Source organism: Lithobates pipiens, unplaced genomic scaffold, assembly GCF_037356315.1.
Source record: "Lithobates pipiens isolate NorthernLeopardFrog02 unplaced genomic scaffold, aLitPip1_a1.2 Scaffold_18, whole genome shotgun sequence".
Classification (NCBI taxonomy): domain Eukaryota; kingdom Metazoa; phylum Chordata; class Amphibia; order Anura; family Ranidae; genus Lithobates; species Lithobates pipiens.
In genome coordinates, this window is record NW_027507758.1 from 237,590,635 (window position 1) to 237,662,723 (window position 72,089).

The 72,089-nt window shown below is 39.4% G+C and overlaps 1 protein-coding gene across 2 annotated transcripts; it reads right to left on the reverse strand.

Moving 5' to 3' along the window:
- Positions 1-10,487: 10,487 nt before the first annotated feature.
- Positions 10,488-56,050, reverse strand: SAMD5 (sterile alpha motif domain containing 5). Of its 2 annotated transcripts, none has more exons than XM_077486699.1 (2): positions 54,463-56,050; positions 10,488-13,902 (listed from the first exon to the last, which is right to left on the reverse strand). In XM_077486699.1, exons 1-2 carry the CDS (start codon positions 54,925-54,927, stop codon positions 13,897-13,899), a joined length of 471 nt encoding a protein of 156 aa, XP_077342825.1. In that variant the 5' UTR covers positions 54,928-56,050; the 3' UTR covers positions 10,488-13,896. The 2 variants fall into 2 exon arrangements, with proteins under 2 accessions (XP_077342825.1, XP_077342824.1); XM_077486698.1 differs by having other exon boundaries at positions 10,488-13,905; positions 54,463-55,971.
- Between the last annotated feature and the right edge of the window lie 16,039 nt (positions 56,051-72,089).

Sequence of the window (72,089 nt, forward strand, 5' to 3'; positions counted from 1 at the left end):
TCGGTGGCACGTATTAGTGCCATCTGTCATCGGTGGCACGTATAAGTGCCACGTGTCATCAGTGCCACATATAAGTGCCATCTGTCATCAGTGCCACATATTAGTGTCATCTGTCATCAGTGCCACGTGTCATCAGTGCCACGTATAAGTGTCATCATTGCCACGTATCAGTGCCATCTGTCATCAGTGTCACGTGTCATTGTCCTGGTGATTCAAAAGTGTAATAAGTAGTCAACAAGTTAGATGTGTAATTTATGTTCCTAGAACACATGATGGCCCTACCTGCATGTTGGGCCTCTCTATGTGGCCAGGCTGTGAAAAAGTCCCCCACATGTGGTATTGTAATACTCAGGAGGAGTAGCAGAATTTATTTTGGGGTGTAATTTGTGGTATACACATGTCATGTGAGAGAAATAACCTATTACAATGACAATTCTGTGGAGAAAAAAAAATGAAAAATCTTAATTTTGCAAAGAATTGTGGGAAAAAAAATGACAACATCAAAAAGCTCACTATGCCTCTTACTAAATACCTTGGAATGTCTACTTTCCAAAAAGGGGTCATTTGGGGGGTATTTGTACTTTCCTGACTTGTTCGGGTCACAAGAAGCGAGATAGGCCACCAGTACATCAGATGTGATCAATTTTGTGCGATTCGCACCACAGCTTGTAGACTCTCTAACTTTCACAAAGACCAAATAATATCTACTAATTTGGGTTATTTTTACCAAAGATATGTAGCAGTATAAATTGTGGCCAAAATTTATGAAGAAAAATTAATAATTTGCATAATTCTGTCACAGAAACAAAGAAATATGTATATATATATATATATATATATATATTTTTCATTTATAGCACAAAAAATAAAAACCCCAGAGGTGATCAAATACCACCAAAAGAAAGCTCTATTTGTGGGAAAAAAAGGACAAAAAAATCATTTGGGTACAGTGTTGCATGACTGAGTAATTGTCATTCAAAGTGTGAGAACAACGAAAGCTGAAAATTGGTCTGGGCAGGAAGGGTGTTTAAGTGCCCAGTAAGCAAGTGGTTAAGAAGCAGGACACATGCATGAGACTTTTATTTTATTTTTTGGTTGCGTAATTATTTTATTTGGTATATTTTCTATATTTTTGGATGCATAGAATGCACTTTTTGGTTAAGTTATATTGGCAGATAGCAAGTCTAATTTTATTTGAAATATGAAGTTAGGCCGCGTACACACGGGCGGATTGTCTGCCCAACTTAGTCCGCTGAACCGTGTTTCAGCGGACAATCCGCTCGTGTGTGGGCTTCAGCGGACTTTTTCAGCGGACAGTCTGACGGACTAAGTCTTTCGGAATTTCCGTAATTTTGTCCGTCCAAACTTGGTTTCAGCGGACAGTCCGCTCGTGTGTAGGCAAGTTGGACGGACTAAGTATGGCGCATGCTCAGAAAGGATTTACACGCCGAAGGTTGCATTGCAGTGTATTGGACGTCGAATTTCTAGTCCCGTCGTACGTGCCGTACACGTCATCGCGCAAGCTTTCGGCGGACTGTCTGCTCATCGTGTGTGGTCAAGTCCGTTCATTCAAAAGTTGAACGGACTGTCTGTCGGATTGTCTGACGAACTTAGTTGGGCAGACAATCCGCCCGTGTGTACGCGGCCTTAGTGCCTATAAATACAGTCCAGCCCTGAGAAAGATGGGTAGTGTATCTGCGTGGGAGGCAGGATTTTTATTGTTATTAGTGATGAGGGAAAGCCTTGGGAGATGAAAGACAGAAAAATGTTAATAGCTAAACATTAAATTAAAGTTAATAATGTTTAAAGTACACTCTATAACATACCAATTATCTAGGTATATATTGCATACAAACATTTTCTAAATATTTATGGAAGTTAAATGTAACAATTAGCGACATGCTGATAGCAACTCAAAGCAAAATGTAGCACATTATAGGTAAAACCTTCCCAGATGTTGCATATACTGTATTTAAAGCAAACAACATGTATAACTAATATAACACAACAGCTACACCATCAGCACCTTGTTACAAACAAACATCACATTTAGAATACTAGCAATTTTATAGATTGTGTGTGGTCTTACAATGTATTTGTTTTGCGTTTTGTTTAATTGGCTGAAATGTACTAGAGAAAAAGAGCACAGGAAGACGTTTTACTACAAGAATTAGAATACCACAGTTGACATAGCAATTTAAAATAGGCTAGCAGCAGGACAATTTTAAATAGCAAGGCTATCCCTAAATTTACTAGAGGCAAAGCACACAGTCTGGGGCTTTAAGTCTCGTACACATGATCAGTTTTTCTGCAGACAAAGCCTCTGACTTTTATCTGAAGGGCATTGGCCAAAAACTTGTCTGGCATACAAACTGCACACAATTGACTGCCAAAAAACATGAACGTAGTGGCGTACTAGATGTACTACGAGCCAATAAAGAGGAAGTTGAATTGTCAGGCACCACCCTTTGGGCTCCTTCTGCTAGTTTCATGTTAGTAGAAGTTTGGTAGATTTCATGCTTTTCATTTTGTGCTTTTCTGTTCGTTTCTGAATGGCCGTTCATCATCTGGGCCTTGGAGTTATTGCTTTGAGTTATTGCTTTGACCCAAGTCCAGTCCAGGAGCAGGAGGAGGAGGATTTCTTGGACCAAACATCTCTTGCTTTATTAATCGTGACCAATTATGTCATATGCCATTGCTGCGGGAGCTCCAGGAGAATAATCCAGATGATTTTCGGAATTATCTCCGGATGACGGACCCCTGCTTTCACCAACTCTTGGCATTGCTGACCCACTATATTAAGAAGCAGGACACATGCATGAGGCTTTTATTTTATTTTTTGGTTGAATAATGATTTGATTTGGTATATTTTCTATATTTTTGGATGCATAGAATGCACTTTGTGGTTAAGTTCTATTATTGGCAGATAGCATGTCTAATTTTATTTGTTTTCTTTTTTTAATGCACAACAAAAAAATTGTGTAGAATAATACTTGGCTATGTGTTTTACTTCAAATTACAGTTTGGGAGTAGGCAGTTACATTTAAAAAAATACAATGTAAAATTAACAATGGAGACTAACATAGTTGTATCTTTGATCTTAAAAACTAGGGGATAATGGTGTTGCGGTAACTTGCCAAAAAGAACAAAACAAGCATAATAATATTATTCTTGATATCACTAGAAAAAAAAATCCTTTTAAAATACGTTTGACAGAACTCCATCAGTATCACCAGCAAAGCAGCTTCATTATTATCCCATTAAAGAAGAAGAGTATATGCGCTGCATTTCGAGATTTCATAATTTGCCATGTCACTAATGTTAATTCTTCATTAGGAATGCTAGTTTACAAGACTGACCGCTTCTGGCTCATCCTTGCCTCCGAGCATGCATGTTTGTACTTTGGCCTTTTGTCCAACGGACTTGTGTACACACGCTTGGAAAATCTGACAACAGACCACTGTCTGTGGAAAATTTATAAACCTGCCATCCAACATTTGTCCATTGAAAAATAGGTCAACAATTGTCTGCTGGAGCGTTTTTTCCACCAACAGCCTGTCATCACACAATTCCCGTCAGAAAATCCAATTGCGTGTACGAGGCTTTACACTGATCCTAGATGATGCCTAAACCTCAATGGCTCCATCCTTTGAAAGAAAAAAAGCAGATGTAAGCAATGTCAGTGGGAGCACTGTGACCTCTGTAGGGGGTAATAAATATATAGAGTATCTCACAAAAGTGAGTACACCCTTCACATTTTTGTAAATATTTTATTATATTTTTTCTTGTGACAACACTGAAGAAAAAACACTTTGCTACAATGTTAAGTAGTGAGTGTACAGCTTGTATAACAGTGTACATTTGCTGTCCCCTCAAAATAACTCAACACACAGCCATTAATGACTAAACCGCAGGCAACAAAAGTGAGTACACCCCTAAGTGAAAATGTCCAAATTGGGCCCAATTAGCCAGTTTCCCTCCTGGGTGTCATGTGACTCATTAATGTTACAAGGTCTCAGGTGTGAATAGGGATCAGGTGTGTTAAATTTGGTGTTATCACTCTCACTCAGGTCACTGGAAGTTCAACATGGCACCTCATGGCAAAGATCTCTCTGAGGATCTGAAAAATAATAATTGTTGCTCTAAATAAAGATGGCCTAAGCCAAGACCCTGAAAATGAGCTGCAGCATGGTGGCCAAGACCATCCAGAGATTTAACAGGACAGGTTCCACTCAGAACAGACCTCGCCATGGTCAACCAAAAAAGTTGAGTGCACGTGCTCAGCGTCATATCCAATTTGCATGCATGTATCTACCAGGAACAAATATATGTGGTATTTGGTCCTCTTTAGGTTGTACATAAAGAGTTAAAAAAATCAAATACTGTATTTATGGGTGTATAACACGCACAAGAAAAAGACAACTTCTCCTGTGCTCTGGTGTCTGGATCTTCAAAGTGTGATGCCAACAGTTTTAAAAGGTAGTGTCAAAAAAGTCTTGCAGCCCTCCTCAGAATATTGGGTATTCAAATGCTAGAGAAAACAAAACAAGAAAGGAAGGCGCACTGACCTAGTGCATTACCACAGACAATGGCCATTGCCCAAGAAAGGGGTTCTCCCCTGAAACGCATCAGCTGTTTGTGTTGGGGTATTAGTCGATTCACTTGACATCAAATCTGGACGTGTGGATGTTTGGTGTGATGGACCCGACTGTATTGATTATGCCTTTTATCAATACTCGTTTGTGAGTAGCCATTTTGCTATATGTTCTGTTTTTAATAAAGCTCTGTCTATGGTAATGCACTAGGTCAGTGCGCCTTCCTTTCTTGTTTTGTATAACATGCACAGGCATATAACACACACCTTCAATTTAAGAGGGAAGTTTCGGAATTTTTTTTTTTTTTTAATAAACTACTTTGAAGTAAAATAATGATCAGTGGCCATCAATGCAGACTGATTAATGCCCATCTGCAGCCTCAATGCAGCCTAATAAATGCCCATCTGAAGCCTCAATGTACCCTGATCTGTTCCCATCTTCAGCTTCAATACAGCCTGATCTGTGCCCATCTGCAGCTTCAATGCAGCCTGATCTGTGCCCATCTGCAGCCTGATCTTTGCCCAACTGCAGCCTGATCTGCGCCCATCTCTCATCAATGCAGCTGCTTGATTAATGCCCATCTGCAGCTTCACCATCTCTCATAAATGCAGTGCAGGAAACCACCGAGCTGTCACCTCCTGTTTTCTCGGCTTTCAGTTGACAGTCACATACACAGTCCTGCCTCTGCCATCAGCATTGGACCAGCTCCTGTGATAGCCAGAACACTGGTCCAATGCCGGTGACGGAGGCAGGACTGTGTGTGCAAAGTTTGAGCTGAGTGAGAGCCAAGTAAACAGGAGATGATGGCTCAGTGAATTCTGGCAGAGCTCTTCCCCCTCCTTCCCCTCCGGAGTACGCTGTCAGCGTATAACACGCACCCGTGGTTTGCCCCCTATTTTCAGGGGGAAAAGTGTGTGTTATACGCCGATAAATACGGTATTTAAACAGTAGTCTTCCAAATCTTGCTCCCCTATGTTTGTACAACACAAATTTTGCTCTAAACTCTGTGTTCCAAAACATAAAATGCACTTTCAGTGCTCAGAGTACTGATATCTTTGCCTGACAACAATATATTCCTAACTCAAACATCTACTGAGGCACTTTGCAAAATGCAGTTTTCTATTTGCCTTTAGTGCATCAACCCCTTAGGATTCACCCGTGTCTTAAAAGCCGCTCTTTCCCAGTTCCCTGGCCACTTGAGCTATGTCACACTTCTGAGTGTATGAATACCTGCTCCCCACACCGCATCCTATATTTCCTCCCACTGTCTTGTACATCACTGCAAGATGTATAAGCTGGCAGGAGGAACCACTGTGTGGCAGATGGAGCAGGTATTCAACCCACCCAGCGGAGTCAAATACCTATAGCAGCTGAAGATCATTAAAGTGGTGGTGTTTCAAGCCAGAAAGGTAAGTATAGATGTTCTTTTTTTATAGGGCTTCTCTTTTGATGACAGGGTCACTTGAACATGTATATGTATATTTCATCTTGAGCTATTAAACTCCATAAATAACATACTTTTCACAACAAGGGGGCAAAAGAAACAAAGAAAAAAACATGCAAAAAATCTTTAAACTACCTGCTGGACGCAGAAGAATGCATATAATGGTACCGTTTAGCCTAGAAGAAATTATGTACAAAAGTTACTATACAATCATTTTAAAGTAGAATTCCAGGATCGATCTAACTAATCCTAAAACCGCTTCTATCTCCCTTCAAACATCTACAATACATTAACTACCTGTGGAAGAAGGATGCGTATACATACATATTTCCTCTGATCTTGGTGTTCCAGCACTATGGTGTGGTTACTGATTTTATTTGTGATAATATATACTGCTGCTATGGTACAAGGTACAGTGGGGTTTATTTGCTAAAGCTGGAGAGTGCAAAATCAGGCTCACTTCTGCATAGAAACCAATCAGCTTCTAACCTCACCTTGTTAAATTAAGCTTTGGCAATAAAACCTGGAAGCTGATTGGTTTCTATGCAGAAGTGAGCCTGAGTTTGCACTCACCAGCTTTAGTAAATAAACCCCAGTGTCCCTTTAAATACGTAATGTTAAACCCGGCGCTTTCTTAAGGCAATGTGAGTTTGAGATTTTTGTATAACTTGATTGCCCTTATATACAGGATTACATTGTCTTAAAACGGCGTTGGGGTTTAACGCAATACATATTTCCTGCCCACTCTGGCCCAGTCCAGTGATCGGCTGCCCATGTCAGCTAGCAGTGGTTTCAGGAGAGAGGTGGTGGCGTGGACAATGGATGACCCATAGTAAAACTATGGGTAATGTCACTGCTTGGACATTCCAATCGTTGTCTCCTCTACCCAGTACTGGCTAACACAGGGGAAATCACATAACTGGACCGAGTAGTTAGTATAGGGGTTAGAAGGGGTATGGGAGCTGTTTTAGGATTAGATAGATCAATCCCAGAATTCTACCTTAAAGTAAGTGCATGGACAGGTACACAGAATCTATGCAAACAAAAATACAGAAAACTGATTTCTGGTCAATTGGATTATATTCTTACATTAAATATCTCTACCAATATTTATTTTTTTAAGCGGTATTAAACCCTCCCAAAAAATTTAATGTATTACAGCTATAGCTGCGAGCACTGGCCGGTGTATTCTGGCAGGGGGGGCCAGTCCCCCTGTTAGAACACAACAGCACAGTGGGGACATCGCTGTACTAACATCTCATAGTTAGCTCGCAACAGGGGCGGACTGACCATTCGGGCACTCGGGCACTGTCCGAGGGCCCCATGCCACTAAGGGGCCCTATCAGGGTTGCCAGCCTCATAAAACCAGGGACAGTATGTAAAAATCTGTGTTTTTTTAAAAATCCCAAGATTATAGCTGCCCCGACTCTCCAGTACCTTTTCAGTATGTGTACGTGTATTCCGTGCGTGTATATTGTGTGTCTGTGTGTGTATACTGTATGTGTGTGTGTGTATACTGTATGGCCTCATAATCTATTGCCTGGGGGCCCCATAATCTCCTATTGCCCTGGGGGGCCCCTAATATCTTCTCCTATTTCCCGGCGCCCCATAATCTCCTATTGCCCCGTGTCTTATGAGTTGTCAGTCCACCCCTGGCTTGCAAGTTTTGTTTTTCATTCAGCCTGCTGGGTTGAACGGAAAAAAAAATGTACCATGTGTACCAGGCATTCGTCTAAAAGATTTAGATGGACTTGACTAACTGAACTCCACTTTATAAGCAGCTACAAGGAATTATTATTTTCCTTTTGTTAGAAAGGTTTTACAGCAATGCTTAAATGCTAACCATTGTAAGTACCCCTATCAGAGATAGCTTGTCTCAACTCTCTAACTGCCTCTTTGTCTTGGTCTGGTAAATGAAATTGAAAAATAATAGACTGGCTGGATCACCAGGTGAAAATAAAGGAAACATGCCTGAAAAAAGAAACAAATGAAAACCACCACATCTAGGAATTGCTAAGCTGCAATTTAATAAAAATGTTTTGGGCTTAATACCACTTTAATCTTTCTGTTATCCTAATAATCTTACTTTTAATTTGGGCTTAAACATTAGCTTAAACTTAAAGGAAGGCCCATAGACGTGGTGTATCTGGATTTTGCTAAAACATTTGACACAGTTCCCCATAAACGTTTACTGTACAAAATAAGGTCCCTTGGCATGGACCGTAAGGTGAGTACATGGATTAAAAACTGGCTACAAAGGCGAGTTCAGAGGGTGGTGATAAATGGGGAGTACGCTGAATGGTCAGGGGTGGGTAGTGGGGTCCCCAGGGTTCTGTGCTGGGACCAATCCTATTTAATTTGTTTATAAATGACCTGGAGGATGGGGTAAACAGTTCAATCTCTGTATTTGCAGACAATACTAAGCTAAACAGGGCAATAACTTCTCCGCAGGATGTGGAAACCTTGATCTGAACAAATGAATGGGGTGGGCAACTACATGGCAAATGAGGTTCAATGTAGAAAAATGTAAAATAATACATTTGGGTGGCAAAAATAGGAATGCAATCTATACACTGGAGGGAGAACCTCTGGGGGAATCTAGGATGGAAAAAGACCTGGGGGTCCTAGTAGATGATAGGCTCAGCAATGGCATGCAATGCCAAGCTGATGCTAACAAAGCAAACAGAATATTGGCATGCATTAAAAAGGGGATCAACTCCAGAGATAAAACGATAATTCTCCCGCTCTACAAGACTCTGGTCCAGCCGCATCTGGAATATGCTGTCCAGTTCTGGGCCCCAGTCCTCAGGAAGGATGTACTGGAAATGGAGCGAGTACAAAGAAGGGCAACAAAGCTGATAAAGGGTCTGGAGGATATTAGTTATGAGGAAAGGTTGCGAGCACTTATTCTCTCTGGAGAAGAGACACTTGAGAGGGGATATGATTTCAATATACAAATACCATACTGGTGACCCCACAATAGGGATAAAAAAAGGGAGTTTAACAAGACTTGTGGCCACTTATTAAAATTAGAGGAAAAGAGGTTTAACCTTAAACTACGTAGAGGGTTCTTTACTGTAAGAGCAGCAAGCATGTGGATTTCCCTTCCACAGGCGGTGGTCTCAGTGAGGGGCATTGCTAGTTTCAAGAAACTATTAGATAAGCACCTGAACGACCACAACATACAGGGATATACAATGTAATACTGAAATATAATCATACACATAGGTTGGACTTGATGGACTTGTGTCTTTTTTCAACCTCACCTACTATGTAACTATGTAACAACCATTTATCTTCTTTACTAGTGTGCGTTGATTAAGGCTGCAGTGATCAGCACTGATAGGCTGCACTGAGGGGCACTGATGAGGTTGCGCTGATGAGGCAACATTGATGAGCACTGATGAGGTGGCACTGATTGGCACCTATGAGGTGGCACTGATGAGGCAGCACTGTAAACAGTGTGCTGGCAGCCTTGCTGGTTATCGGCAATGCTTTTATTACACAGAGAAAGAAAGGAGCAAGGAAAGGACTGTTGAAAACTGGCAAGTCTGTTTAAATGTGATCAGCTGTGATTGGACACAGCTAATCACACTGAAAGACACAGCAGTCACAGAACGCACCCAATGAGCAGCTCAGGGGGTGTGCTGGAGGCAGGGTTATGAGATTATGTCTATGGACACCCTCTCAGAACTATAGTGCTACACTGTAGCCATCTTTTGGCAATGATCCAACTTCTCCTATCATCTTTTGAAGTTCTTAAAGCAAAAATTCCGCAACATTTTATTAAAATGGCAATGCACAGCACTGAACACATACAGAACATAGATAAAGTAGCACATTTTGACTTGGAGAAGTTAAACTACTAGCTTTATTCTCCTATTAAGGCACTATGTGGCGTATATACTTTGGTGACACACAAAGAGGCACACCGATGGAGTGTGTTTGTAGTATATATATTGTGCATCTAAACCTGGGGGAGTCCCAAAGTGCTCAAAACCAACTTTAAAAAAAAAGTAAAAATAAAATAGGTCATTCTGTATTCATACACAAACTATTCACACTTTTGATGTGCTTCTTTTCAGGCCAACTTCTATCAACATAATTGTGATAAAGTATGCTTACCTGAAACTCAGCTTCCTGGTGACCTTCACTACCCATCCCTGCATAAGCAGTCATCAATTTCTTTCAGTGGAAAGCCCTATGCAGCTTGTTAATTTTTTGATGAACTTCCAGTAAAGAGAACGGTGATTCATCTGCATATGTGCTCGAGGGCCAGGTACATAAATGTGCCTGTGTGGTGAAATGATGGGCAAGTCACACAGTGAAGTTTGCCAAGACTCTGTATTTCAGGTAAGTGCATGGATTGGTAACTTTTACTGTTAAGACAATTGAAACATATAGCGAAGGGGAAGTAAAGTAAACAAAAACAAAACATAAAACTGGAATGGAATGAAGATTCATTTATTGCAATTAATACAATACAAGACTAACATTTTTTATTCATAAACACCCTATGAATAAATATTTTTTTCATTGGCAGCTGATGAGCAAAAGTCACCTACACTTGAATTTGTTTTATTTGTGTAAAGTAGAGAGAAGACCTTAGTGTGTAATGATTTTTACATCAATGCTTGCATTGCTGTGATTTTAAAGTTATGCTTATCTTCCAGTTCTCCTCCTTCCACTCTGTCTATCCTAAATAGCAGACAATTTAACCTATAAAACATATTTCTAAAACCCAGAAAGAGATTCTGAAGGAAGATGGAACCCAGAAGAGCTTGGGACTTAACATACCACAAGAGGAGGACTCTGGTATTTAGTAGTTTAGTCAATAAGCCATGATACTAGTCTTGATCTGCAGCACTGCAACAAATGTGGCTTTAAATGTTGGCCCTGCTATGGAAGATGTTAGAGCAGCAAACTTCTGCATGCTGCTATAACAAGGAGTGTAAAGAAAACAAACTCTGTAAAAGTAAGAAAAAAATTATATTTTGAAGAGTTTTTTGAGAAAAAATATTGTCCAGTTCATCTTCCATGACAACTCATAAACAAGATATTATTCACAAGCTATTGGGTCAGGAAGCTAAGTTTAAGAGTTTAAGATTAAAAAAAACTTGAACCTAGTAGGAGTCCTAATTGCCTTAAGAGACAGGCTTTGGAGAAATCTTTTCAGAATACAAGAGTTATTCAGCCTAGCTGGGCCTTAGTGTGTGTGTGTGTGTGTGTGTGTGTGTGTGTGTGTGTGTTGTAGGGGCAGTGGGGACTCTCAGTTACTCTGTTGCATCCCTAGTATTTATTTAGTAACAACAGCCCATATAGACAACACATGGCTTACACTTGTTTCTAAATTATTGGTCCAAACCCAAATTTTGACAAAGAAATGTTGCTAAGTCCTCCTTGAATGTATCGTTATCATGATCCTTAAAAATAAAACAAGTCCTTTCCAGCTGCCCACACCTACTAGCTCTTCTGCATTGAAGAGAGAATTTTGCTGAAATATATTCTATATTTAACACTTTCAAAATAGTTGGATTCTGCCATCCTCCCTTTATGTGCTGTGGTTTCTTCCATCATTCTCCACGGAATACAGTAATGATGTAGGTTCTACAAAAGGAACCACAGGATGCAGTGTGGGGCCAGATATTTCAGGAAGCTTCTCTTTTAAAGGCAGAGGAGTTTGAAGGTGTGGGCAGTGGGGCAGATTACTAGTAACCATTTGCTTTGAAGGGAGCTGCTGGTTTCAGTAAGTTCAGTTTCTTTTTCAATATTCTTTTTTTGTTAACTACCTTAGAACAATGTTGTGATTACATTCAGTATAGTATAAAAGTATCTCACCTCTGCAAATGTAATTTAATATAACTTCTGTCTTGTTTCCCTGTACTTTTTCTTTTAAAGTCAATATTTTTATTATATACAATATTTATTGTATCAAAATAAAGTGGTACAATGATAGAAACTGAAACAGGTTCAAGCTATCAGTTGGTATCCAATGTTAACATAACAAAAAGGAATCAGGGAAAAGCATTGTACTTTTTCTTTTAAACATTCATTTTTGGGTTTTCTTGGGGAATGAACTGCAAATGAAGACTTAAGCTGATCAGTCATTTGTTTTCCTGGAATCCTCCATGACAACGCCAATATAATTTCCTTTCTGGAATAGACTAGTTATAAGACTTTTTGACCTTGTTCTCTAAAAAACACAAAGGAGGTGTGGTGAGGTATGAAATTTAAACTCTCTGCCTTCCATCCCAACAAGAATGTTGCTGCCATGGATTCCGAAGCCGATTCTTAGTAAAAGCAATTCTTTATTTAAGTAACCATTAGCGTATAGTCAGAAGAAACTTTTCAGGTCAGATAATTTGTAAATGTTTTATATATATGTTTGTTAGGAGTGGGAATAAAATAATCTATTCAAATAAACAATAAATAAATAAACCAGTGAACGTCACTAAACTCTCCCCCAAACAATTAACACCACCACTTTCAGAGCACAAAACGAATAAAAGTCTATTTATACCAGTGAATTCCACAAGAAATGTGTTCCAAAAGAAAACTTCTGTTTTTAATCCTTTCTTCAAAAATCTTGAACATATATTTCTCTATTGCAGTGTGAGATCACCACCCTCCCTCCACCTTAAATCAATTTCACTTACAAAATAGTTTGAAAGGAGGGATGTTTTCTTTTGGAACACATTGGTTTCTTGTGGAATTCACTGCAATACACAGACCTTGAATAATTTCATTTAACTGATATTTATTTGCATCTTTACTTATATATATATTGCACTGAAGGTTGTGGTGCTATTTGTTTTAGAGCACTACTATATTTTTTTAATAATTCACAAAATTTTGTAAATGACTAATACTTTGTTTCCATGTGGAAGTCTATAAGAATTCAGACAAAATCATTATCATCTTCTGAAAGGGAACTTTTCTAATGCCTCCCATATTGAGTTGATGCAATCATGCAGCAATCATGACACACTAAAGGCCAATTTAAACCTTTGCATGACAGTAACAATGCATACGTTGCTGTGTCATAATGTCATTAATTTTAAATGGCACCTCAACTTAACTTTGTTGGTCTTATTTTATATGCGATTTAAATTGTGGATATTGCATATTGAAATTAATACTGGAATTTACTTTATTTGTGAAAACCTTTAATAAAAACTATTGAAACAGAAATGGCACACCAACACAGTAAAGCAGCTCACATGTGTTGCAGTACATCATGACACAGTGCACCATGGTGTGTTTTTATGCATTGCATGTAACACTTTCCATTTTTGGGTTATTTTGGTGCATCACCATTTTTTTTTTTATTAAGCTGCCTTAATGCAATATTTTATTTTATATATTAACTAAAAGAATTGCTGCTGGAAAAGCTGTCATGTGACCCTAAACTTAGACACCAACTTTTCTACTTGCTTAAATCAATTGCAGTTAATTAAAAGAATATAAGTAAACTACATATTGTCAATACATATTAGGAGTTATTCAATTTATTTTATTAGAAAAAAAAAACATTAGAAAATGTCTTAACCTAATGCATTAAAATGTTAAATGCTGGGTTTTATTAATCTTCAGATATAGGAAATATAATATCTAATGCAAGGACAGTAGGAATGAAACATGTAATGTAGCTATAATTTTAATTTTAGAATTTGTTTTCAGACCATGCCCAGTAAAGGTTTATTAAATTAATTAAATTGCATGTGATCTTCTTCTGCATAATAAACCACAATGGTCAAAGCAAAGGATCCTGGGTCTTGAACGTCTGTCTCACATCAGTTTCTTTCATCAAATCAGATACTCTGTGTGTTGAATCCTTGGAATGGAACCATGTATTCTTTAAAACTGCTAAAGAAATAAATAAAAGAGAACAGAGTTGTAATAATTGCATCTAGAAGTTTATCTGTATTATCTGTTGGAAAATAGATACTCCTATTAGGTGATAAGGTGAGCATACTGTGTATTTTTACAAAAATCGATTTGCAAACATTGACGTTGATTTACTAAAGGAGCTTCTCACTATAAAAAAATAATTTTCAGTTTACAAACTGAATTTTTACTTAGCTTAGTGAATGAGATAAAGCAAAGTGAAAATTCAATTTGCAAAGGATACACAATCAAGTGCAAGGAATAATATATATATATATATATATATATATATATATATATATTAGCTCATATGTGATCAGATGATTGCAGTCAGCATAACATATCATTCATTAGTTTAAGTCAATTTTAATTTTGCAAAGTGAATGTTCATGTAGCTTCACTAAGCCAAGAGTAAATTTACTTTGCAAAGTGAAAATGTATTTGAAAGGCTAACATTTTTCACTTCTTTAGCAAATCAACCCCATCAAGTTGGGATATCTGTGTGCAATACATGAACTTAATCCAGATAACATTCTGTAGCAGGGTTATGGGTACCTGCAGCACAGTTTTGTCTGACAGGTTGATAGATTTAACTTCAACCCTAAATCAGAGATAAACTCTTATTAATATGTTAAAAAAAAATGTATAGCAAGCACTGCAATCACATGATTATTTTGGTACTAGTCCCGTAGTCTTTGCCAAAATGTGGATCAGAGTTTGTGTAGAGTCACTGATTGATCAGCTAATTGGTAACCATTACCTCTACCTAGAGAGTAACTTTTTTAGAAGAGACAATAGGATTCAGGCCTTACTGCAAACACTTATTTAAAATAATTAATATTTCAGTGCCTTTTTTTGTATCTTTTTTCACAATCATTCAGCCTAGGTCTTTCTTCCCGGTTCGTAAGCTCTGGTTATGTGATTGGCCATCACAATGACGTCACTCCTGCATATGCGAGCAGGAACCCTCGGTTCTGGTGCAAAGCTCTGAAGGTCCGGGAAGGTATGCCAGACCTTCGGAGCACATGCACCAGTGACATATCTGGCTGCACCCAGGGTGAATATCTCCTAAACGGTGCATGCCTAGGAGATATTCATTTTACTTACAGGTAAGCCTTATTATAGGTTTACCTGTAGGTAAAAATTACCAAGTGGGGTTTACTGCCTCTTTAAAGGACAATTTTTATTACTAAAAATGAAATATGAATTGATTAATGAAGCATTGGTGCTTTCAAAATAAAGACATATTACCAAACCCAATTGACTGGTACCAAAGTCACAAAGTTGTGAACAATTTAAAAGGCAGAGAACTGATGGGAGTGAATTGGAAATGTTAATATTACTGACTAAAGTGAACCTATAAAGGATCCCATGACAAGATGGTTGCTACTTTCATATATAACTGATCTTCCAATGCATTGACTTTTTTGTTGTTGTAAATTACAATGACCAAATATTTAAAGGGGTTGTAAAGGTAAATTTTTTATTTTCTACATAGCTTCCTTTAAGCTAGTGCATTGTTGGTTCACTTATCTTTTCCTTCGATTTCCCTTCTAAATGTTTTTTTTTCTTTGTTTTCTTTGTCTGAATTTCTCACTTCCTGTTCCTCCTCAGTAAGCTGTTCAGTAAGCTGTTCTGGCTGACTAACCACCAGCTCGAATGATGGTGAGAAGTTTACTGAGGAGAAACAGGAAGTGAGATATTCAGACAAAGCAAAAAAACATTTAGAAGGGAAATCAAAGGAAAAGGTAAATGCACTAGCTCAAAGGAACCTATGTAGAAAATAAAAAAATTACCTTTACAACCCCTTTAAATACCTATTCAAATGTCATAATCCTTTATAGTCATTTAATTTTCTCTGTAGGGACAGTTTAAAGCTCAAGTTCCTCCGATTGTGATGACTGGTAGAATTGAATGGTCTATTAGTTTTCTTGGGAACCCTAAAAGGGTAAATATTTCCCATAAATACCCTTCTACACATAACCCCCTTCTGTTTCCTAAATAATGTCCCTAGGTTACAAACATCCGACTTACAAACGACTCCTACTTACAAATAGAGGGAGATAACAGGAAGAGAGAGCAAATCTACCTCTAGGAAGGGAAATTCTCTCCTGCAAGAGTTATTATTGGACAAAGGTGTCTCTATACTGGAGATGTATCACCAATCCTTGTTTCCACAATAACCCAAAATGTTCAAAATCCAATAGTCACAGGGACAGAAAGTGAGGTGAAATCTTCTGAACAGGGGCACAGCCAGCAAAACAAATGTTACAGTGGTGTTAACCCTTCCCTATGCTATTCAAAAAACATAAAAATTATATTTTTGGCTGGAGCTACACTTAAAAAATTAAACTTAAGAACAATCCTACAGACCCTATCTTGTTTGTAACTCGGGGACTACCTGTGATGTGATTTATCTACAATACATAAAATCATAAAAATGCTTTATTTAAAGAATTATATGCAATATTTTGTTAACATTTTATATTATTATGCATGCTAATGTGTAAATGCATAAAAGATATAATACATTGAACTTTCCATTATATACTCAAATATGCAAATCCCTTAGTTATTTTATAGCTTGCGTATATTAGGGTAAACAGTAGTAATACATCCTATTTTAACACATTTTCAACATCTTCACTGTTTATGTTTACAGAGTCTTTTCACTGATCTATACGCCTATCATTTACTGAACTTTCCTTCTGTTATTTTTCACCATAACAGAATCAATTTGGTTCATCTACTAAAGGGGTGGCAACTGTTCACTTAGCAAAGTAAATGCTCACCTTTTTTAGTGAATGAGGTAGAGATTTCTTCACTTCAATCATTCAACCATGTGCCAGCTCAAATCCATTTTTTTTCCATTTTCCTTGCACAAGATTGGATATTGAAAGTGAACATACATTTTGCTATGGGAAGAGTCTCTACACCTTTAGTAAATCAACCCTTCTGAAAGAGAAGGAGAATGTCGTATAAGCCATTGCAATCTACTGAGAAAACTGAGTAACATGCAGGATTATATTACATGAATCTTCTTCATTTTATGTTAAAATCTCAATGCATTCAAATCAGGGAAGTGCACACTAGGGAGAACATCTGTTTCTACCAGGGCTCCTAATAACTATTGGCATTATACTGACAGCCACTGCCAGATAAGGTCACAAGTTCAGACTATGTATTCAGCCTGTGAAGGGTATGTGGAAAGGTTACATAGGGCAGCACGATTTTATTTGGTGGCCTTCTTTGTTTTATTCTCCTAAGATATGTCTATTACTTACATACCAGTGTCTCTGGGGAATATAAAATATAAGGTAGTTTACTTTTAGCACATATAGAACATATTTATGTATATTACTTGCAGTTTTTAGACTTGTGATGCTTAGATGATTGTAGTTACAGGGAAATTGGACCATGGTCCTGTGGGCAAAAATAAATTCCCTGAAATTAAATTGTAATTATTTCAAAATTGTTTACTAACCCATGATCAACATACTGTATCTCCAGTATTCCTTCACGTTATAATACATATTTTATTTGGAATATATAGAGCATAACATACATATATACAATGTGATAAATAAGAGGAGTGTAATAATTTGCAGATGTCAGTGGGTGTTTAAGAGCCCGTCTGTGCTTTGTCTGTATAACAATGCCATTTAGTACTGAAGAATCCATCTAACTGCTTGGTATGATTGAACCCTAAGAGCAGCAGTCTTGGTGTATGGATTTGTTTTTGGCTGTTTTGCCAAGTGCAGTGCAAAGCATCTCAGTGAAATTTTAAGCAACCAGGATCTACTTTATCACTCCTACATGGATGACATCCAACTCTACCTACGTATCACCAACAAAAAAGACCAATACCAAGCACTGGAAAACTGTCTCTCATTGATCGATGATTGGATGATGGAGAGCTCCCTTAAACTCAACGGATCCAAAACAGAACTCTTTGACTCAAACGTGACGATGGATGCACAAATAGGATCAGTAGTCAGCGGATCCCACTACCTTCTTCACCTACTGCATAGACTCACCCCTTTCATCCTGGAAAGAGATACAGCAGCAGTAGTTGGAACAATCATCAATTCCCGACTCGACTACACAAATTCCCTCTACCTAGGACTTCCAAAATACCAAATTTACCATCTACAAACCGTCCACCCCATCCCTGAGGACCCTCCATTGGCTAGCCGTGAAGGATCAAGTTACATTCAAGACCCTCTGCCTCACTCACAAATGTACACAAGGAAAAGCCCCGCAATATCTCTGTGACAAAATAAAGCACTACACCCCAGGTCATACTCTTCGGTCAACTAACCAGAACCTCTTCCACATCCCCAAGACGCGTTACAAATTAAAGGCAAATGAAGGTTTGCAGTACAAGACCACGGTTATGGAATGCTCTACCTGCGGACATCCGCTCGGAGGAAAACTATCTGGCCTTCAGGAAGAAGCTCAAGACCCATCTCTTCTGAAAACCCAGATAGACACTGGCAGGAAAAATGCCCTGAGGTGATTTAGTTTGCATATGTAGCGCTATACAAGTTATTCATTCATTCATTCATTCATTCATTCAGATCTTTTGTACTACTTTTGCACAACTGACAATGTCCCAATGTAGGCGGAGCTCAATTGGCCTTTTAAAGGTTAAATGCCCCTGCCAGAAGTAGGATGGGCTGGCTCTCCAAACTTTATATAAATCAATTGTGGCTAATATTGCCTAAAGCATTCCAAGATATGAACATTTGAATGTGCTAAATGCTTTCATAGGAGTCTTAGGCCCCTTTCACATGAGGTGGATTCGTACAAGTGGAACCCACCTGCTCAGCACAGGAATCTCTCCATTGATCCCCTCTGATTCCTGCAGGCGGAATAACAAGTCCGTCTCTGCTCTGCATGTCCATTTCCATTCGATTGTCATCCAATCCGCTGTCTGTTTTCACTGGATTTTGTCAGATTGGATGCTCGGCGGGTGTCAGCGGACTCATGTCAACACCCCATAGAGGACAATGGGTGGTCCTATCGGGTCCGCCTTAAAAACTGACAGGCGGACCCAATCGATCCGACCATGTGAAAGGGGCCTTATAGATGAGGGAACATGTTGTGCTCTTCTTGTTCATGGGGCCAGAGTTTTTTTTACAGCAGTCCAAATAAATTACAGACAGCTCAAACATTTTCATAAAAACATCTCAATGACAATATTACACTGTAGTTACATAGTTAAAAAAAATAAAACACAAAACCGTCTTATTCAACCCATAGTAAGAAATAAAAATAGAAAACCTCCATACACAGAAACCTATAACCTCTGTTGATCCAGAGGAAGGGAAAAAAACCTTACAAAGCATGATCCAATTTGCTCTGATGGGGAAGAAATTCCTTCCTGATCTTCTGAAGGCAATTCCCGATATTCCCCTGGATAAACAATCTCTGGTATTATTACATCAAATCAATATTATTAAAAACACTGAACTATTTCTCAAGGGATTCTATTCCACATTTTCACAGCTCTTATTGTGAAAAAGCCTTTTCATATGTGAAGGTTAGAGTGTATCTATGGTCAAAATGTAAAATCATATATTCATTTCTACTGTGTATTTCAATTATTTTCTACTCCTAATAATAACATGAACAATCTTAATCTTCGGAAATGTACGTTGTGGTGATCCCCACACATTTACTTCCTTAAATTATGTGACACCTATTATTCACTATGCCCTTAGGTATTCACATAGCCTGTCTGCACTCTGAACTACAGTGGTGCTGAGAGGAGGAATCCCAGGAGGTGGAGTCAGTACAAGAATCACTGCTTGAAGGCAGCGAGGTACCATGAGTACCTTAGAAAATGCAAGTAAACAGCAGAGAAGCTGAAAAGCATACAGGGAATCCAGGAAGTTGTGTAAAGAGATGACCAGCAGACAGGCAGCACTCACAACATGAAAGGAGTTTTTTCAAGGAAGCTTACAATGGATTGTCAAATACAGTATAACTATTATTTGTATTGTTATTACAATGCTAATGTTATAAAAATAAAAGTGCATGCCGTGACCATAGATTTCTGTAAATCTCTTTTCTTCCAGACGTGGAGAGTCACCCTTGGTCTTTATAATGACCTTAAAGTGAATAACTTTGCACCAAGCTCACTGTATGATCCACTTATGTATTCATACATGATGATAATATCCCTCCTTAATTACCATAATGACTGTATAGTTCACAGCTATCTATAATTTAACAATAATGCTGTATTAGTAATGCAACTGTGTTATGATGATGATGAGCATTATTATTATTATTTTAATGGTTTAACCGTTTTGTGTGATTGTATTGACATGCAAGCAAGTTTGGCATGATACGCTAGAATTCTATAATACATAAAGAGTACTATCCAGCATTTGTGAAGCCAATAGACTGTAAATATTCAAGCCTGCCTCAGATTAACTTGTCATTAGAATTGATTGTATTAACAGCTTAAGTAAGCTTGCAATTATTATAGGCAATCTGTACATTTTTTGGACAATAAGCAACCCTTTGTGCAACTTGGTTCCTACTATTGCATGGTCTTCCATAGTTGTAGCCATGCCTTTCTTAGAAAAGCCTGTAATATATATATATATATATATATATATATATATATATATATATATATATATATATATATATTATGTAAAGTATTGTTATATGTACCAAAATGCTTATACATATGTACTAAAATGCTTATACATTAATTAAATCAGGAACTTTAAGTTTTTATCACATTAATTTTACAATTCAAATTTAATCCACGCACATGTACTGCTTTCTTGTTTATTTACTTCAGGTAAAACATTTGTCTGAAACACAAAGTTGGCAGTACACAGAAAAGTATTAAAAAAAACAATGCTTAGACTAACAGTCAATATAGGTTCAGAAATTGCCACAAGATTTCATATGGTTGGAGACATATGTTATGAAATAAATTGGCAAATAAAGCTAAGTGTGTGAATTCCTAATGATTCCGAATGGATAATATATGCAACTGGCTTATCCTTTATACACGTTCATGACACCTGCAATCTGCTGGTACAGATTTGAATTATGATAATATCTGCAAAGAACATTTAGGGTTTTGTAACAATCAAGGTAAAATAAAGAAACAAGGAAAGCTATTTGTTTTAACTATTTGGTATCCTATACAATATGCAACTCAAACTGGTCTTTAAAGAATGTTTATGCTTCATGCAATATTTTAAACCCTTCTCCTGGTTCATAAGGGGCATGGATTGCCTTGCCTATACATACAGCTATTCTATGGCAACAAGCAAACTCTCAATTTTTTGGAGTGTGCAGATATCTTTGCTCCTAGAAACCTATTGTGGTAGCAATTTGGCTGTACACAGAGCACATAGCCATATCTCCTGTGCTAATAAGCACCCATTTTTGTCTTAATGGTATAATACCTTACCTATCATTCCATGTCTCCCCTCTGGTTCCCCATTTCCCAGTAATCAGACATGACCATCCTTCTTATGTCCTCATCTCAGCATGGCTGCCTTTCTGAGCCGTCCATCTGCTTTTATTTACACATAAACAGGAAGCCACACCCTGGAGGATTTGCCTCCAACAGCTAATCCCCTCCTACACAGTTTGTGACCTCACAGGAAATGAACAACACAGGATGTGAATGACCATATAAGGACATGACACAGAGTAAATGAATTTCTACAATAACCAATGAACGATAACTACAATTCCGCTGATGCAAATCCTTCTCTCTGGAACAATGCATACCTGGATTTTGCTACCCTTCCTTGTAGATGGAAGGCTATTAGCAGGTGCACGCTGCGCATCTCGACATGTGCTGATCAGACACAGCAGAGACAATGAGCATACATTCACCCATAACCAATTCTTGCAGAGCAAACATATCCCCTCAGACGATAGTCTGTGAAATGCACAGGGGCCCTTTCGCTGGTGGATATACCCCCACTCTGCAAACAACGGATCTTCATCCAGCATCAGTCTTCCCCAGGCCGCTCTTTAGAGTGGCCTGCGGGAGTGTTAACACTGGGAGACTCTTATGACAATACATTAAAATACATCTTATGAAATTTCTACAACACTATTTACGGCTGATTTTCCTATTTAAAGAAAAGCTATCTAACAGAAGTCATTCTGCTAGGACCTCCCTTGATCCTTTCAGACTACCAGTAGAAAAGGTTGGGTCCAGTTTTGTTGCTATGTTTTTCAGCTGGCTCTAAGCTGAACCAATCCCCTTTTAAAACACTTCAAATGTCACCAAATCTGATATTGATGGTTTCAATAATATCTTTGTAAATAGCTAGCTTTATCTATTTTGAGCAATGATAATTTGTGCCACGTTGGAAATGATCAGTCTTTGTTAGCCAATTTAGACAAACCAGAACTGGCCATTGCAGTTCTTAACCACTTTCAGACCGGACCATTTTGCTGGTAAATGACCAGAGGTCTTTTTACACTTTGGCACTGCGCTGCTTTAACTGGTAATTGCGCGGTCATGCAATGTTGTACCCAAACAAAATTTGCGTCCTTTTCTTCCCACAAATAGAGCTTTCTTTTGATGGTATTTGATTGCCTCTGCGATTTTTATTTTTTGCGATATAAACGTAAAAAGACCGCAAATTTTGAAAAAAAATGATATTTTCTACTTTTTGTTATTAGAAAAATCCAATAAACTCAATTTTAGTCATACATTTAGGCCAAAATGTATTCAGCCACATGTCTTTGGTAAAAAAAAAGTCAATAATTGTATATTTATTGGTTTGCGCAAAAGTTGTCACATCTACAAACTAAGGTACGTTTTCTGGAATTTACGCAGCTTTTAGTTTACGACTGCCTATCTCATTTCTTGAGGTGCTAAAATGACAGGGCAGTACAAAACCCCCCCAAATGACCCCATTTTGGAAAGTAGACCCCCTAAGGAAATTGATAAGAGGCATGTTGAGCCCATTGAATATTTTATTTTTTTGCCTCAAGCGATTGAATAATGACAAAAAAAAAATTTTTTTTTTTTTTTTACACAAAGTTGTCACTAAATGATATATTGCTCACACATGCTATGGGCGTATGTGAAATGACACCCCAAAATAAATTCTGCTGCTTCTCCTGAGTACGGGGATACCACATATGTGGGACTTTTTGGGAGCCTAGCCGCGTACAGGGCCCCGAAAACCAAGCACCGCCTTCAGGCTTTCTAAGGGCGTAAATTTTTGATTTCACGCCTCACTACCTATTACAGTTTTGAAGGCCATAAAATGCCAAGATGGCACAAAACCCCCACAAATGACCCCATTTTAGAAAGTAGACACCCCAAGCTATTTGCTGAGAGGCATGTTGAGTCCATGGAATATTTTATATTTTGCCACAAGTTGCGGGAAAATTACAAACTTTTTTTTTTTTTTTTTTTTTTTCACAAAGTTGTCACTAAATGATATATTGCTCATGCATGCCATGGGCATATGTGAAATGACACCCCAAAATAAATTCTGCTGCTTCTCCTGAGTACGGGGATACCACATATGTGGGACTTTTTGGGAGCCTAGCCGCGTACGGGGCCCCGAAAACCAAGCACCGCCTTCAGGCTTTCTAAGGGCGTAATTTTTTGAGTTCACTTCTCACTACCTATTACAGTTTTGAAGGCCATAAAATGCCAAGATGGCACAAAACCCCCACAAATGACCCCATTTTAGAAAGTAGACACCCCAAGCTATTTGCTGAGAGGCATGTTGAGTCCATGGAATATTTTATATTTTGCCACAAGTTGCGGGAAAATTACAAACTTTTTTTTTTTTTCACAAAGTTGTCACTAAATGATATATTGCTCACGCATGCCATGGGCATATGTGAAATGACACCCCAAAATAAATTCTGCTGCTTCTCCTGAGTACGGGGATACCACATATGTGGGACTTTTTGGGAGCCTAGCCGCGTACGGGGCCCCAAAAACCAAGCACCGCCTTCAGGCTTTCTAAGGGCGTTACAGTTTTGAAGGCCATAAAATGCCAAGATGGCACAAACCCCCCCCCCCAAATGACCCCATTTTAGAAAGTAGACACCCCTAAATTTAGGGGTACACTAGTGAGACTAGGTAATAAATGGCGGGTGCCCTGAAACTATAAAAAAATAACTAACCAACCAGCGTCACCTGTAACAGTTATATGGTGATCACTGGTGAAAGGGTTAACTAGGGGGCAATCAGGGGGCTTTATGCGGTAGTATATGGGGGTCCCTGGCGCTATAAAAAGCTGCGGCGAACCTAAATACCTACCTGCCTAACTAGCGTCACCTGTGACACTAATACAGCGATCAGAAAAACGATCGCTTATTAGGCTGGGTTCACACTGGAGCGATGCGGGAACGCCACGAATGCGCGGCGGGTTCCCGCATCGCATGCCTCCCGGCGGCAGTTCACACTGCCCTATGCGAACTGCTGGGAGTGTCAGTGAAATGTTAATGACACCCCCAGATCAGTTCGCATATCGCAGTGCGATCTGCAAACTTGGATCGCATGGTGTGAACACCCATGCGATCCGATTCTGCTGCGGACCAAAAAAAGGGTCCCGTGCGAGTTTGCGGCGGGTGCGGCGGGTGCGACACGAATTCAGCCATACTATCTGTATAGCTGAACTCGAATCGCACAGAGATCGGATGTGATTTGCACTGCAGTGCGGTGCGAATCACATCCGTTCTCATAAACCGCTGCAATGTGAACCCAGCCTTAGTGACACTGGCGACGGGGGGTGATCACGGGGTTAAACCTTTATTGGGGGGGTTAGGGGGGTACCTTAGAACTAAAGGGGGCTAACCCTAACTGCCCTAACAGTTATTAGTCACAAATGACACCTGCCGGGTGATCAGGGGGTTAAACCTTTATTAGGTAATAAATGGCGGGTGCCCTGAAACTATAAAAAAATAACTAACCAACCAGCGTCACCTGTAACAGTTATATGGTGATCACTGGTGAAAGGGTTAACTAGGGGGCAATCAGGGGGCTTTATGCGGTAGTATATGGGGGTCCCTAGCGCTATAAAAAGCTGCGGCGAACCTAAATACCTACCTGCCTAACTAGCGTCACCTGTGACACTAATACGGCGATCAGAAAAATGATCGCTTATTAGGCTGGGTTCACACTGGAGCGATGCGGAAACGCCGCGAATCCGCGGCGGGTTCCCGCATCGCATGCCTCCCGGCGGCAGTTCACACTGCCCTATGCGAACTGCTGGGAGTGTCAGTGAAATGTTACTGACACCCCCAGATCAGTTCGCATATCGCAGTGCGATCTGCAAACTCGGATCGCATGGTGTGAACACCCATGCGATCCGATTCTGCTGCGGGCCAAAAAAAGGGTCCCGTGCGAATTTGCGGCGGGTGCGGCGGGTGTGGCGGGTGCGGCGGGTGCGGCGAATGGCTGAACTCGAATCGCACAGAGATCGGATGTGATTTGCACTGCAGTGCGGTGCGAATCACATTCGTTCTCATAAACCGCTGCAATGTGAACCCAGCCTTAGTGACACTGGCGACGGGGGGTGATCACGGGGTTAAACCTTTATTGGGGGGGTTAGGGGGGTACATTAGAACTAAAGGGGGCTAACCCTAACTGCCCTAACAGTTATTACAGTCACAAATGACACCAATGCAAAAAAAAAAAAAAAAAAAAAAAAAAATGACATTGGTGTCACTGTGACTGGGGGGCAGGGGTAATTGGGGGGGTGATCGGGGGGTAAAGGGGGGGTGTGAGTGTGCCTGGCATGTTCTACTGTGTGTGGGATGTGTTGGTGCAACTCACTGATCCGCTCTCCTCCGTGTCGGAACGAAAAATACCGACACGGAGGAGAGAATACATCACTTCCTCTCCTGTGTTTACATTACAGGAGAGGAAGTGATGTCACCGGGGATTTCCATTCGTCGGGAGCGATCGCGAGGGGGTGGCCATGAATGAATGGCCGTCCCCTCGTCCGGGATCGCTCCCGAACGAAAACCGACCGCCGCAGGCACCGGGCGGGGGCCCGATCGGGCCCCCGACCCGCGGGAGGCAAATCACGTACATGTATGTGCTTATGCCTGCCCGTGCCATTCTGCCGACGTACATCGGCGTGCGGCGGTCGGCAAGTGGTTAAGGGCTCATTTACACTTGGTTTGGCTTCAACACACATTAAAGCACCTACTGCTTCAACATACTTTTATGATGTGTTTTTGATGCTTCGGCGGTGCTTCAATAAAGCTTCAGTGGTGCTTTGATGAAGCACTGGTGATGCTTCGGTGAAGCATTGGTGATGATTTGTTGAAGCTTGACAGTGTGTGTGTGTGTGTGTGTGTGTGGATATCCCATACCTACAATTTCTCCAAAGCAAAGCTAAACCTGAATTAAAGCCTCTCAAAAGCCACAGGTGCGTCATGCGAGCTTTGTGATAGAGTTCTATGGAGGCTTTGAAAATGCTTTGAAGCACCACTAAAGCGACACAGGGTATATGTTTTGAAGCAAAGCCGAAGCAAAGCAAATGCAAGGTGTAAACAGGACTGTGAGCTAACCATTTTATTTAGTGACAAGGCTTTGATAGGCATTTAGAGAGTTTTAACAAAGCCTGTCCGAAGCCTTGTTTTGGAGCATTTGTAAACTAGCCCTAAGGGAAATTGATCACTTATCCCAATGTTGTAAAGCGCTGCGTAAACTGTCGGCACTATATAAATCCTGTATAATAATAATAATAACTTACAAAGCTCTTTAAGGAAAAAAGATTTGCCAGCAGGAATAAGTGTGCCATGAATTATCTCACTCTCTGACATGCAATGCCTTGCTCACTACTGCACTTATAGAGTTAGGTATGGAGGTGATGTGTAGTAGTAGTAGGAAGTGAAGGAAGAAGACTAAATCCTAGATTTAAAACTTGTCACAAAAGTAGAAATAGTTGGCTTTAGACTAACATTTCTAGCAGATGTATCAAGGGTGACTATGATGATGATGATTATAATGATAAAAGATTCTAATGAGGTTGCAGAGGATGAAGCAACTTAATTACTGAGGTTATCAAGCCCCCATGCTTCTTTTTTGCACAGTGATGATTGTGCCATTGATATTACACAGGGAAAACATCTGGGCAACCAAGTCCTTTTTATAAAAGAAAAATATTGAAATTTTTAAAGCTTTTAAAAGTAGCATCTTACAGCAGCTTTTACTGAGTAGATAGTTGAAAATCTGATGATAAGGCACCACCCCATACAGCATCATTGCTGATTCATTAGTGCTAGAAAAAGCAACATGCACAGTTAGCAACAGGAGCAGCTGTATAATCTAACTGCACATAATAAAAAAAAACAAGTCAGCAGCAGCACCACACATAAGAAACCAAAACAGTGCTATGGACAGTGCTAACAACAAATAGCCATTGGGGGTTATTTCTAAAGGAAAATCCACTTTGCACTGCAAGTGCACTTGAAGGTGCACTGAAAGTGCACTTGGAAGTGCAGTCGCTGTAGATCCGAGGGGGACATGCAAGTAAAATAAAAACAGCATTTTAGCTAGCATATGATTGGATGATAAAATCAACAGAGCTTCCACTCATTTCAGATCTAGCCCTTATGCCACGTACACACGACTAGACTTTTCAACGGACTTGGTCCGGCGGACAACCCGACGGACTTTCCAGCTGAGGTCCGCCGGACTTTCAAATGAACGGACTTGGCCACACACGATCACTCCAAAAGTCCGTCAGATTCAAACCTGATGATGTAGAATAAGAAAGTTCATAGCCAGTAGCCAATAGCTGCCCTAGCGTCGGTTTTAGTCCGTTGGACTAGCACACAGACGAATGGATTGTCTGTTAGAAAGCCGAGTCAGACTTTTGGCAAGAAAAAGGTTGCTGGAGCCCACCCATGATCAAATTGTCCGACAGACTCTGGTCCGCCGGAAAGTCCGATTGTGTGTACGCGGCATTACATTTAGAGCGACTGCACATCCAAGTGCACTTGCAGTGCAAAGTGGATTTGCCTTCCGTAAATAACCCCCATAGTGTACCTTAACTGCTCCTTGGTCCCTGAAATGCTAACTCATGACCCAAGGGGCTACTGATTGTGCACAATGAACCAATAGTTGAACTGACCCACTTTGCCATCCACATTTCAGATCCCTAATGGTCACTAATACGTTAAAGTTTTCTACTTTTTTTTTTCTCTTGTTTCTACAAATTAGAAATAAAACTGACAGGTTGATATATAAAGTGGTTACACACGTGCATAGCATATAATGTTTGTGACTGACACGTACATAGCATATAATGTTAGTGACTGAATACACAGTATGCGGTATGGAAATAAGAATTAGTGCTCACAAGTACTCATTGATCAGTGTCTAAGTACAAGTATATACACAATATTTTATGTGAATACCCAAATCCATAATTTTCAGTATCACACAGGTAACATGATGCTCACTATTACAGTTAAACGCTAGCATTATATGATACCCTGCAGATTTGTCCTACAATTTTTCTTTTGTTAGCTCACTCCAATTTCTCATAACTTTTATTTGTTGCTTTAGAACGGTGGTAAATTGTGCAGAGCAGAGATTTCTATTATCTTTCTTCTGCTCCAGGAGACACACACTGCCTGTATGGCCATGCACTATTAGGAATGGCCCTGTCAAACGGTTGTTCCTTTTCAGGCAATTAACATTTTTTTTTAGGCACTAGGTCCACAGAGGCACATCTGCTGTGGTGCAGTTCACTGATCCACATTGCCCTGCCTGATCTGAGTCAGCTTTCATTTGCCCAAAGCTATGTTAAATCAAATATAAATATATATTTTATTTTAGCTAGCTGAATTGTTTAGTACTTTTTATTTAAAATAAACAGAAATTATTTACTGCATATTAACGGGTAAATCTTGATAGAAACCACAAATATAATTTTGCATACAGTACCTATTATGAGAGAAGAATCTTGACTAGAGAAGGCAAGGCACAAGACTATACTGTTGCAAGCAGGGCTTTTCTTCACCTGAAACTTGGCAGAACTCTGCCATCTCTGGCTCTTGCCCTGCTCACCACTATCACTTGTAATGTATGTGCAGAGGTGGGGGATAGGGTGAGTGGTGCAGAGGTCAGAGTTGGGTGGAAATTAGATGTGGATGGAGGATGCAGAGGTAAGGGTCTGTGAAAGAGAGCTGAACTATGCACATAATGCACCCCTGAACTCTGCACTCTCTCTGTAACACACCCCAGAATCCTGCACTCTCTATGTAGTGAACCCCTGAATCCTGTACTTTGTACATAGTGCACTCCTGAATCTTGTACCCTGTGCATAGTGCACCCCTGAACCCTGCACTCTGTATGTAGAGCACTCCTGAACCCTGCACTCCATATGTAGTGCACACCTGAAACCTGCTCTCTGCAGAACTCTGCACCCTGTACTTACTGCACCCCTGAATTCTCTATGCAGTACATAGCACACCCCTGTAATCTGTATGTAGCACACTCCTGAACCCTGCACTTTGTTTCCAATGAGCCCTTGAATCCTGCACTCTGTTCATAGTGCACTTCTGAATCTTGTATCGGTACATAGCACACTCTGAATGTAGCACACTCCTGAACCCTGTACTCTGTATGTAGTGTACCCTGCACCCCTGAACTCTTCACTCTGTACACAGTGACACCCTGAACCACGATGCACTCTGTAGGTAGAGCAATCCAGAGCTCTGCACCATGTATGTAGTGCAGCTCTGAATTCTGTACTTTATACATAGTGCATCCTTGAATCCTGTACTCTTTACGTAGTGCACCCCTGTACCTTGCACTCTGTGTATAGCGCACCTCTGAGTCCTGTAATCTGTACGTAGTGCACCCTTAAGTCTTGCACTCTTTAGGCATTGCACCTCTACACAACGCTCTTGTGAATGCTACACTCTGCACATCTCACAGTGCACAGTGCACTCCAGAATCCTGTACTCTGTAAATAGTACACTCCTGAAGCCTGTGTTTTGTCAGCAGTGCACTCCTGAATCCTGTACTCTGTACGCCGTGCACCCCTGAATCTTTTACTCTGTATGTAGTGCAGTCCTGAACCCTGCACTCTGTACATATCCTGGGTGCATCATAGGCATAACCAAATAAGCCTGTTTATGGAACTGCCATGCAGTTTTGTTTGGCAAAGCATTTAGAAAAAAATTGCACTTTAGTGGTAGTCCATACGGTCATTATAAACATATATACAAGCATATGTGCAAGTAATGAGATATACATAACTACGGTCCGTTAAAGTTATTATTGCAGAAATGTATTACAAAGACATTAAATACTTATGTAAAAGAGATTGACACATAACCATATATAACCAATATTAAACACCTCTAGTCCTTGTCCCACTAATACCTCCCTTCCGTATGATCTAGTGAAAACTGACACAGGTACGAGGTGGTATAAAAAAAGTTTTAAGACTAGGTTGCAACACACCAACAGATGGCAGCACAAGGCTGCACACACAGTCACAGGGAGCACCAATCTTTATAAGTCAGCGTGCCAAAGGACACTGTGCAACTGGTGCTATTCTGACCACATGCATTACCACGTATGCTATTTCAACATGGACAGCAAGTTAGAACAAAGAGTAAACGTAAAAAGCGTGAGCGGAAGAACATCACTGGAAAACAACGAGAGATCAGAAAGACCTTCAATAACCTCATCCTCTAAAATGTCGAAACCATTGGGCAACTTGTACTTAACATGCTTTGAAAAGAATATTTCCAGGACACATTCCAGAAGTGGCAAGAATGCTGGGAGAGCTCTATTGCTGTGTAGGGGGTGTATTTTGAAGATAATAGTGTGTAAACATAGATAAATAAACTACTTTCTTGTAACTTGATATCATCTCATATAATATAGTATCAGAAAACTGTACAGTAATTCCAATTAAGAAATTGACAATGTCATGCTGGAAGTGTGGCAAGGGCCAAGACTCTTTACGTATTTCTTGGATAAAAGTAGATTTTGTCATTAGATACACCAAGGCTCACTGATTGGGCAGAGTGAGAGGTAGGGATGAGGCACTAAGGAAAGTTAAGGCATACACCTGCTTGCTGTGGTTTACAAGGGGGCTGTTTGTACTACACCGATCACTGTGTAATGAAATTGTGGCCACAAGGAAAACCAAATATATGGTCTGACTCTGGTATACATTGTGCTCTTGATTACACCTAAGCTTACCTAGCATCAGATAAACCTAGCAACCTATTTCACTTTTTTGTAATGTGATCTTTGTTTAGTAAAACATTTTTCACTTATCTGAAGATCTGTGGTGTGCTGGTGAACATTTACACTGTCATGCATGCTCCGGTATCAGGGGCGGACTGACAGCTCATGGGGCCCCCGGGCAATAGGAGATTATGGGGCCCCCAGGCAATAGATTTTTTTTTTTTAAAACAGATTTTTACATACTGTCCCTGGTTTTATTGAGGCTAGCAACCCTGATGGGGCCCCTTAGTGGCATGGGGCTCTCGGGCAGTGCCCGAGTGCCTGAATGGTCAGTCCGCCCCTGCCCGGTATCCAGTTTTTTGGTCACTGCAGCACCTGGTATCTTTGAGAGTTCATTCTAGGGACATGCCTGGAATATGGACTGGTAATACATTTTGAAACATAAGTCTTTTTTAAAGCTCTCAATACATACCCCAGGCCAATATAAAGCTACACCAAATAAAAAGAGTTAATGCATGTTTCAAAGACAGGAGAAAGTAACTTGTGAAAAACAATTTCTGTACACCTGCTTTTGATAGATATTAGAATCTCTGGTAATCTTACAGGTCTACACAAAAATACCAATACAATAATGTTTTAGCAATAAACCAGTGCAAGCAAGCTTAGAAATGTTCTCTTGGTATCTTATCTTATAAAACTATCACAGTACAGATAGTTTAAAACTAAAATTGCAAAAATAAATTGTGCTATTTTTGTGCAGTGCCTTTTATTAATACGCAATAAATGCTGCCTGTGACTTTGTTTTTCAATGTTTGAGGCCAATATGTGCATCACACCTTTACCATATTTACAGTGGTTAGGATTTTTACATTTTGTCTTGTAAAAAGGACCAGTTTTAGTAACAAGCAAAAATTGGTATCAAAACATTTTATCTACATTGTCTTGAAAAGGTAAAGGTAAAAAAAATACCCCTTGAAATTTTCCACATTTTGTCACGTTACAACCAAAAACATAGGGTTTTATGTGACAGACCAACACAAAGTGGCACATAATTGTGAAGTGGAAGTAAAATCATAAATGGTTTTTAAACTTTTTTACAACTAAATATCTGAAAAGTGTGGCGTGCATTTGTATTCAGCCCCCTTTACTCTGATACCCCTAACTAAAATCTAGTAGAGCCAATTGCTCCCCTAGAGAAGTTACCTAATTAGTAAAAAGAGTCCAGCTGTGTGTAGATTACCTCAGTATTAAGACAGCTGTTCTGTGAAGCCCTTGGAGGTTTGTTAGAGAACCTTAGTAAACAAACAGCATCATGAAGGCCAAGGAACACACCAGACAAGTCAGGGATAAAGTTGTAGAGAGGTTTAAAGCAGGGTTATGTTTTTAAAAAAAATCCAAACTTGGAACATTTCACGGAGCACTGTTCAATCCATCATCCGAAAATGGAAAGAGTAAGGCACAACTGCAAACCTACCAAGACATGGCTGTCCACTTAAACTGACAGAACGGGCAAGTAGAGCATTATACAGTGAAGCAGCCAAGAGGCCCATGGTAACTCTGGAGGAGCTGCTGAGATACACAGTTCGGGTGGCATAATCTGTCCACAGGACAATTATTAGTCGTGCGCGCCACAGGTCTGGCCTTTATGGAAGAGTGGCAAGAAGTAAACCATTGTTGAAGGAAAGCCATAAGAAGTCTCATTTGCAGTTTGCAAGAAGCCATGTGGGGGACACAGCAAACATGTGGAAGAAGGTGCTCTGGTCAGATGAGACCAAAATGTAACTTTTTGGCCTAAAAGCAAAACGCTGAATGTGGTGGAAAACTAACACTGCACATCACCCTGAACACACTATTCCCACCGTGAAGCATGGTAGTGGCAGTATCATGTTGTGGGGATGCTATTCTTCAGCAGGGGCAGGGAAGCAGGTCAGAGTTAATGGGAGCTAGAGTGTGTTAGTATGGCTTAGTCAAAGTGCAGACCTAAATCCCATTGAGAATCTGTGGTAAGACTTGAAAATTGCTTTTCACAAATGCTCTCCATCCAATCCGACAGGGCTTGCAAAGAAGAATGGGCAAACATGTCACTCTCTAGATGTGCAAAGCTGGTAGAGACATACCCAAAAAGACTTGCAGCTGTAATTGCAGCAAAAAGGTGATTATATAAAGTATTGACTTAGGGGGGCTAAATACACCAAATGCACACCACACTTTTTAGATGTTTGTTTGTAAAAAAAATTGAAAACCATTTATCATTTTCCTTCCACTTTACAGTGATGTGCCACTTTGTCTTGGTCTAGCACATAAAATACCAATAAAATACATTTACTTTTTTGGTTGTAACATGGCAAAATGTGGGAAATTTAAAGGGGTATGAATACTTTTTCAAGGCACTGTATGTTGATGTGATTTTACTTAATTTTGATTAAAAAGGAGAAACAATCAGACAAACAATGGTTAAAAAAACTTTGCAAAGTAAAGATTGCCTAGATACTGATACCACACATAACGTCAAGAAATGAATCCTGAATAATCATGACAGTGTTCTTGTTACGGTAACAAATAGTTTTTCTATCAGTCTTTGCTAGAGTTGGTAATATTGTGCAGTAGCATGGCTCTACATGTTACATGTCTATATACGCTTCTTCAGGAGCTTAGTCATGCATTAGTGTAAACATCACACAGGATTTGGCAATAGGGTAGGTAACAAGGTAGGTACAGTAGGTATCCAGGAATATGGCGGGTGTAGCAAATACGTGTCATCAAGGAGGTGACTGGTCCATAATATTAATCCCCAGTTGAACTGTGGCTATATAAATAACACAGTATAGTAGAGTGGGTAAAGAGGAGGCACAAGCCTGTGACTCCTGGATGACAATTAGAGCTGCAGAGGTTCTCTAGAGAGAGATGTATTCCTCAGGGGTTACAGCAGATAAAAATGGATCATAAATGTGAAACTGCTTGCTGACATCCGCAGCTCGAGAGATCTCTAAAACATGGGGATGGAAAGGATGACTCCACTATACTGTGTTATTTATATAAACACTGTTCAATTGGGGATTAATATTATGGACCAGTTACCTCCTTGATGACACCCGCCGCATTCCTGGATAACTGCCTACCTTGTTACCTACCCTGTTGCCAAATCCTGTGTGATGTCTACACTAATGTATGCCCAAGCTCCTGAGGAAGCGTATATAGATGTGTAACATGTAGAGCCAAGCTACTGTACAACATGATCAACTCTCACAAAGACTGATAGAAAAACGATTTGTTACTGTAACAATAACACTGTTATTCAGGATTAATTTATTGGTGAGTTGTGTGCGGTATCAGTATCTAGGCAATCTTTACTTTTCAAAGTTTTTTAACCATTGTTTGTCTGATTGTTTCTTGTTTTTAATCAATTTATAATAAACATATTTGCATCTATAATATTGTGTACCTCAGTGCCTATAAAGTCCAGTACCAATCCCCTACTATTATCTCTAATCAAAGGGATGTGGCACATACATAGACCATTTTGGTATCCACAGTGCTATCCTGTGGTGATACCTCAAATCAATTTTTCCATTCATTCAGATGGGTAAATCCTTTCTTTACCCCTATTTTTTAGTCTGCCTAATTTTATTTGGTTGGTTAGTGAAATATGGGACCAGGGAATAGGGAAAAATTATGGGGGAAGGCCCCCTTCCCCCATAATTTTTCCCTATTCCCTGGTCCCATATTTCACTAACCAACCAAATAAAATTAATGAGGGTGTCATTGGGGGTTTTGTGGGTGGTGTCAAAGGAGATCAGAGAGGCAGAGGGAGGTGGTAGCTCAGAGAGGCAGAGAAGAAAGAAGGTGATACTAAAATATGGTGTGTATAGGGGGATGATGCTGCAGTGACCTGTCATATAATTTAACTTCTTAAGAGAAAAGACGGGTTATCCTCGGTTATCATTGGTGGTATTCAGTACAGCATTCTGAAAACATTTTGAATCCAGCAATACCAGGTTTTACAGAATTTCTCTCCCTGCCGATGCAGATAAAAGGGGAGGTCTTGCATCAGCCTTAATCTTGGAAAAAAAAACAATGGTCCATCGCAAGAGGGACACGGTGCTTTCACAGAGGCTGAACACATGCTTTAGCTTGACTGGGTATGTGATTTAACAGATGTTGTATATTTGTTGTGTTGTACATTTGTGAATATTTCAGAATTTATTTAATGTATTTCCAAAATCCTTGTAAAATAGTATACTCCTAAAAGACATGAAGAGGAAAGCGAAAATCTCCCTTTTGTAATTTCAGCACAGAGGGAATAACTGTGGTTAGATTTGTTTTGGTGCTATTGGGACTTTGTACCACCTGGAGAGTAAATTGAAGCCAGTCTCTTGGTACCTGTTGAGGTAATCCTCCCACTTCCATAGGTAAGGGAATGCCTCCCGGTTTTACATAGAAACAATAGTGTATGATTAATGGAAAATGGGTGGCACCTAGAGTGGACTCTATGTACTTTCTCAAACACATATGAGCAGCAAAGTAATCCCTTCTCATTGGGTACTGATGCTAAAAAATAACATAATTGTAAAATCCCTCAGTATTTTAGATCTAGGCGAGACCAGTAATTTTTTAAAACCATACATTGGAGAAATAGACGGGGTTGAAGAATGCCATATGCAGTAGCCATCAGGTATGACTGTTTTTTTTTACTTTGGAATCCTTAATCCTTTGGGTCATTGGTAAAGAACAAATTGATATTTTAATTTTACAATTTTTTTCCTGTATTTAAGGTAGAACCTATCAAAGGACGATCAAAAATCTTGATAATAAAGGTGAGCTGGATACATTGCTTCTGTTTTTACCCAGAAAACAATTGGGAATGAGGTCATAGGCTATATCCAGGGGAGGACTGACCATTCAGCAACTCAGGCACTGCCCGAAGGTCCCTGGGACCCATCAGGGTTGCCAGCCTCAGTAAAACCAGGGACAGTATGTAAAAATCTGTGTTTTTTACACATCTGCCATCTGAAATGTCCCTTGCCGACATCCTTTTGGTCTAAAAATCCCGAGATTATAGCTGCCCCACCTCTCCAGTAACTTCTCAGCCAATAGAAACATATCTGTGTATACTGTGTGTACATGTATGTGTAACCTGTGTGATTTTATACGGTGTGTGTGTGTTTGTGTATACTGTATGGCCCCATAATCTTTGATTGCCTGGGGGCCCCATAATCTCCTATTGCCCGGGGGCTCCATGAATTGTCAGTCCGCCCCTGGGTATATCCAAAAGATGATATTTACAACATATGAACAACATTCGATTTCTACGTCAAAGGGTATTACTAACCCAGATTTGCCTTTCTGTCCATTCAGTCCAGAGATTGAAATAGCCTTGACAGACAGCAGAACATTTCTCTACAGCAGTTAAGCAATACAGCTTGGTCACTTCTCTGCCTCCAAGGCTGCCATTCTCTCCTAGTCTGAATGTGTATGTACAGGCAATTGCAAGACACTGACAGCAAATAAACCCATGTTCTTACAATGGCTGCATGTATTTTTTCTTTTAATAAAATAAGAAAATCAGAGTTACTCAAGGTAAAAAATATAGACCCCAAGGGTTGATGGGACTATCATCCCATCGATACAATTGTTGGGCATAAGGGATAAATAAGGCATAAGGGGTACATAGGTGATCAATAAATGATGGAAGGTTGATTGGGGTCAGTTAATGTTTTGAGGCCTTCCTTAGAGCTGCACAAATATTAAAGCAACCATTGTTGCAGAATACTACCATCCATAACAGTGGTTGAGCAATTTGTAATTGATTTCCCAAGTTCTTACCAGATTGAAGAATTGGAGCTGGATTAGGTCGCAGAAATACACAGAAATACAAATTGTAACTGAGTTGAGTAACAGACAACTGGACCTAGAAGAGCATGGTATTTTACAATTAAACTCGCCAATCCAACTAAATACACTTGTTGACGGTCATTAGGAATATTCTTGCCAATAATATCAACAATTTTAGTAAAATATGTTATCTCTTCTTTTTTTCATTTAAATATTACCTATTTTTATTGTCATTATTAATAATTCTTATACTTATTATTTGTAGTATAAATATGTCAAGTGTTTTTTTATTTTATTTATTTATATATAATTAAAGTTGTGGGGGTCGATGGACAATGTGAAACTTTATGTGGGAATCAATGTAGAGTTTGGGGACCACTGACATAACTGAGTTATTCTGCGTTTTCAGTAGCTACCTGGAGTTGAGCTTAATTAATGTAAACTATAAATGCAGAGTAGAGGAAAGAGTAGGAAAGAAGAAGCCAATAGCTTAGGTTAGGTAAAAGAATAGCAATTTAACAATGTAATGTTGCTCCTTGGGGGCTTTTACATAAGGCGGTGTCTACTGCCACCATAGACATGAGATCATTGTCTGGTCCTACTGAAATCAACCTGATCTGGCAATGATTATCTCCAGTCTATAGTCAGCATTATTATTCTAAAGATAAACATGATTATAATTGTTTTATCACTAAAATCAATATAGCACAACATTTAACAATTAGCATATACATAACCTTCCCCCAGCATCAGATTCTGACAAATATACAAGATTCAATGACTCTCTGCCCTTAATTTTCTCTCCAAAGTGGATGCCTAGCAACAATTTACTAAAAGCTTTATATATATTCGATTATTCTGTGTGTTCACCCAAAAAGCTTTTAGAATATACTTTATCTGTCAAAAATGTATTCTAATTATTTAACAAAATTTACAACCTGTGCCTCATGAATGTAAATGTTAGCATTCAGTGACTTAACTCCCAAGCAACATTAGTTAGAATTAGAGCAAGCATTTAAATCAATCTTAGGCGAGTGATATGATGCACTTAGCGTCATTTTTATAGTATTATGAAGAATATGAAGGTAAAATATTTCTAAGCAACTACCTTATATGCATATACAGTATAAACACATATAATGAATTTTGGGACTGTGTTTAATAGAATTTGAGGTACAGTATACATGGAAATTACATGCACAAATGTGTATACATATTGAAATGATTCTTAATAGAGCACTAAAATGTGAATTGATTATTGAGAGGTTTCTGACAAGACACCAATCAATAAAAATTGCAATCAAAAAATTATATATATATATATATATATATATATATATATATATATATATATATATATATAAACATATACGTTTATTAGAATAAATTATCCCATCATAAGTTGAACTAAAAAGTTTCTTTCTGTTAAACTACAACTAGCATCTTCAAGCTGGGAAAGAACTGTTCAACACCCAATTGGGACTCGGGAGCCCTAAACTCTTATTTTACCAGCAAGTCTGCTACAGGACCAACTCCCAGGGTGGATAAAAATCAATGATGTAAAAAAAACAAAAAACAAATCAGATTTTTTTATTTTTTTATTTAAATCAGATTGTTTTGATTTAGATTTTAATAAAATGCTTTTGGAGTAAAAAATCTAAAGATAGTTTTTTATTTAAGATACATTAATAATTTAGTTTATTATTATGATATGCTTAGTTATGTAGCATGAGGCTGTATATTCTGCAATATTTACATTTTTGGTAAACTCATTCAATGAATCCAAGCTCTGCAAGCTGAGATAACATGCACTGCATTGATGCATTCACACAATTTCACAGTAACCATGAGATAAAATAAAGTTCAGGAATATTCCTTTATCCCATTGTTTTGCAAATCTATGTACACTACAAACTGTATGATTGAATTGGTTCTGATATTGCTGTTTTACTAACCTGACAGCTTATTATTCTAAATAGGAAACCTTCATTTTGTTTGCCAATACCAATAATAAAGATTCTAACTACCAGTAAGAATAAGTCCTTACATTTAAAGAGCACCTGTCATTTCAGATCCATCATGGCAGAGCCTGTTAGTGGCAATCCACTCACCTGTGCCGCCACGTCCCTCGCATTGTTGTCTCACAGGCACATCACCAGCCGTCCCATTAAAGTGAATGGGACTGTCGGTGAGTCAACAATGGGGCAGAGGAGGAGCCGCTGTGGGACAGAGATCACAATTGCTCTTTAAAAATTCTGATTTAAATCAAGTTGATTTAAATCAAGCCTTTTTACTAGTGATTTAAATCATGGTTTAAATCGTGATTTAAATCAACTTGATTTAAATCAAATACACCCTGCTTATTCCACTGAAAACGTAATAAAAAGATAAAGTGTGGAAGCGCAGAACCTTTGCCAACATTATTTGCTCTATATGGCTTCAGCTGAGCGATTTCTCCTCACTGCCTGTAAATCTAATACTTATCAAATAGAAGAGAAAGTGAGGGTAACTATACCAAACAGGTACAAAACTTTATTGCTGTTCAGACAAAACAGGATATGAAGGGAAATCTCCCCTACACAGACACATGCAGTAGTAAACCAATGCTTCTAGTAGAATTTGGAAACTGAACTTCGGTTTAGATATTTTGCTGTCTGTGTTCCACCAACCGAGAGTTCCCTTTACTTCCTTTCCAGATGACAAGAATCAGATGGAAAGGAAGTTAGGTCTACTTTAAGGGGGCACAAATTTTTTTTAGAATTTCACAAATATTTCAATGGAGACTCTAACAGCATTTAAAACTTTCAGACGTTGTAGGTGGGAGTCACTGGATTTTAATTTGATTTTGTTCCATGTTGTGAAGATGAGTCCATAGTGTGAAGTACAATGACTCTGGCAAGGCTGTTTTCTTACAGAAAATGCCTCAAAGGTGCTTTGTATAGACAATGGAAGGTATAAAGAAGAACACCACATCAAAGTATAGGAGTCCAAGTGTATTTATGTCATCACATAAGTTGAAAGGTAGCAAAGGTGATAAGGCAATGAGATTTAGGGACCATAAGGTTCTCTCTTCATCAGGGCTTAATTTTCTGGTTTAGTTGTACTTAGAGATTAATAAAAGGTGAAATTATTTGTTCAGTTAATCCAAAAATATGCTCTCACAACTGGTTTAAAAGAACCATGTTATTTCAAAGTTGATTTAAAGTGGTTGTAAACCCTTACAAACCACTTTGACCTACAGGTAAGCCTAGAATAAGGCTTACCTATAGGTCCAAGAAATATCTCCTTAACCTACACGGTTAAGGAGATATTTTACAAAAATAGGGCAAAGGTGCAGGCGCACTGGGCGTGCCGCAAGTGAAGGCAAACATGCAGTCATTTACGGCTCCCACGTGCATGTGCTGGAGTGAAGTTATCGCTGCTCCGGCCACTCACAGCGCCGGAGCAGCGATACCCGGAAGGAAGATGGATGCTTCGTGCTACAGGGGACAGTGGTGACATCGCTGGCTCCTGTGTCAGGTAAGTGACACATAATGGGCTACTATGCGATGCATAGTAGTCCATTATGCTTTACCTTTGCAGGGAAACAAAGAGGAAGTAAAGCCATCAGGGTTTACTTCCTCTTTAACCCTTTGTAAACCCCATAATCTGCCCAAGAGGGCTTGAATTTCATTTAATGTCTGCTGAATGGGCTAAAAATTGAGCCATGAGTTGCCCTACAAGTAATACTCAACTTGAGAAAAGTCAACCTAAAAATGTTCTGAGATAGATGGAAAATCAGACGAAGATTAACTGCATCCCACCAGATGTCATTATTTGGGAGCTAGTTTTTGTACGGCTACCTTAAGAGTCCAACTAAACTTTCAATTTAAGCCCCAAGGAAAGAGGAACTTTATGGTCCCTGCATTGCGTTGAATTGTCAGATCTGTTATTTTTTGGACTTCTGTGATTTAATAATAAACAGTTGGGCAAAACTTGGGCTTTAAAACTAGTAGTGTGGCTCATGCATGTCAATATAACAGTAATAACAGTACCCAATAAATGCTGATGTAACAGTAGCCAATATTTGCTAAATATCGGAATTGTCAGACTATTCCTTCCACAGTTCATGAGCTTGGAACCATCCGTGTTACTATATTGAATAATCTAAAGCAGCTGCCTATTTTAATTTAAAACGGTAAAGAAGCTTTGATTTTACATTTATAATTGAGAACATTATTGTAGAGTCCTTATTACTTGGGGGAAAAAAAAAAACGGGATACTCAAACCCTAATAATATTTGTGTTATGCTTGAGTCTAGTTAGAACTTACAATGCCACTATCATAAAACAGTGAGGACTCATCAGCCTTTATATAGAGGTTGATGAATTCTAGCCAGCTTTATTAACACCAGGAAAACATTTACACACAATGTAATCACACTTTTGAGTATTGCCACTGCACTATTCCTACTGTTTAACCCTCATAAAACTCTGGTTACAATAATAATCTCAGCAAAGCAAATGCAGATACATTGAGGTTGATTTACAAAAGTAGTACAGCATGTTCATTTTGCAAAGTGAATCTTAACTTTTCAAAGTACATTTTTACCTATCTTAATGAACGAAGTAAAGCTATGTAAAATTTCACTTTGAAAAGAATAGCTAATCATGTCCAAGGAGAATAGAAAGGATCTTTTGGACTTCATTGGATGAATCTCATTAGCTATACTATGTGAATTTTCGCTTTGAATCATTTTCACTTAGCTTAGTGAATAAAGCGTAAGCCTCATGTTATAATATAAATATATAAGGGTAAAAAGGTACCATCAGCCAAGATTGATTGAAAAAATTGGAACAAGGAAAACCTGTCCCCAACAGGTCACCAAAGAGTGGTTAGAGGGGGCGGGGTGTACTATCTCGGTACCAACTTGAACAGAGTACACAAAGTTCATAAAAATATATGTTTTATTAATACAAAAAAATTTAATTTAGAATAGTTATCCCAAAGTAAAATAGAGGGGTTATACATATACACATTTGGAAATATATCCCAACATTACATGTGTGTCACTAATACTGAATGTGCTCCATAGAGGAAAACAGAGGTATAGTGGATCCTCACAAATCATGCATTTTTTCCCCTCGTATCCCTATTGTAAATCGAATATTCTGCATTTATATGTGACTGCTATTTTTTGTTCACCATGTGCATTTTTGTCAACCTATTACAGATAATACTTTCCTGATGGAGCGGCAAAGTTCCGTAAAATATGTTGAGAATTGGGTTGAGTCATTTTCAAAAATGTTATTTTTTGTATTAATAAAACATATATTTTTTATGAACTTTGTGTACTCTGTTCAAGTTGGTACCGCAAAAGTCCATACACCCCCCCTTTCCTTTTCCATTCCAATTTCTTCACTTAGCTTAGTGAATGAGGTGAGCTGTGCTGACTTCAATCATCCATTCAAGTTCAATAAAAATGTCTTTTTATTTTTGTCTGCACATGAATCGTTTTTTTTTTTTGCAAAGTGAATTTTCACCCTATTCGCTAATCTATAAAAAATCCTTGGCAAAGTGAACATGCTCTGTTCCAGTAAATCAATCCTACCATGTTTTATATTTCTAGATGGACACAAAATAAATCAAATGCTAGGGAAACTGCAATATTATTTAAGAGCTTATATCTTGGTAACTAGTAATGCAAATATTCTTGTTTTTTTGTTCTACTGACTGACAATATCTTAACTGCGTGTATAAAAAGATCTGGTTAAAACTATAAAACTGTACCATTATGTAAAACATTGCCAGTTTATTTTGCTTATGTATAAATAGTGCTTTATTTTATATAATGTATAAATAATTTTCTACAGGTGACAGGAATGCTTATGAAAATAAGGACTGATTGGCTCTACAATCCGATGTTCCATTTATATGTAAATGAAGAACACAGGAGCTGCAGCATACTGTGGCTTGCTAAAGGTAATGAATGGAACTAGAATCTTTCTGGATAAGGTCTGATGCTATCAAAATGAATGGAGATGGTGGTGAAAATCCACAAATAGATCAATCAAAAAAGCTTGTAACAAACATTTTTTGGTAGCTTTGCTTGAATACCTTCAGTACTACAATCCCATAGTTTCAGAATAATTTGGATAGCTAATAAAAAGAAATAAAAAATGTACATTGGACTGTAAACATGTTTTCTGCTTAAAGCGGCAAGCAATGCTTTAGGGCCTTTTTAGTAAAGCAATGAAAAAAGCTGTGAATAATACGTCATGTATGAGTTATGCTGACCAACCAATCAGACTTTATTTTCCATTGGCTTATATGAACCTATTGATCAGGTTTCAATAGGTTACTACACTTTGCCTTATAGCTTACAGATGTTCAGGTTGCAGGCCTAATAATGCAAGTCTCAATTTACAATTAAGATTTTTATTTTTAGCCATGTTACTGCTGTTACTTCTTTTGAAAATAATGATAATTTAGAAGAAAAATTTACTGCACTAAATATAACAGCTCTGACATTTCCATTCTGTTGTACTGTGGTCAATTTTCAACAAATAATCTGTGAGCAAATATTAAGGTGGTTTTAAACTTCCATTGATTATTTGTACCTATAGGTAAGCCTATAATAAGGCTTACCCATAGGTACTGTAAATATCTCCTAAACATGCACGGTTTTGAACAGGGGTCTTCAAACTGTGGCCCGGGGGATGCTGCCCTTTGCTTGCTTTTATCTGGCCCTTAGGGCATTTTTCCTTCCACTGATACAAGACACTTTTCTTTCCACTGACATCACAATTTCTCACATTGATGCCAACAATGGGGCACTATTCGCCAAGCTGACACCAACAATGGGGCACTATTATTCCCACTGACACCAATGGTGGAGCACTAATTCTTCCACTGACAAAAACGATGGGGCACTAATTATCCCACTGGCACCAATGATGGAGCACTAATTTCTCCCACTGACACCAATGATTGGGCACTCTTCCTCCCACTGACACCAATGATGGGACACTATTTCTCCCATTGACACCAGCAATAAGGCACTATTCCTCACCCTAATACCAAAGATATATTTTTACATTTTAATTTTTCTAATTTTTTACTGACTCCAGGATAATTTACACTCCCAATGGCCACAGTCCAGCCCCATAAAGTTTGGAGGACAGTAAACTGGCCCTTTGTTTAGAACGTTTGGAGACCCCTGGTTTAATATATATGTACTGTATATGCAGCCAATTAAGTCATTGGTGCATGCACTCTGAAGGAAAGGCCACCAGCAGAGCCCTGTGCCATGACCGGCAGCTCCTGTACGCATTGCACGGGAGTGACGTCATGTGGCTCCTGGCAGTCACACAGCCGGAGTCCGTGGACACGGAAGGAAGAAGGGGGAAGATGGATGTGGCCTACAGCTGTAACAATGCATTGATGGAGGGCTTCGTTTGCAGGTAAGTTTCAAATAATGTGCTAGTATGTGATGCATGCTAGCTCATTATGCTTTTGCTTTGCAATAAAAAAAAAGAGACACTGGTTTACTTCCTATTTAAAAGTGGCTATTTAAATGTCCCTGCATGTGCTTTCAGATATCTCCCAGAGCACCCTAGATGCCCCGAAGCACTCTACCTTTTGAAACAGTAGCTTAAGCTCTGAATTTGAACCTCTGGACCACCCCTTTCACAATCTGCACCTCACAATTGTCCTTTTAATGTATAGCATGGCCACACTGAATAATGCAGTGCAAGAAGTATGAGGGGGTTAGTCAAGGCTAAAAGGACTATTTGCAAAATTAGCATCTTGGACTGAAAACTAGGTTCAGATCCCTTGAAAGGTTCAGCTTTACTGCCCCAGAACTAGTATGAGTCAGGAATGGTTGCCTTCATCAGAGTCTTCCCACATGGGTAAAATTCTGTGTGATTTGAACGTCTTTAAACACAAAGTATGGCTGTGTTGAATAGTCAGTCCCACATGGCATGTGTGGAGATAAGTGGGTCTATTAAAGCAATCACAGCAATCGGTGAGGGATTTCTTTTTCATTACGATTAATATGACTGTTCACAATTTAAAATCAATAATATGTCTAATTATCTAGGATCATTATTTTATATGTACTGTGCACCCTTTCATGTCCTTATTGCTTTCTCTATTCAGAATATGGTTCTGTTTGTGTTTGAACATGTTAAGGCATCATAATGCACTTTTTAGTGTGATTTCACATTTATACTTCAAATGATAATTTATTTATTATTATTATATACAGGATTTATATAGCGCCAACAGTTTACACAGTGCTTTTTTAATATAAAGGGGGAGAGTGTGATTATAATACAGTTCAATACAGAAGGAATAGCAGGGCCCTACAGGGCAGGGCGCACTACATTTTGGGTGAATGGTGATAATGAAAGCCTGACTGCAAATGTATACTTACCTCAGGGCCCTGGTGCAAGAAATCAGGAAGGGCCCCCCCCCCCCCCCCGAAAAGCATGATTTTGATACTATATTTTTTTCCACTTGTAATGGAAATTTGTAGGTTCTGTATATAATTGTATTCTATTTTATATGTATTGCACAATGCCCTCACTGTGCACACGGCACTAATAATGTTTTCAGTACATGTTTTGCATTCTTTCGAGTTCTGATTAGAATTAGCCTGCCTATGTAACGTCCCTTGTTACCATAAACGTACAATTGTAATATTAATGTGATACCTACGTAATCATGTGTATAAAAACCTTCACATGCATCATAATAAAGGAGAACGGTTATTTGGAAAGATGCTGAGCGTATCTTTTGTGTCTGTTCCCTACTGCAGTAGTTATTAATTTGGAACCACTAATCAATATGAGGATAGGAGTTGCCTATCATCAAAATATCCATTTCAGGTGGCGAGCCAGCCAGGAGGGGTTATCAGGTGGCCCTGAGTATCCGAAACGAGGAGCTTGAGACGATCTGGGAATTTCTGATAATCAGCCGGCTGAGGTAAGCCTTTTGCTTACATTTTGAGTTATCAGACTTCCTTGATCGGTAAGGCATTTTCGAGACAAAGGGTGCCTATTTTACTCCCCTTAATCGAACTGTATTGATTAGTGGTTATATGTTATGTTGTCACTGTCTACTGTCCATCGGAGTGTTATTGAGGATAGGGAAGAATAGTGCTGTTCACAGGTATATGTAGTACATCTGCTAGATAAAGTAGTTTAGAGGCAAAAGGGTATAGGCACACGTAGAGAAGACAGGCCAGTCATTATGGGCATTAAATTAAGTAAGGGAATGAAGGGTAAGAGACCCTCAAAAATGCCCAGCGCAAGAGGAGCGCTATATATGAACCGAAGGTGCGGTTCCGCCTATACTGAGCCCCTAGATTAATGGTTAAAGTGGACAGGGATCCACAAAGGGTAACTGGGTTACCACCAAAGTCCACAGGGACAAAGAATCATGCAGAGTATACAGCTATATAAATGGCTATGCAGGATGGATCAAGAGTGACATTAACACTAGACAGAAAGGGACTTTTTGATGTTAAGTTGTAGGATGAATTTGGGGTCAGGCACTACAACTAGTAAAGTCAAGAAACATTAATGAGAGTTAAAACAGAATGCTTTATATGTAAGATGGGATGAGCACTATGGCTGCTCGTCTGATCATAGAAGGTAGAGTAAGTGAAGTATGGTATTACAATACATTGGATGCAAAGGAAATCAGAACAAAATAAAGAAAGCAGAAATTTAAGCAAGGAAGTATTAAAAAGCGTTAAAAGAAAGTGAGAGAATGATATGCATGTGTTGTGTACAAATGGGAATAATGTAAGCTATTTTAGAGATATATTTGAGTATGTTTGTGAATGCTGGAACCTTTAGTTCTATCGCTTGTGTCATGTACGCAGATGTGACCCCCTCCTTTGTGCTCTCCTGAAAGAATGTAACTGGGATGAGAGTTTAGTGATAAGCTGGAAGGACACCATGCCAATTTCAGTTTTTTAGACAAAACATTTATAACAAAATGTGCCGGTTTAACGAATCTAATGATAAACAATGTGATTACAATTATTTTTGAATCTGTTTTCCAAACATGGTAAAATTAAGGTTACAAATAACCATTCTCCTTTATTATGACGTGAAGGTTTTTATACACATGATTACGTAGGTATCACATTAATATTACAATTGTACGTTTATGGTAACAAGGGGCGTTACATAGGCAGGCTAATTCTAATCAGAACTCGAAAGAATGCAAAACATGTACTGAAAACATTATTAGTGCCGTGTGCACAGTGAGGGCATTGTGCAATACATATAAAATAGAATACAATTATATACAGAACCTACAAATTTCCATTACAGTCTCCTCTCTTTTGATCAATATTTTGATCACTAACCATACCTGCTATCACCTTTAACCTGGAACCTCCACATGCTTAGGTGGAGGTAGTCCTGGCCAAAGAGGCAAAAACTCAATTGTGGAGAAAATAATAGCTGAGCAGCTTTTTTCATTACATTAATGACTTTTCACTGTGAAAAACAAATGATTGATAAGACATATTTACAGAGTACTGGCTGTACACTCCTGTGGCCAGAATGGCCTTCTAGCTTAATTGCTGGTATGCTGACTTATCAGCATATGTAAAAGTAGTTTAGCCATGTTGAAGTCATATTTGTCTTTTGTACCTCTTCCATTTTATGTAGAATTGTCTGTGTTTACATATGCTGATAAGTCAGCATACCAACAATTAAGCTAGAAGGCCCTGCGAGCAGCAGCGGCGCACAGGAGAGGAACTGGGCGGGAATTTCAAAAAGTGAAACATAACACAAACACATAAAAAGAGGTGATACACTGTAATCTGAGAGGATTAGACTGTATCATCTCTTTATCTGACTGATAACTGTACAGTGCCCCTTGCCTCCAATAAAATAGCCAATAAAATCTAACATGGTATCAAAAAAGCGCCACTTCTCTAAAAAAAGGCCTTTGGACCAGCTGAGTGACAGTGGCAACGACACGGAGTTGCTCGCAGAATTTAGCGATAGTGACTCATGGGGAGAATTGTCGTCTGACACTGACACAGATCTGACAAGTGACAGCGGTTATGATCCTACACCTGACCTCAGTGATGTACGCAATTGGTGCCCTATCGACTGCAATACAAATAAATTACTGGCCACTCCGTTTTTTGGTGCCGTGATGTCCGAATACCGTTTTTCCCTCATCATGAAGTATTTCCACTTCACAAACAATGGAGAGTTTGATGAGGTCACGCATCCTGCACCCAAACTAAAAAAAATCTTGGAGGTATGGCAAATTATCGTGACCAATTTCCAGCGGACCTATGTGCCAGAAAGGGACGTTTGTGTGGATGAAAGCTTGATAGCCTACAAGGGATGCCTGAGCTGGATACAATTTATTGCATCCAAAAGAGCACGGATTGGCATAAAATCCTACATGCTCTGCGAGTCATCCACTGGGTACATCTGGAATTTGGTCATTTCCACTGGTAAAGGCATGAAGTTCAACCCCAGGTACAGTGGCTATGGGATGGTCACATCATCAGTCCTTACACTGCTGGAGCCATTGCTGAACCAAGGATATTGTGTGACCATTTCTATACGTCTCCGGAACTTTTTGAGGTTTTGCTACAAAACAAGACCGATGCGTATGGTACTGTTAGGCCTAACCGATGTGACATGCCATCTATGTTCTACTGGAAAAAGCAAAAAACCGGAGAAATGGTTGCCTGGCAGATGGGTAAGATGATGGCATTGCGATGGCGAGACAAGAAGGACGTGTGTCTCATGAGCACGGTGCACAATACCTCCACTGCCATGGTCTACACCAAACGTGGGAAAGATGTGCTGAAGCCGCAAGTCGTGATAGACTATAATTGCACTATGGGAGGTGTCGACAGAACCGATCAGGCAATGACATTTTATCCGGCTATGCGCAAACAGCAAAAAAAATATTATAAAAAGATTTTCCGGAATCTTCTGGAACAATGCCATTGGAATGCATATGTTCTATACAGAGCAAAGAGTAACAATCCTCTTATTCATGCCGATTTTACCTGGAAGGTGGCTGAGCAGATTTTCGTCAAACACCAGACACCATCAGGAGATGTAAACAGACCTGGAGGATGTGCTGTTGACGTTGCCAAACCAGAACGCCTAACAGGTCGTCACTTTATGGACTACATACCACCAACCGCAAAAAAGCCAGCAACTACCAGGATGTGTGTGGTTTGCTGTTCAAAGAGAGATAGCAGTGGAAAAAAAGTCCGAAAAGAAAGCAGGTTCTATTGTCCGGATTGTGATGTTGGACTGTGTGCTGTACCTTGTTTCAAAATTTATCACACTCAGGATGTTTATTGAATTTTCTTTGTTTGACAAATTTCATTATTTCGCATTACATTATTGAATAAAATTGTATTATTTATTAGATTATAATTCATGATTTTGTGTTTCAAACTTTATCACATCTGGGATGTCTACTAGAGTCTTGTTTGGTCAGGTTTTAGTAAGTAATTACTAAGAATTTCAGGCCTATAATACATAACACCAAATTTCCATGCAAAAGAATTGTACCGCTTTTGGTACAAAATTCCTGACAGAATCATACCGCCAGGGAGGTTAATTTATAGGTAAAACTGTTTATTCTTACTGCTCATATTATGCATAGGGAGGCCTACAAATAGGGACATAAGAAAGTTATAAAAGGTTTATCCATATCCTTAAATACAATTTCATAAATCTGACTTTTAAAGCGTGTGAATACAAGCAGCACAAACAGATGATGAGACTGCAATCTGTGAAATCCATGCCAGATAGCGATCTTAGGTTTTAAGAACATTCCTCTGGATTTTGTGACTCACTTACTGTACATGAAATCACAGCATTCATTTAAAATTGCTTTATTTCAGTATTGTCCCCTCTCCTGTAGTTAATTCAGCTGTGACAAGCTTCAGGAATATAACTATTCATGACTAGGTTAAACAGAAGGCTCATCTGCGTCCTCATCAGATCAGTGAGTTTGAGTGCCAGGGGAAAGTTCAGTTTTATGAATGTCACAGGAAGGGGTCCTGCTGTCTCCGTACTAACCAATGAAATGCAAGCCATGGATGCTAATCACCCCCTTCTGTGTGTGTGTACACAGCACATTTCTTACAACACTTTACCATCCAAACTAAGCCTGCTGAAACTATTCCTGGAATGTGAGGAAACAGAGTATGCTCTAGATCACTGCAGCTATTTTCTGATGCAAAATTAACAGCTTACTCATTTAACTCTTGTGACTTGCCATCATTTGAATAACATATCCTTGAAATAATTAGCATTTTCCAGCTACTCCAAAGAAGGATTGCTCTACTCCCTGCAAACCATACTATTATTGCTGCAGTTGCAGGAATCAGCTGTGTATGTAATTTGTTAATCTATGTCTATGGTGACCATATATTGGCAGACCTTTCAGCTATGGGCGATAAGAGATTTGTTGTTCTCTGAGAAGTATAATGCAACCAGGTGGTACAGGGACAGCTTCTTAATAGAAGGAACAATCACAAAGCAACCTCAGAGATTTTTTAAGATGTTGTAAAATGTCTATATGCAATAATTGTGTTCAAACATACTTTTTCTGGTGTCTTAGACCTTCAAATGTCCAGACTTTCTCATTAGATTCTAAGCTCCTTGAGGGCAGGGACTAATATGAATGTGAAATATATATGTAAAGTGCTACATAAATTGTCAGTACTATATAAATACCTGTAATAAATACAAAAATAATGGTTGCTAATAGCAGTCTATGTAAGGTAACCCTTAGGCAGCATTCCCAAAATCTATTAGGATGATTGGTTGGATAAAACAAAATAGTGCCATCACATTAAACTAAGGAAGCATTTCCCACTCCTACTACAGGTGCTTAAAGCGGAGGTCCACCCTAAAGTGGACCTTCCGCTCATTGGAATCCTCCCCCCCTCCGGCGCCACAATTGGCACCTTTCAGGGGGAGGGGGGTGCAGGTACCTGTACAGTACAGGTATCTGCACCCACTTCCGGGATAGCTCTCTGCGGAAAGGGGCGTAGATTACGCCCCTTTCCGAAAGTCCCCCGCTGTCTGCTGGGAAACACACAGATCCCAGAGGCAGCGGGTCCATCCTTATTGCGCAGCGCGACTCGCGCATGCGCAGTAGGGAACCGGGAAATGAAGCCAAAAGGCTTCACTTCCTGATTCCCATACTCAAGATGGCAGCGGCAGCACCCGAGAGACGATCGAGAGATCGGCTTCGGGTGCCGACATCGCGGGCGCGCTGGACAGGTAAGTGTCACTATTTTAAAAGTCAGCAGCTGCAGTATTTGTAGCTGCTGGCTTTTAAAAAAAAAAAAAAACGCGGACTCCCGGCGGACTCCCGCTTTAACATACATATGTCTAGACAGAAAGGATATTTTATTGCTTTATGCATTTGAAACTAGCAGTGATAACAAAGCCCAGTTATTTTTTCTGACATACATCAATTGAATATAAAGATAATTGGGTTGATGTACTAAAACTGTAGAGTGCAGAATCTGGTGCAGCTGTGCATGGTAACCAATCAGGTTATAAGGCTTGGTTCACACTAATTGCTCGGGCACGGAAGCCTATTCATTTGAATGGGCTGCTGTGCCCACATTTCCCACAGGAAAAATGTGCATGCGCCTTTTTAAAAATGCAGCCACAGGAAAACTGCATGGTCTTTTTTACCATGCGATTTCCCTGCGGTTTCCACACCCACAAAATGCGCTGTGGGCTGAGATGAGCGGGGGTGCCATTCATGATGAATGGCAGCCCCGCGTGTCTTGTAAGAGCAGCGTGATTTAGCTGCGGGTGGTTGAAGGAACAGGTGCGATTGCGAGTGCAGACTGCGGGCAAGTGTAAACCAAGCCTTACTTAAGCTTGTTCAATTTCATTTTGACAATAAAACCTGGAAGCTGATTGGGTTCTATGAACAGCTGCACTAGATTTTCCACTCTGCAGGTTTAGTAAATCAACCTCAATGTCTAAATAGGAATCCATCCTTAGTCTCATAATGGATCCTTATCCAGCAAAAATAGATTAATATACCTTTTTTCTGTACCTGATATTGGGAGTTATATACGAAAGGCAAATCCACATTGCACTACAAGTAAAGTCGCTGTAGATCCGAGGGGGACATGCAAGGAAAATAAAAAACAGCATTTTAGCTTGCACATGATTGGATGATAAAATCAGCAGAGCTTCCCCTCATTTCAGATCTACCCCTCAGATTAACAGCGACTGCACTTCCAAGTTTCCCTTGCAGTGCAAAGTGGATTTGCCTTTCATAAATAACCCCCATTGTGTTCATGTATCCATTTTCATTTTTACTCAACAGGTCAGTTCCATTTGGGTGTGCACTTATCCATAATACAACTGCATTGTGCAGAGTCACATTTTCATTATGCACAATGAGGTTGATTTGCTGGAAGAGTTCATTTTTAATTAACTCTGTAAAGCCCGATTCATTGAGTAATCCAATCATGTGCAAAAGAAATTTCATCTTTTTATTCTTCTGCCCATTCGTAAAGGCGAGCATAGCTCCACTTGGCTGTATAGCATGCAACTATCCCCCAGGGTTGAATGTTCGCGGTTGGATTTTTCTTGACACACACGGTTTGCATTTGTAGTCTATAATTTGTAAAAGGTTTTTTTTTGGGGGGGGGGGGGAGAATTTTTAGGGTTAGCACTGTCATACAAATGGAGAAAATATATAGAGCTCTTGCTTCACATTGACTACAGCCTGAAACACAACTAATTAATTGTCAGCACAGACCACATGGTTGTACTTGTACTTCACAAGCTTGTACGTGAACTTATTCATGCAGTGACGGAGGCTAAGTGCACCAAAATCAGGAGAGAGCAGGTCCACTCTGTGATGTTTTTTATGATCCATCAAAGTGAAGATGAACCCTTACTGAGACCTAGAACAGACCTTGGCAGATGCTACCAAGCAACATGCTTAGAATCTGCATGCAAAATTAAACTGCAAGCCCTAGATAAAGTCAACAGCAGATCTAACACAATAAAAAATGTATATTTTATACAAGTCTCACATCACTTGATAAATGTCTGCTTTTTACAGATGAAGTGTTTTTCTATTTTTCATTGTGACAACACTTTTTAAAAAAAAAAACAACAAAAAAACATAACCTTGACCTCTACGGTAAATGAATGTTATAAAGGAAATTCGACTCATTGTCATCAGACCACAAAGCTTGTGCTGAAATGACCTGCTGCACAGTGAGCAAGTCACTAGGCATAGCTAGTGCTCATGGGAGAGACAGACAGACAGGTCCCTGTATTTAACTGTGATGTGAAAGATGAATGAGGTCTGCACACAGGGAAAGGGCTCTGAATGACAGCATTGCAAACGTAAACTGTGTGATTCAGGAAATGTTGCATTTAAGCAATTTCCCTTATGGTAATGACAAGAAAGAGATGGCTGGGACGGTGATCCTTATTATAGTTTGTGATAACCACATCAGTATAAAGGCTAAATGTTGCATGAACATGCACAGCCTCATCTTCTTCACAATGCTATTTCATAATCCACTTTTGTCAATATATTCCCTAATAGTAATACAATCATAGTGTATACTGCCTAAACCTATTACATTGAATGAAATCCTATATACTTCAGTAGGGATTTAGGATTTCTGAGGAGCCCTAAACAACCTGTTCAATTTAACCATTGCAGTTTAAAACACTCAAAACAGCTGACTGGTTGCTGCATTTTGCACAATGCTCTGTGATTTACAAAAAAAAATGGCCATACCAAATATTTTATAAAAAAATAACATCTTCATAAGCCTAAAAAACATAAAAAATACTTTGGAAGTGTACACCTCAATGACACCTAAAAATCAGTATCCACGCTTATCTACAATTACTGATCAGATGTCAGGTAACATTGTTAGCTTACAGTCATATTTATGAAAGGTTATGGTTATGGTTAAAGGTTATGAAATATTTATGAAAGGCTACTGATACCTGAAACATGCTTGTCCCTTGCCCCATGGTGGCTAAACCATATCTACCTTATTTATGTCCTTATTCTTTAACTGGGGACAATGTGATGTAGACACCTTTAAGGGGATCTTAGTAAAAACCAAACCAAACCACAGTCACGTCCACACCTGTTTTCATAAAGGTCTGCATTTATACCTGCCTTTATGTGCTCAATAAAGAATTACACATTTATAACAGCAGATAGCAGATATGGTACTGTCACCATGTGGCTAATGCCCTACATATGCACACTACTGCATACATGTATCAATTACCTTAAAAATATTAAAGTACTTCCAAAAACGAGTCTCATTTACATCACAAATAAGGTAGCCCTTTTTAATAATAGAGTAGGTTGAAAAAATGATATACACCTTAAAATGTCCACAAGCTAAGGTTAACTTGATGAAAGGTAAAGAAAGCCAATATACATATTACCTCCTGTGGTGATATTTTTGTGTAATGTCTTACCTTTTTGGAGAAAGGTGGCTTGCTGAGGTTGACACCATCCCGAATAAGTTTATCCCTTATCATAATCTTTAGCTTCAGTTTAGGATAAGTTACCAAGTTTTTACTTAGTTGGCCAGTTTTATTACTCCTTGGTACAGGTTTGTGACCCTGGGCTTCCCTCCAAGCTTTGGTTTCATACTGCTCCACCATATGGCCAGAGTAGATATCTGGAGTTGGGGAGTCTACCTGGGGTTCCAAAGTGAAATATAATCCACTTGCAGCTTCTTTCTCCTCTTCTCTCAACCTGTGCACTGCGTCATGGATCTTTTTTCGATGCTGCTGGACCATCACGCCGATGGCATCCAGATCTGGGTCCCCAATCTGTTTGCACACCTCCAAGTCATCATATCCATTATCCACAAATGATTCTGCATACTGAGAAAGCTGCAATGCTTTCAGCCATTCATATACTATATTAGTACACATGGTAAATAACCTTAAAAAAAAAACCCAGTGGCGAGAAACAATGATATCTTACTTCCAAAACATAGGTAAAATAAAACAAAAATGATAATCCAAAGTCAGACCTCAATTTCGTAATGCACAGAAGAAGCAAAAAATCAGCGACTTAGCATGTTTTGTGGACTTTCTACAAGTAAACAGTTTTAAAATACCAATGAGATAAGGTGTAGCACAGGTTGGTAATGTTGCATGACATTCTGCAGGCAGAGTAACGCTTGTCTGGGTCCTGAAAGTAAATATCCAATTTGTTCAATCCAGAGAGCAGAAATTACACAGTCGATGTAGATGGGTTCTGTGTGCTCCTCTTCAATCAGATCAAGAGTAAACTGATTACACATCAGATGTCTCCTGATTTTTACATCTCTGATAGAATTCAAAGCAGGCAACACCCTTTTGCCATGTCGTTAAATATTTCCCAAACTTGTTAGTATTGAGCAGCACGCTCGTACTTTTTTTTTTTTTATATCCACATTGCGTCCAGGATTCAGCATTCCACTTCGATATTCCAGAGTGATCCAGCAAGGCTATGTCTTGCGCTCTGTCGTTAACACTTTGCTTCTCTCCTCTCTCTCTGTCTTCATCTCTGCGAAGCTAGACGCACTTCTTCTTCCTCCACCAATAAATACACTAAAGAAAGTCAATATTTTCTCAGGTTAGCTGGCTGTTGGTGGCTCTCTGTCATCCTCCAGCCCCACCTTCTTTTATTTTTACAACCTAGTAAAAATAGTTCTTTATCGTCCTCTGCTTGTTTCATTTCATAGCACCGGTTCTACATTGTTTTGTTTTTTTATTTATTGTTCCAGATCACATTTGCAGCCGCTTCGGAGAGAAGATTACAAGTGTGGTTCATCCAGCAGCCTCTGCTCTGTGTGTGTGTGTGAGTGAGTGTGTGGGGAGGGGACTTTGATTCAAGATTAATCTGCAAGGCAATACAGCAGGCAGTTTGGCTACAGACAAGGCTCTTTCCATAAGGTTATGTGTGTCATTCACTCTTGTTTAAAGCATAACCACTCTTTTATCTCCCTTTTAATTTGTCCTCCATTCACAGCAAGAACGCTAATTATACTTTGCGTTTTTCATTCTGTGCTTGTCTCTTCCATACAAACAAGGAGCCCCCGAGCCTTTTAGTGAAATATTCTAATCTGTCAGTTATTCTGGGCAGAGAAGGAAAGCTGGAATCTCAAGGATGTGGCTGCAGCAATAACCTGTTGTAGAATTGTTCTGACACTGGCTGCTGCCTTATATAACGCCAGCTGATGTCTACAAACCATAAATATCCCCATCCTGTATAACATCATCTATTATGGCAGTTACAATAAACAAAACATCAAAAACTATGAATTACTAAGAATTAAGAATACGACCTATAAGCATTTTTCGCTGCATTTTCTATACATTTAGCGTGTGTCTTTACCTAAAAATAAGTCTTACAGAGTTAAAAAAATAAGCTATTCTTAAAAGGGCATACAAAATAAAGATATTCAATGAGTACTGATGATGTACAAAGTAAAGCACCTAATCTGATTTTGCTTTCTACTAATCTGCAATGCAAACTGAAATCCAGTTGGCTGCCGTAGCTCAGTGTAATTTGCACCAGGGGGGCGATTACTGCATAAGGCTGCATGTATTAGCAAAGATTCTTCTCAGATTCTGAATTGACATGTTCATTTACCCCGTACCCCATATCAAATGGTTTAATTTTTAATGGATGAACATTATGCAGTTTATTTACTAAAACTAGAGAGTGCAAAATCTGGTGCAGCTGTGCATGGTAGCCAATCAGCATCTAACTTCAGCTAAGTCAAAAACTAGAAGCTCAATGGTTTCTATAGCAGAACTGAACCAGTTTTTGTATTCCGCGGTTTAGTACATCAACGCCTATGTGTTCTTTAATTAATATACGAAAATACATGGAACCATGAATTGCACAGTTCTCGCTGATCTGAGGTACTCAAATTGTTTACGGAATGAGAGTGGCATCCAATTTGCGATGTAATTTTTTTATGATTCATAGTTACCAAGCTATGAAAAAAACAATTCTGTACTTATAAATAGATAAACTTTACATTTTACTGATAAAACCCCAGATTAGCATGATTGATCCTGAGTTAAATAGTTGTACATCTAAAGCTGGCCAGAGAGGGTTACTTTTTTTCCCAACTCCTTAATCCACATAAACCAGGTGGATGGAGGAATCCCCCCCTTCCCCATTCTGGACTTTGTATTGTAGCGAGTGACAGAAGATCGAGAAAAGATTTCAAAAATGTCCTTTTCACAGAAGTTGATCGAGCAATCTTTTACTAAACTAGCCATATTTCAGTCTATGGCCAGCTTGAAAAATCATCATTCCTTCCCCAAGATCTTTACATGCATCCCTTAGTAATTATGCCTTACATATAAGCTATACTGTGATTTGAACAGGTGAAATTTCAGCCAACATTAAAATCTCAAGCTAAGTTTCTCCACTTTATTAAAGACAAAAACTTTTATTGTAAGAATTTTTTAACCACTTCGGCCCCGGAAGATTTGGCTGCTGAATGACCGGGCCATTTTTTGTGATACAGCACTGCGTAGATTTAACTGACAATTGCGCGGTTGTGCAACGCTGCACCCAAACAAAATTGACTTCCTTTTTTTTCCCACAAATAGAGCTTTCTTTTGGTGGCATTTGATCATCTCTGCAGTTTTTATTTTTTGTGCTATAAACAAAAAAATAGCGACAATTTTGAAAAAAACACAATATTTTGTACTTTTTGCTATAATAAATATCCCCTTTTTTAAAAAAAAAAAGCAAATTTTTTCTCAATTTAGGCCGATATTTATTTTTCTATATATTTTTTGTAATAAAAATCGCAATAAGCGTATTGATTGGTTTGTTTTACTAGTAATGGCGGCGATCTGCAATTTTTTTTATCATATATATCTTTTTTTTATTACTGCAATTTTTTTTTATTTTTATCATGACTGTGACATTATGGCAGATATATCGGACACTTTTGACACATTTTTGGGACCATTGGCATTTATACAGCGATCAGTGCTATAAAAATGCACTGATTATGGTAAAAATGTCACTGACAGGGAAGGGGTTAACACTAGAGGGCGATAAAGGGGTTAACTGTGTTCCCTCTCCATGTTCTAACTGAAGGGGGGGTGGGACTGTCTAGAGAAGATGACAGATCGCTTTTCATACTTTGTCTCTTCTCCCCTCAGAGAACCGGGATCTGTGTGTTTACACACACAGATCCCAGTTCTCAGTGTGTCATGAGTGATCACGGGAGCCCGGCAGTTACCATGGGCCACCAGGCACTCGCATCTGCTCCAGGGGCGAGCAGCGGGCATGCACGCGTGCCCCTAGTGGCCACAGGGTGAATCGACTTAACGCCGTTTTGCCCATCCGCGCAGTTCTACCACAGTAAAACTGCGGCAGCTGGTTGGCAAGTGGTTAAAGTGGAACTTTACTCATAACAACTTGATAAAAAAGAATGTTCTTTAGCAAGGCACATACATTCCACTTTAATAATTACGATAAGAAAATTAGTGTGTGCTGTAAATTGCCTCCAAAATTGTTCCTGTTATATTCCTGATGGAAGCTGACATTTTGCTGAAGCCCAGAGTTTGAGATCTCTTTAGCAGATCAGACTCTACATTTTTGTCGCAGTGACAAAAAATAGAGAGCAACTGAGCATGTGCAGAACAGGTGAGACAGTTTATCACTGGATTTTAAACAGTACATGCACTTATTTTTAATGTTTTAAACAGTTATACCTGCAAAAGGGGCCAGCATGAAGTTATCTAGCGGATCTTAATTTTCTGACTAAAGTTCCACTTTAAGGTATTTTTTACCATTACTTAAAGTGTAAGTCTACCCTAAGTGTAAGACCTCCCAGAACCTCCTGCTCTCTAGCTCCCTTGTTACCTCCTCTCATGCTCGCCTTCAGAACTTCTCCAGAGCCTCTACCATCCTCTGGATTCCATGCCGCGGTATATCCAATCAGCCCCTAACCTGCCCACCTTTAGGAGATCCCTGAAAACTCACTTATTCAGGGAAGCCTATACCACATCCACCTAACAACTGTCCCCGAGCCACCCCCATCAAATCATTCCCTGCATCTATTACCTTTTGTACCACCACCCTCTCCATTTAGAATGTAAGCTCTACGAACAGGGCCCTCCTGTCCCTTCTGTTTTGAACTGTACTGTAATTGTGCTGTCCCCCTTTACATTGTAAAGTGATGCGTAAACTGTTGGCACTATATACATTGTGTATAATAAAAATATAATAACACTAAAATCCCTGCCTCTACAGCCAGCCACAATTTATTTCCCCCAAAAATAAGACCTAGCGTGATTGTCGGTGATGGCTGCAATATAAGTCCTACCCCCAAATAAGCCCTAGTTAAAGTCTGTGTAGGTCTTATTTTCAGGGAAACAGGGTAGGGCTTATTTGGGGGTAGGTCTTATATTGTAGCCATCATGACAATCATGCTAGGTCTTATTTGCAGGGGAAACAGGGTATACATATCTTTTTTGAAGCCAATCCGTCTCCACCGTCGGAAGCTCTGCAGAGGACACAGCCAACAAGGCTGTGAAATTAATGGGGAATGACCTCACACATAGACTTACTATGGAGTTTCCATTGTCAGCTGTGTCCTCTTCACCCGCCTCCACAGTGAAGCCGCAGCTGACAGCTCAGCATGGGATCGGGTTGGTTTTTGCTTAAAAAAAAAGTATGCATACTCATTTCTACTTTACAGGGTTAGATAGATTAGTGTTAGATGCCTGTAGATGTAGGGATTTTAGTGTTGGGGTGGATTTCTACTTTAAGTTAGAATTTTCAAGGTCTTGTTGTGGAAGATATACAGTCTATGTTATGCTCTTTGAAAATGAAGGGCACTACAACGGGTTATTTTATTTACAGCATAAATCTTTCTGAATCAATATTGTTGGAGAACGGCATGCTAGAAACGGGGACCTTTTGTTACTGAATCAGATGGTGTCACTATTTAAAAAATGGACAAAGTCTAGACATTTCCCCGTTGAACCGTTTATGACCATGCTCATCTATTTATAAATGCGATGTGGTACTGACAACGCTAGCAGTGTACAGTATAATACTTTGTTATAGATACACTCTGTCTTAATGACATGTGTCGGCCTGCATAGTCATTTTCTTTTTCTAGCTGTCTCTTTAAATGGGGTCATGAGATCATGCTGAAATGCCACTCCTTACAAAACCTAATCTCTACTTATAGAAGCTATCATATGACACTAATAGTTTTTTAAGTTGTCTTTTTCTTGCTTATCACATTACTGAGCTTATGTATGAAATAAGTTTACATTGTGTTATATACAATGGATAATATAGCAACATAGTTACAAAAATACCATGCACCCTCATAACCATAAACCTGCAACTGATCCAGGAGAAAGCATGAATGAATGAACGTAGAGAATACTTTTTTTTTTTTACTGATTTATAAACATAAAGGATTGCTTGGATTGCAGTTTTTGTGGTTAAAGTTCACCTTTGGAACATGTTATGTTCCACACGTATATTATGTTCCTGCTCCTGCCTTCTCTTCCCCCCCCCCCCCCCCCGATCACCTTCCCTGTGACAGCAGGGGGAGGATCTTCTCCTTGCAGGCGCTGTCAAAATTTTAAAAACAGTGCGGCCATGCAGGGCTCGGTCGACACAGCCGCGTTATTCTTTCAGTGTTCTATCAATGAACTAACTACAAGTAGCGTTAGCCATTGTGGCCGACAGCTTGTAGTTCTCAATGAACTGCAAAGGCATTGGTGAGTGCTCATGTAGTTCATTGATTCTTCTTGCAATTCAGTAACTGTCTGCCTGTAGGGGTGGTTAAGGATGAGCTGCGGCGTGTTCGCACACCCCACGTGCAGAGCCCGCAAAGAAGTCGGCACCGCACTGCGCTAATCACAGGCAGTGAGACATTTCCCGATCTCTGCAGCTGCGCATTCGGGACAATGTCTCACTGCCTTTGATTAGCCAAAAATGGCCCGGCAGCCCAATCTGCCTATTTTTGGGTAGTTTTATTGCCAACATATACTGACACAATCATTTTCTGCATATACTTTGCAGGTGCTATGTGTGGCAGTGTTATGTCCTAAAGTATAACTAAAAGCAAATTTTTTTGGATTTTGGATAAAGTAAAGATAAATTAGAACAACTGACAGGTTTTTGTTGCTGTTTCTGTCCCTGTTGGGAGATTTGTCCTCTTTATTTGTCACATTTACCGTTATCTCAGAGAGTGAAAGTTAAAGAAAATACCAAATTTTGAGTCGTCACCAGAACAGAAATAGAAGGGGTATCTTCCAGTGAGAACACTAGTTCTGGTGACCCTGGTGACACCCCAGGATTCCCTCACTTTGAAGGGACTTCCTGTTTTGGCTATGGGACAGGAAGCAAAGGGAAATCTCCCAAATGAGACACAGATGGAAAAAAACAGGGATTGTTATGCCGCGTACACACGACCGGACTTAGGTCCGACAGACTTTCGACGGAGTTCTGACGGAGTTCTGACGGAGTTCTGACAGAGTTCTGACGGACTTTCCGAATGAACGGACTTGGCCACACACAATCACACCAAAGTCCGACGGATTCGAATGTGATGATGTACGACCGGACTAGAATAAGGAAGTTCATAGCCAGTAGCCAATAGCTGCCCTAGCGCCAGTTTTTGTCCGTCGCACTAGCATACACACGAGCGGATTTCTCGGTAGGAATTGGGTCCGGCGGAGTTCTGGCGGAAAAATTTGAAACATGTTCCATTTCTAAAGTCTGTCAGACTTTTGCAAATCAAAAGACCGCTTCAGCCCACACACGATCGAATAGTCTGCCGGAATTGTTCCGTCGGACCTTTGATGTTGAAAAGTCCGGTCGTGTGTACGTGGCATAACACTTCCTTACTCTATCCAAAATGAAAATACATTTTTGCCTTTAGTTGCAACGAAGACCAAGCCCTACTGATTTTTTTTTCAGATTCCATGTACAAAACAAAACATTACTAGATAGATGTGTTTGGGTTGGAAAGGATAGATATAACTCTCTAACACAGCTTTGAAACCATTCTCTAAATAATTTTACAGTCCCATGAAAAGCACAAGCACCCAATGGAGATTTTAAAATGAATGTTGTTAGACTAATGCCACAAATGTAATGGACACAACAGAAAATGGAAGTCTACCATGCTTTTAATAAAGTTGAGATTCTTACCACTACGCCTGCATCTGTGAGCTTATAATGCAAATAAAACTGGATTACTGACGTGCTGTACATACTGCAACACGCAATTAGTAGCAAAATCAATCTCTGCTCTGAAATGGTTAGGGCGCCAAATGCCAATAGTTTTTCTTTTTCTCCTTTAATGACTGTGGTGCTGAATTGTCTGTGCTCACATATGGCAGCCGCCCATAAGGCACATATATGATGCAGAACGACGATGCACGAGTGGGTTTAAAACAATCGGAAACATAAGAGCTGCAACTTTAAAATGGCTGGGAACAGAATTAAGAACTGTGGCACAGAGATCTCACCTGGAACCCCTGAGACATATATAGGCATTGTTTGACTAAGCCCCCACACTCAACCTGTAGGTGAATTATAACTTTTTTGGTTTATTGTCCCTTTAACCGCTTCAGCCCCGGAAGATTTTACCCCCTTCCTGACCAGAGCACTTTTTGCGATTTGGCACTGCGCCGCTTTAACTGACAATTGCGAGGGCGTGCGACATTACACATTACACCAAAGCAAAATTGACATCCTTTTTTTTCCCACAAATAGAGTCAAATACCTCCTTTTGGTGGTATTTGATCACCTCTGCAGTTTTTATTTTTTGCGCTATAAACAAAAAAAAGCGACAATTTTGAAAAAAAGCTATATTTTTTATTTTTTTCTTTAATAAATATCCCCAAAAAATATATAAAAAAAATGTTTTCCTCAGTTTACGTATTCTTCTACATATTTTTGGTAAAAAAAAAAAATCGCAATAAGGGAAAATAGATTGGTTTGCACAAAAGTTATAGCGTCTACAAAATAGGGGATAGATTTATGGCATTTTTATTCATTTTTTTTTACTAGTAATGGCGGCGATCTGCGATTTTTATCGTGACTGCGACACTATGGTGGATACATTGAACAGTTTTGACACTGTTTTGAGACCATTGTCATTTATACAGAAATCAGTGCTATAAAAATGCCCTGATTACTGTGTAAATGACACTGGCAGGGAAGTGGTTAACACTAGGGGCGATCAAGGGGTTAAGTGTGTCCTAGGGAGTGATTCTAACTGTAGGGGGGATGGGCTACCACTGACATGAAAGCGATCACCGCTCCCGATGACAGGGAGCAGCAAACCCCTGTCATGTCACTAGGCAGAACATGGAAATGCCTTGTTTACTTAGGCAGCTCCCCATTCTGCCACTCCTTGACACGATCGCGTGACACCGGCGGACATCAAGTCCGCGGGACCCGTGGGCACGGTCACACTGTATGCACATGTGCGTACCCACTAGCCCCGCAAATTAAAGCGAACATACAGGTACACCCATTTGCCCACCGCTGCCATTGTGCCAACGTTTATTGGCGTGCGACGGTCGGCAAGTGGTTAATGATGCCCAAGCTGTTACAGTGATACTAAACCATTGTATATATTTATTTTTATACCTCTCAATAAATCTTTATTGAGCATTAAATGTGCAGTTTTTGTGCATTAAAGTGGTTGTGAAGGCACAAGTTTTTTTTTTTTACCTTCATGCATTCTATGTAAGAAGGTAAAAAACCTTCTGTGTGCAGCAGGCCAACAGCCCCCCTAATACTTACCTGAGCTCCCTCTTGATCCAGGGATGTCCACAAGAGCCTTGCCTCTCTGGGGACTCGCACTCCTGATTGGTTTTTAGCAGCAGCAGGAGCCATAGGACACACAGAGCCATGGTTTGGGATTGTGACGTGCCTGCTTTTAATATAATTAATACTGATTCATATTAAAACTAAGCTTTTTTTAAGTTTCTTAGTGAATATAATCAATCAGCATACTATATTCTACCCGCATAGTGTTTAGCAATAGGAGGACATGGGTTAGGAGGCAGGGGAGTGTCATTTACCACTGTGTATATGGCCACATATGTGACTCTAGAGTCATGAGGGCTGCACAGATAAGAAAAAGAAGCAAATAATGAGCTTAGAAGGGAACTGATATATGAGAATGCTCAGTAGAGGATACCAGCTGGTCTACACAATTTCAGGCTGCAGTGGAGACAGAGAAAAGATGGGAAGGACAGCTGAAGGCAGGATCAACCAGGTATGTTTAACTCTAGAAAACTTACATTGCAGACCTCTAGAATGCATGCAAGAGATGAATGTCAAAAATCCTTAGCTCTAAACATGTTGTATCCCAATTACCTGTAAAATGTTGATGACAAAACACCATCATGACAGCCATGTATCTGTCACTTCAGAAGGAGAGGTCAGCAATAGTACCCTTCAGGACAGGTTTCCTTTAAACCAGCTACAGGTTCCAGTACTGTAATCAGGATCTTCCCCATCAATGTAATATTTACAGCTTATTCGTATATACGCTTTAAAGCATGCGTCAGTACACAATTTTCTGACAAGATCTATTGTTTAAATAAACACAATTCATTTTGTTAAAACTAGATTTTCTGTTTAAAACGTTATAATCCTCTGTAACTGCAATGCTGAATATCCGTATTTAGTTGGTATAGTGTCCCTGTAGAAATGTTGTCCTAGCTTCATTTACTACCAAGATAAAATCTGCATAGAATTTGTATAATGTCCCTGTGTTTGCCTAGAATTTCTTTAGAGTATTCCTCTCTAGCCTCCAAAATCTGAATGTTAACCACTTCAGCCCTGGAAGAATGAACCCCCTTCCTGGCCAGGCCATTTTTTTGCGATACGGCACTGTGTCGCTTTAACTGACAATTGCGCGGTCGTGCAACGTTGTACCCAAACAAAATGTCCTTTTTTCCGCACAAATAGAGCTTTCTTTTGGTGGTATTTGATCACCTCTGCATTTTTTTTTTATGCGCTGTAAACAAAAAAAGCGACAATTTTGAAAACGTATAGCTTTTTGCTATAATAAATATCCCAATTTTTTTATTTGAATTTTTTAAATAATTTCTTCCTCAGTTTAGGCCGATATGCATTTGTCTACATATTTTTGGTAAAAAAACTGCAATAAGCGCATATTGATTGGTTTGCACAAAAGTTATAGCGTCTACAAAATAGGTGATAGATTTATGGCATTTTTATTATTATTATTATTATTTTTTTACTAGTAATGGTGGCGATCAGTGATTTTTATTGCGACTATGAGATTGCGACGGACAGATCAGACACTTTTGACACTTTTTTGGGACCAGTGACATTTATACAGCTATCAGAGCTAAAATAGCCACTGATTACTGTATAAATGTCACTGGCGGGAAGGGGTTAACATTAGGGGGCGATCAAAGGGTTAACGGTGTTCCCTAGATGTGTTATAACTAGGGGGATGGGACTGACTAAGGGAGGAGAAAGATCGTGTTCCTACTTAGTAGGAACACACAATCTGTCTCTACTCCTCTGAGAGAACTGGGATTTGTGCGTTTACACACACCTGGTTCTTGCTCTGTCACAAGCGATTGCGGGTGCCCAGCGCACGCATATTGTCTCCCGGGACATGCTGCAGGCCTGCTAAAGCATCTTAAAGAGCCCACGTACAGCTATGATGGCTCATGCAGGGGAGCCACCCTGCTGCAGTATAACTGTAGCGGCTGGTCTGGAAGCGGTTAAAGTTATTGGTTTTCAAACTTTGCCATATATAACACTGGATGCTCCACTGTGTTAAATGCTAAAATAAGGGCAGTAATAAACCCAAAAATGTAATTCATTACAGATTACCGATTGTAGTGGCTGCATTCGTTTTCTTTTAAGTAGACTTTTTTTTTCCTTTATTCTCACCTGGTCATCTGACTAATAACACAAATCCTGTCTTGGGGTGTCTCCATTCTGGATGGAGAAGCAACAGAGACACCTTTGGACAGCAGGATTGTCAATCTGGGGAGAAGATAGTGTTAGCCTTGTACACACAGTCGGAGATTCCGATGGAATGTGTCCTATCGGACCGTTTTGTCGGATATTCCGACTGTGTGTGGTCTCCATCGGACTGTTTCCGTCTGAATATCCGACGGGCCAACTTTTCCAACTTGCCAGTAAAATTTTCCGTCAAAATGCTCCGATCAGACATACTCCGATCATGTGTAGCCTACTCCAACAGACAAAGTGCCATGCATGCTCAGATCCAATTCCTAGACCAAAGCTATTGGCTACTAGCCTGAACGTAGTCCCGTTGTAACGAAATAACGTCATCACGTTATGTACAATCGGATTTTCCGACAACTTTGTCCGACCATGTGTATGCAACAGTTTCGGACAAAATCCGTCGGACTAAATCCAACGGATTTGGTTGTCAGAATGTCCGACCCTGTGTACAAGGGCTTAGGCCTGATTCACACCTATGCAGGTTTCAGTTTGTATATTCCAGGTACATTTTGCGTTTTTTTTTTAATACACGGTTTTGATCCATTGAAATCTTTGGAACCAAAACCCAGAAAAAAGTCCCTGGCTCTTTCCATAAAATGCACAGATGTGAAATACATCCATAGGAAACCATGTTAAATGGCCTATAGTGCGTTTCCGCAAAACTGAAAACGCACTAAATAATGCATAGGTGGGAATTCGGCCTTAGATTAGCAGATTTAGATGAAATTGACTAACAAATTGAAGCTATATTCCAGCTAACACTTTATAAAAAGGTGACCATCATAAGCACCCTTGTCAGTGGTAAATAGTTTGTTGTCTCAACCCTCTAACTGTCACTTTTGCTGGACACCTTGGGTAAGAAGAGTTGAAAAATTTGAGTTGAAAAATTGTCTAAAAAAAGAAAAGAAAACAAATGCAGCCACCACATCTAAGGATTAGTAAATTGCAATATAATACATTTTTTGCCTTTGGGCTTAATACCACTTAAAGTGTATGTCACAGCCATGCAAATAAAATAAACAACAATATAGTTTGGTGGTTTGAACTACTGTCAGTAAACTATTTTGATGACAAAAATGAAATCCTTACTTTTATCCCCTCAGCTATTGCCTTGTGACATGCTGTAATTCAATCCTACCAACCTCATATACCAGGAAATTTCACAGCAATTTCTTCTCTCCCAATTCTCTTTGTACTCAGAATTGGCAGAATATGGAAAACAAGTCCACACTGCCCTCTAGTGATCAGCAACCAGTACAGCAATTCATATTGCTAGGCAAATAAAAGATTTGTTTTCTAACCTTTCCTAAAATAAAATAAAAACAACTGTTAGCAAATTATATTAATATTTATGTTAGTTTTCGCTGGACCCTTTTTATACATGATTTACAAAATTAACCACTTGCAGACCGGACCAATTTGCTGTTCAAAGACCTGCAAAATATGTTGGTTTACAGAGATGAGACAAACCATTTACCATTAACAGGGGTTCTTACAAAGATCAGCTTTTATTAATTCATGGTAAACCTTTACCTAAAAGAAAAAAATATGTTTGCTGTAACTGCTTATAAAGTATTTCTAATCAAAAAGAAAAAAAAAGTACTTTCATTTTGGCTTTGGTTTGTTGTGTTTAAATCTAGTATATTCAAAAGTACCCTCCCCCACAGATTGACAATGGTGCTGTCCAAATGTGCCCCCTGTGCTCATTCATCCAGAGTGGGGGCACTGTAATACAGGAGGTATGTTACTGGTCAGATCATCGGGTGAAAACAGAGGAAACAATGCCTATAAAAGTACACTAATGAAGCCATCACATCTAATAATTGGTAACCTACAATATATTACAATTTTGATTGTGAGTTTAATACCGCTGTAAGTGTGTCGATTACCAAATTTCAGGACAGGCAAGGCTCTATGAAAATATTACTTATATGACATAACTAAATCAATCTTTAACCACTTGCAGACCGGACCAATTTGCTGGTCAAAGACCAGAACCCTTTTTGCGATTCGGCACTGCGTCGCTTTAACTGACAATTGCGCGGTCGTGCGACGTGGCTCCCAAACAAAATTGACGTCCTTTTTTTCCCACAAATAGAGCTTTCTTTTGGTGGTATTTGATCACCCGTGCGGTTTTTATTTTTTGCGCTATAACCAAAAATAGAGCGACAATTTTGAAAAAAACGCATTATTTTTTACTTTTTGTTATAATAAATATCCCCCAAAAATATATAAAAAAAACTTTTTTTTCCCTCAGTTTAGGCCGATACGTATTCTTCTACATATTTTTGGTAAAAAAAAATTGCAATAAGCGATTATTGATTGGTTTGCGCAAAAGGTATAGCGTTTACAAAATAGGGATAGTTTTATAGCATTTTTATTAATAATTTTTAATATTTTTTTTTTACTAGTAATGGCGGCGATCAGCGATTTTTATTGTGACTGCGACATTGTGGGGGACCCATCGGACATTTTTGACACATTTTTGGGACCATTGTCATTTATACAGTAATCACTGCTATATAAATGCAGTGATTCCTGCAAATGACACTGGCAGTGAAAGGGTTAACCAGTGGGTGGCAGTGTAGGGGTTAAGTGTTTCTAGGGGTGTGTTACTAACTGTGGGGGGGGTTGGGCTTTCATTTAGTGAACACTGATCTCTGCTCCAATCACATGGAGCAGAGATCAGCGTCACTAGTTGCTAGGCAGAATGGAGAAATGTTGTTCACACAGCATTTCCTCCATTCGGCCGCTCCGTGAGACGACCGCGGGGATGCCCGCGGGGATCGAGTCCGCGGGTCCCGCGACCGGACTCACGGGGGTCCCGACCAGCGCGGGAGCGCGTCGCCGGCGGTGCGCTCCCGATGGCAGGGCGGCATTGAATATTGGACAAACCTGTACGCCAATATGCCTGCCCGTGCCATTCTGTCGACGTACATCGTCGTGCGCTGGTCGGGAAGTGGTTAAACACATTTTTAGCTGTAAATATAATACTTTTGTGCATTTTATATTTAGTTTAATACCTTATTTAGTTTACTTTATCCAAGAATGGAGTGAGGTGTCACAGAGGTGAAAGGCTCTGCCCTGCATGTATGAACTCTTGCTGACAACATATGCTTTCTCTCAGTACCTTAGTAACCTTAACAGTATGAAATGTGGTGCTCATTTGTCTAGGCACCCTCAAAGTACATTAGGATGGACCATGCTTGAAAGTTTTTACGGAGCCCCCCACCTGAATAAAAAAGCACTAACTAAAAGTAAAATTAATTAAAAAAGCAGAAAATACTAAGCATGACCCCTGCTTCTGACCATTTGCTTCAGGGTCCAGTGAGGGCACTGTGCTGTACTTAGGTAAAAAAGACTTTCCTGGCACCAACATGGCAGCATACATGTGGTACATATGGAAAGGATAATTATGGGAAGTATTTAACAAAATGTTCTGTTTTCCTGGTGCGAACATGGCAGCATACATGTCATGCATGTGGTAATTATGGACTGGTGCCAAGAAAGGAAAAATAACAGTAAGCATTTGACACAATTTCCCACTTTCCTGGTGCCAACATGGCAGCATACATGTGGTGCATGTGGTATTTATGGACCTGTGCCAGGAAAGGAAAATTACAGTAAGTATTTGACACAATTTTCAGTTTTCCTGGTGCCAACATGGCAGCATGCATGTGGTATATATGGTTTGTGGCCAGGAAAGGAAAATTACAGTAAATATTTGAGACGATTTTCTGTTTTCCTGGTGCCAACATGGCAGCATACATGTAATACAGTGCCTTGAAAAGGTATTCATACCCCTTGAAATTTTCCACATTTTGTCATGTTACAACCAAAAACATAAATGTATTTTATTGGGATTGTATGTCATAGACCAACACAAAGTGGCACATAATTGTGAAGTGGAAGGAAAATGATAAATGGTTTTCCATATTTTTTATTGAAAAGTGTGGCATGCATTTGTATTCAGCACCTTTTACTCTGATACCCCTAACTAAAATCTAATGGAACCAGTTGCCTTCAGAAGTTTCCTAATTAGTAAATAGAATCCACTTGTGTGTAATTTAATCTCAGTATAAATACATGAAGAAAAGGGGAGTGTCAGGGTCTACTCCAAAATAATGCCCCACGACAACAGAGATTGTTATGGACTATCTCGGTACCCAAGGACAAGGTAAGTATTAATTTATTGAAAAGAACAAAAATTGAAAAACTTTTAATACAACCATATGTAAAAATAGTTATTGCATACTATTCCAAATAGTGCAAACAAATGATGTGAACCCCACAACATAGTGGGGAAACAAGAGATGTAGGTCCAAGCGTCATCCTCAACATGCTTTGTGAAAAAATTGCTTCTTCAGGAGGAGTTGATCATAAACATTTATAAAGAGATACAATCTTATAGTTATATAGTCAAATATGGTGAAAAAAAGGTACAGTTTACATCAATATAAATAATTAAGGGATTTGGAGTGTTATAGTCGGGCATGGCTTACCAATGGGGACCCAAAAGAAGGGTAATGGGCGGCACAATTTGAGGCACCCTGACTGGGTAAAACCGCCCCATGGCGGACATGTGAGGCACTGGAAGGTGCAATAACTGAAATCAAACGTATAGTTGAAAATATATGTAAGAATTATATATACGTGGGTCTGTGTAAAACAGAATGAAGGGGAAAGGGGAAAGGAAAAGTAAGGGGGGAGGAAGGAGGTGGGGAGGGAAATTTGGAAAGGGAAGAGAAAAGGGGAGGGGAGGGAGGGGAAATTGGAAGGAGATGGGAGGAGAAAAATACCCCTCAGATTGAAGCAACATTCTATATTCAGTATAAATACAACTGTTCCGTAAAGCCCTCAGAGGTTTGTTAGAGCAAATAGCATCATGAAGGCCAAAGAACACACCAGACAGGTCAGGGATAAAGTTGTGGAGAAGTTTAAAGCAGGGTTAAGCTCTAAAAAAAATCCCAAGCTTTGAACATCTCACTGTAGCACGACCCCCTAGAGGACTGCTTAGAATTACCTGCTCATCTGCACGGTCATGACCCGGTGAACTTTCCAACCCACCTGACACTCTGGGTTCAGACATCCTGGTATCACTGTGTGGCAATGATCAAACAACTCAATTATTTAGATTATATGAATATTTCACTTGAACCAATAAATGGGAAGTTGTCATAAGAGAAGGTAATAAATCTGCCAAGTTCTAGGTAACAGTGCCAACTCAGCAAAGAATTCCTCCGAAAAGCATGAAACGATATTTTAACAACGACAGTACTATATATACATATATGTACACTTCCTTTAGATGTAATGTTACCCCTTAGACAGATGTTTCAGTTAACTGCTTATACTGCCACACTAATAAAGATGGAATATGGCCAGCCTACGCACTATCCTAGGAAGGGAGAGCGGGTCTAGAGAAAAGTAATATAGGGGCCTTTATAAAGGTAATGGCAATAAAGTTCAAGTTGCAGATCTCTCAGATGTTCTTCACCGGCTAGTCTGAGCTTGTTAACTGTAATCCGTGGTGGGAACAGTAGATTCCTTAGTGAAGAAAACTAAAGGTGTTAAGCACAGTGTTCAAATGATGCAGTAAAGTGATCTTGGAGTAAAGATGTCTGTGCAGGGGCGTGGCTTGGTGCACAGCAGAGATGGCTGCCTGAATACAGAGCTCCAGGAGACCCACAGCCCTGCAGCACTTCTCTGGCACTCCTTATGCTCGATAATGAGCAGACTGATAAGGCATTCCTCCAGGACATAACGACACCGGTTAGTAGCGTCCTCTCACACCTGCAGCATCCAGGAGATATTTCAAAGACTAGCTCGGGCTGTGGCACACCATGCAAGTTGGTGCTGACACGAGGAGAGGAAGAGCTTAGTGAAGGCTCCCAGTCCGTGCCAGAGGACCTGGTAAGCGAGACTGGGAATTCACATCACCCCCTCACCCTGCCCGACATGACAACCATTGCCACGGACATCAAAAATACCTTTTTCACAGCCATAACTGATCTGAAGTTGGATTTACTGTCACTAACAGAGAAAATGAGCACTAAGGAAAGAG

Bases quoted from the DNA above. Each gene is read 5' to 3' on its own strand.
- SAMD5 (XM_077486698.1), bottom strand. From the start codon at position 54,927: ATGTGTACTAATATAGTATATGAATGGCTGAAAGCATTGCAGCTTTCT.